General features: G+C 51.8%; 1 protein-coding gene across 3 annotated transcripts; it reads left to right on the top strand.

Moving 5' to 3' along the window:
- The first annotated feature begins 15,854 nt into the window (after window positions 1-15,854).
- On the top strand, window positions 15,855-53,500 carry OLFM1 (olfactomedin 1). 3 transcript variants are annotated; one of them, XM_013955939.2, is made up of 6 exons: window positions 15,855-16,408; window positions 30,023-30,172; window positions 35,781-35,936; window positions 38,521-38,740; window positions 47,612-47,718; window positions 51,759-53,500. In XM_013955939.2, the coding sequence occupies exons 1-6, from the start codon at window positions 16,343-16,345 to the stop codon at window positions 52,431-52,433; spliced, it is 1,374 nt and encodes a 457-aa protein (XP_013811393.1). In that variant the 5' UTR covers window positions 15,855-16,342; the 3' UTR covers window positions 52,434-53,500. The 3 variants fall into 3 exon arrangements, with proteins under 3 accessions (XP_013811393.1, XP_013811392.1, XP_013811394.1); XM_013955938.2 differs by lacking the exon at window positions 15,855-16,408 and adding an exon at window positions 28,077-28,362; XM_013955940.2 differs by lacking the exons at window positions 15,855-16,408; window positions 30,023-30,172 and adding an exon at window positions 34,276-34,364.
- Window positions 53,501-69,987: the final 16,487 nt, after the last annotated feature.

Below are 69,987 nucleotides of genomic sequence, written 5' to 3'. Positions count from 1 at the left end.
GCGAGGTGATCAGAGGGGAGCAAATAGGGGCTTTGCTGCAGGGACGATCTCAATGAGGCCAGTTAGGGTAACCTGTCTTGCACCCCTGCTGCAACAGGTTATATTAGGCTCCAGGCCAGGGGTTGCTTGCTCGCTGCAGAAAACTAGTATACGAGCAGCATTAGTAGCCAGTCAAGGGGCTAAAGAGTGAAACTCCTTCTCTTGCAGCTCCTGTGGGGTTTTTCCCTCCCTCCTAAGGCACCAGCTCATTGCACCCAGGGGCTGTCGCGGTGAAAGGATGAGGATTTAGAGAACTGCCAGTGCCCCGCTCCCCGCTGAGCCCCGACTGTCGTGGCATTTCTCCTCGGTCCCTTTGGGACCCGGGAGCAGGGACGTTTGGCCACATCCTCCCCACGAGCCCGAGGAGAGCTCGGGTCCCCCAGCCGGCTCCGCTATTCGAGCAGGGCAGACTGAGCCCGGCCGGGCTGCTGCCGTGCGTGCGGGTCTCAGCATCCGTGTTAATAATTACGAAACACGTCCCCGCAGGAAATAAAGATCAGATCAGCCTAAGCACCGTGTGAGCTTCATTGCTTTCACACGGCAGGTTACTTGGGCGTGAGATTTGTCACTCCTCACCCTGTGGATGGCTGATTCCAGATGCGACCCGGTGCAAGACAGTATAAATAAATGCATCTGCTCCACGGCTGCAATAAAGGGTCTAAATGATCTAATGCTGCGAATAAGGAGAGATGGGAAAATACTGTCCCGGTATTGCTGGATATGCCTAGCATATTTCTCTCCCTCTTTTTAGCAGGAAGAATTTTTATTTTCAGATCAGGATGGCTAAGGACACATAGATTAATGCACAGATGACTCTTCCTTAGTGGGTGTTACTGACTCGTTCGCTTTTGTGCATTGAGATGATTCACCGCGACTCCCGAGTCTCTTTTATCGGCGGCGGGCCCAGCCCCAAACTTTTAGACACCATTTCTCCAACGCTTTTCAAGCACTTCTCCATTCAGCAAACCCAGATTGGGAACCAAACTGACTCCCTGCTTGCAGTGTTCATATCTGTTCCTTAGGATATATCCACTTTTCTGCCCATAGAAAAGCATGGATGTTGGATTCTGCACGAGTGGCACCGCTGGTGGTGTGTAGCAGCATTTTGCTAGTAACCTGCATAATTGCAAAAAAGCAATTTGTCTTTTTTTTTCTTTCCTGGTTGACAATGTTTTAAACCTGAAATACTTAAAGCTAATTTTAGAAATAACCCATTTGCTTTTTTTATGTATATATAGATGATCATCATTATGAACTATTTATTTTTTATCTCACCCATTTTGTCACCTGATGTCAAAATACAAAGCTCGAATACCAAAATACCATTGCCAGGAACCCAATACAAGCTGCACGCAGGAGCATCATGATGAGTTCAGTGAAAAGAACCTAGTAAAATAGTAACTGCAGTAGCAGCTCTTATGCCATCCCAACCTGCAATCTCAGGAAAGGGAGCACTGGGAGGAAAGGATTTTAGCTAAGGATTTTAGGCTTTTAACTAAGATTTGTGGGGAACGATGAAAGGGAGGCAGCCAGAAAAAAATATGATTCCAGCCTTTTCTGGCTGATTCCGGACAGTCTTTTTTTCCCCGTCCCCCCCTGTTTTTCCTTAATGTTAGAGCAATATCAGTACAGTGATGTGGAGCTGAGAGACCCCTCTCAAGACTGGGCTTTTTCCAGGTGCAGGCTGAAGGGTGACTGGCACACAGCGAAACACCGCTGTTCATTTCGGAGTCAGTTCCCAGCCGAAGAGTCTGATCCCAGCACTGCAGGGAAAGCGAAAAGGAGAAGGAAAGCAACCTGTCCCTCTCTGCCTTTTTTTTTTTTTTAATAGCTAAAATATTTACATTCGCATTAGGCTTCTGTAAATCCCTTTGAACAGCACACTGAAGCTGGACTTCACAAATTTCTGCAGAATCTCTGGGGAACAGCAAGAGCCTCTGAAGAAGCAATATTTGGATGGCAAACTTATGTCCTCCAAGCTGGCATGTTGCAACACTGACACAGATTTCCTCGTAGCAGCAAAGATCTCCATGCAAAGGGCATAAAGTCCCTTCTGCCTTCCCTCCTCCTCTCCTCCCCATACTTTAACAACTGGCTGTGATTTACATGGTTCATTAATGCAGTGGTAAGACTGACACGCACATGCCCAAACAAACCAGGAGGTTTACTTGACCCGGGCCCTCTGCTTGCTGCAGATGTCCCAGAGGATTTGAAGAACAGAGATTCGAAGTGATTGCCTGGGATAAGAATGTTACACGATGCAAATACAATTGGATGCAACCATTTAATTCTAAAAAACCCCCTGCTCTCGGAGAGCCTTTGAGCCAGTGAAAGCAGCAGTTCAGCTTTCTTCATGATCTTGATCCTTGCTTCTCCCTGAGGAGCAGGAGCAGATTCCCCCGGAGGAGGTTTTGGCAGGGGGCCTGGCCAGGGTCACTCCAGCTTGGCCCCTGCCGCTTTGGGGCTCCCGCTGCGGCTCGCCTGCTCCCAGCTTTCCAACGGCAAGGACAGCAGGGACAAACTGTAAAGGCAGATATTTGTCCCCCTTGGGTTGGATTTTTATTGCTCCGTTTTGGGTATTGAGGAGCAAGGGGGTGGGGGGGAAGGAGCAGGTGGGAACTGGTGATTGCAGAGTTAAGTGGCAGCATCGCTGCTAACGCGCCCCGTGCCTGCAGCTGCCTGTCAACCCCCCCCCCCCCGCGGGGTCTGCGAGACCCTCTGCATGACCTTCCCCTTCCTGCAGACCCTGTCTGTGCTGCAGCATGGGCTGAGGCTGCTGCTCACGTTCCCGGGACACCCCAGCTCTGGGCTGCTTCCCAGGTAGGCACCAAAACCCAGGAGCTGGCGCAGGGAAAGCACGAGCGTGGGAGTAGGAGGGGAGGGAAGGCTCAGCTCCCTGGGGGCGGCTGCGATTCTCCAAGGTATCGTCCAGTGATGGGGGCTGTCGGGCTCAGAGAGGGATTCGGTGAAAGGGAACCTGTAAAAGCAACTGAAATGCGAGACGAGATTGCTGAACGCATGAGGGAACAAAGCAGCGAGACTGTTCCCAAGCTCTCGTGGGCCAAAGATCCCCGAGGGAGCCCCCTTGGATGTCTCCAAGAAAACATTTCCCTCTGTAAAGTTTGTTAAAGAAGAGGCTCCCAAAAGGAATGGGGGGGGGGGGGCTGATCCTTTACTGATGTAAATAGGTTTGATAGCACCAGTTCAGACTTTATCCTTGCCTTTTTCACCCCAGGTAGAGAGTTGGACCCAAACAACAGCCTTAACCCCACAAAAGCCAGCACATGTTTATGTCCTAATTATCACTGATATCACTAATTAATTTACTTCCACTATCTGTGGCCTTCCATGATCCCAAGGACTCTCCCATCTGAACGCCTCCCAGCTATTTGCAAATGTAAGTACTTATTCCGCTCTTTCTTTCTGGCTCCCCAGGCTGCAGGAGGAAGCGGCAGCGAATTTGGCTGGCGGGTGCGTTTCCTGGGGAAGGGTTCAGCCCAGGAGCCCTGGCGCCATCCGAGCTGGAGACGAGGAGAGGCTGTGAGGACGTTCCCTTGGGGTGGCCCATCAGCGCCGATCACCGCTGCCGAGTTATGCACCAGGGAAGCTGCAGAGAGAGATGTCGCGGCTTCCCATAGCAACTCTGCAAGCATCACTTGCCACCGCTCCCGGGAGAGGGAGTAATGAGAGGAGAAAGGTGGGTCCTGGAGGGTGTCCATGGGGAGCGGGCATGGGATGTGCAGGACAACCTGTGGCAGCACCGAGGGCGTTTCAAGGCGCTGCATTGAAGTGCACAGTTCTCTGTGCTAAACCCCTCTGGACCCGTCCATACAGCCCTGGATCTTCTGCCTCTTCCAGCAAGTTGCCAGCTGATAGGCATGCAGGCAGCTGGGCCGTGGTTTTGTTCGTTTTCCTGCTAATGTAGCAGCAGGAACAATTCCAGCTGACAAACCTGGGAATATCAGGAAAACGATGCCCAGTTCCCATGGAATATTTGTGGCCTACACCTGGCAGACAGTTGCTAGCAGCAGCACAGCTCACGCAGCGACCTGGCAGGGGGACGGGGACGCCTGGCAGCGATGAGCACCAGGCATGGAAAGCCAGGCATCGGAGAAGCAATAAAAGCACATTTGCCCTGTTGATTATCACCGGCCGCAGGCTAGAAGGGGAAATGGTGCTTGGAAGCAAGGCGACGCAGACGCCAGCTCGGCTCCTGGCGGTGACTCCCCCCGTAGCACTGCGGGAGGCATCGGAGCTCACCCGGCACCGTGCCACAAATGAGCACTCGTTACCAGCCCCATTAAGCCTTAAATGGCACTTTGGCCTTGCTCAGCGGAGCCAGGTTTTGGTTATTTAACACAGGGGCCCTGATTCAGGGGCTGGGCAGGTTCAGATTTGCAGCCTGGGAACGGAGCGCCAGGGATGCGTCTCAGGCCAGCGCGTGCAGGGCCCATGGGTTGGGATGCGGGACTGCCCAACGCCCCAAGCGGTGCTCAGGGCTGCCAAGCACCATCCTGCCAGGGCACAAGCAACCCTGGGCTCGCCTGCCTGTCAGGGACTGCAGATCCGTCTTTCTCTGCTGTTTGCTTTGGAAGATATGGGAGGTTCCCCTGGGAGAGGGAGGGCAACAAGCAAGAAAAAGAAAAGGGCAAGAGAAGGCAGAGAAGAAACAAACAAACAAAAAAAAGGATAAAAAATTAATAGTTTTCGCCTTTCCTGGTAACTTGAATGAGACTTTGCCAGGTGCCACCTTCCTGCATCCTCCAGGAACATCAGGTTCTGCAGGTCACGGCAGAAAATCTGCCCTTTCATCTTCTTGCCTTTCTCTTATTTTTAAATATGCAAATATATCGGAGGAGCATTTCAAATCCCTGACCGCAAGCAGATCTGAAGGGCCTCTGAGCTCTTGAAAGGCGCCTGCCTTACGCTGCGGCCTCGGCTTTCTCCAAGTATTCCCTCTGCTGCGCCGAACCCCGCGCGAAGCCTCGCCGCAGCTCACGCTTGTGTCTGCTCAGCTCGAGCATCCTCTGCCCAGCCCCGAGACGCATCCGCCCGGAGATGCAATTCCCTGGGGGTGCAGGACGGCGTTTCCCTTGCTGGGGAAAACGCAGCGGGCTCCCCGGCACGGCCCCTGCTACCTGCTCTTCCCACGCACTCTTCTTCTTGCGTGCGCTCGGGGCCCGGGGCAGCGGCTCCGGCAGCCTGGAGGCGCCTGCAGAGATAACGGAGCTCCTCAGTCTGAAAACACGGGGCGTGAGTCACGCTTCCCAAGAAACAGAACAACAACAGCAACAAAAAGACGCCAGCTGGGAAGCACGGTGTTTTTGAAAGTCCCTGATGGGCTCTGATTGAAGCATTTAACTGCAGACGAGGCCCTGTTTCGGCTGGGCGCACCCAGCCTTGTGCTGCTGGGGGTTTAGCCCCGCGGCGGGACAGATCCGAGAAAGCGGAGCTGAGCGAAGGAGACCTTCCAAAAACGTAAGATATCCTGGGAGCAGCCAGTACTGCATTTTTTTTCTCTGCGTTTTAACACCTCGACAGACTTTTGTCACAGTTCGCCCCGACGCTATTGTTATCTCCGCTGTTGGAAAAAGAAGGCACGTGGAGAATTTGGGCTGCGCGCCCGGTCCCCCGGGGTGACGGCAGAGAGCTCCGGCGCCCGTGTGTCGCCTCCCCGGCCCCCTCTTGCTTTGCCCCCCGCGTGTCCCCACCCCAGATGGCAGGTGTCTCAGCTGCTGTCCTTCGGGCTCTACTTGAAGTTGCTATTTATTGCACTCTCCTTATTTACTGCTAGGAACTTTAAAAATGCTAAATATTTAGCAGGAGATTTCAGTTCTGATTTGATCCCCGGGCTGACCTGTGGTATATAGTTTAATAAGCTGGTTTAATTATGCCAGACCCTAAATCTGAAGGGCAGGGGTTTGGTGGCCATAAATATTCAATTCGCACAGATTGGGCCTTTTAAACTTCCTTTTAATTATTTATGACGAAGCTTCCACGGCTGCAGGAGAATGCTGTAATAGTATCTAAAAAAAAAAAAAAACAAACCTTTCTGTATCTAAAAGCTCAGCATGAGCCATTTTCATATATTATGCATCACTAAGTGCTGTTTATGGCCATTCTTGGCAGAGTCTATACTGTAACGAGGCAGAGTTTGTGCATTCAGAGCAGCGAGGGGACCAGGGCATTTGCTGCACCGCGCATCAGTGCTGCCCACGCCGGCTGCAGCGAACGGGGACGGGCAAGGCGTGAGGCCAGCCGCCACGGGAATGGGCCCCACGTGTCCTCCAGCCCCACTTTCTGACCTGAATTTAAAATGTCCCCAGCTGGGTTGTTAACGATGGGAAAGCCAGAGCTTCCCTCCATTGCCTGGATTTCAGCTGCCGACTTGCTGAAGGGCTGCAGGCACTGGCATGCCGTAACGTTCGCACCAGTCCCCTGAGCGTGTGCGTCGGTGGGGGAGCACCGATGGACTGCCCTGCATCTGTCCTGCGTGCGCACGGAGCTGCAGGTCCCGTGTTTGGCTCTTAACGAAGGACTGAGCACTCGTCTGTGCCAGCCGGATAGAGGTCACTGGGGTGTTTTTATTCTGCTGGCCAAGCATCTGATGATGTTTCATTGAGAAGAGCCCGAGAAGTGCAAGGTATGATCAATATTAGCTGCATAAAAATGTTTCCTGGCTGTCCCAATGTGAAACGTCTCAGCCGCAACCGTGCCCTGCTGCTGCTTCACAGATCGCAGCAAACCCGATGAAATGCCTGGAAATGAAGGAGGATGTGTTGGATGCAGTCAGCAGGAGGGAGGGCAGCGCTGCGGCCAAACGTTGTCCCACGTGGCGTCGGACAGCAGGATTGCCCCGACCAGGTGCAACTAGCTGCTGGAAGAGGAATCCTGTCTGTGCTGATCAAACTTGGGGCTATGGGGCGAGCTAGCAGGGAGGTCGTCGAAGCTGAAATACTCGAACAGCTGAAACGGCCCCCGATGAACACCAAGACGGGCTTTGTCTCCGTGCAGAGCAGCGTGACGCAGCCAGCTCTTTCCAGATGCTGTGGGAGAATGGCTTTATTATCCTTATCTTTTCAATATTTTAGAAGTGCTTGTGGTTTAGGGGAAATGTGCTGTGTCAGCTCGGTTTGCCAGACCTCCTCAGCCCTGCGTCTGCAAAAATCCTGCAGCCCCTGCTCCCCAGGCACCGCTCGTCCGGTGCGGGGGATGCACGTCAGAGGAGCAAATACGCTGGGAGCTAAAACCCCAGGAAAGGCTCTGAGACGTTGCAAAGCCCAGGAAGGCTGGATTACACTGAACTTGGAAAAATGCACTGTCCTTTGCATCATGGAGCTAATGAGTCTTGGTCTCCTACAGATTTCTATCATGAACCTGATCTTCTACATGAAGTCCCTGTGCAGTGTGAGGGAAACCTAACCGGGCTTCCAGACTGCATTCAGACTGGCCTGCAAACTAAAACGAAAAGGGACAATGATGGGCAAACAAATGGATGTATGGCATGCACACGCATGCATACAGTGTGCAGTCGCATAGGCTTCATTTCCTGAGGAAATCAGGTTTAAAATTAAGGCTAATCGGAGTTAAAAAAGCACTGCAGTTACCCTAAACCAAATGATACTATAATGTACTCAGTATATTACATTCTCAATAGCAAAGCAGCATCTGCTACATAAAATGAAATGTGTGTGTCACCATATGTAGGCAGCATAATGTGGACTCAAATTAAATAAAAACATTTCAGGGTATATGGTCCAATATGCAATCTGGGCCCTGGGAAATGCTGAGATTTACTCTATAGTTCTTAGCAGTTGGCTAAAACGCTGAACCCAAAACAGTGCAAACTTGTTTTTTTAGCAACATAAGCTGTTGTCTGCACTTCCCTCCCTATGAGCTAATGTTACTTCTGGAAATTCGGGAATTCATTGTTTTTATTTGTTTCTATTTTTCCCATTTCATTTTGTACGAGGCTTTTTGCATGTTTCCATTAGCTGCAAAATATCTGAGAGAGCAGAACCTCAAATGGTAGCAAACACTGCTTTCCATCTAATAGGCTGCACTTCAGAAATGTCATGCAAACTCTTCAAGAGCACGCAATTTAAAAGCCCCATAAATCAGTCAGTCTGTTATCGGCATGCCACAAATAAACTGAAAGAGGCAAACTTTGCAAAAGGACTCAACTCTCACCTTTTCCATATTTTTTTCTACCCTCTGAAATCTCTCCTGGAGCAAGGGGCTCAGGAAAGCATGCAGAATGTAATGTTATTTTTTTAAGAGATCAGGCTGCTAATGCGTACAAGGCAATCTTCCCTGTGTGAATCTAGCTCGCAGAGTCTCTAATGTTAGCTATTATCCTCCCTGACCTCATTTGTTTGATGCGAAAATGTGGCAGAAAGCGCTGACTCCTTCCAGGTGTCAGAAACCCTAGGAATATACTGGAAGTTTTTGCCTGGCTTGAATACCAGAAGAGTTTATTATCGTGAAACATTGATCCTTGTGTGAGTTCAAGGCTGTTGGGAAGCTTGCAAGCACCTTAAAATGTGCTAATGTGGATTTTGTTTTCTTTCAAAGAGGACTCATCAGGTGCAAAAGAAGAAAACACAAAGCCACTTCACAGTGCCAGGAAGGAAAGCGATGCTTTGCACAGTGCTTACAACAGGGTGGTTCGAGTAGTTGTGTCCTTCCAAGCCAGGTTCACCTGACTGTGGCTTTATCTTTCTTGCTCAAGTCCTTGAATTAGCCGGATAATGAGGAGGCCAGGAAAGGCACTGTTCCGCTCTTACAAAAGAGGTGATATAAAATTTCCAACTGTGAGGCTTGGACTGAAGTGTTTGATGATGAAAAAATACAACCATACCAGAAAGCAAAGGAAAACACAATGCTGGCTAATGGCACTAGCTGTGCATCCATCTGGAAATTCTGGATACACCTGTAAAGACCCTAGGAAGTCGCTACGATGCAAAGGCAAAATATCTGCGTGCCCTTTGCACCAGGAAAAGGGAATTCAAGACGAATAAGAGGGAGAATATTGTAACAAACCTGTTTCTGCCTGGGGCGCAGCAGCAGACAGGAGCATTTGCCTTGAGGTCATCGGAAACTTTGTGCAACGATGGAGAGAGGACTCAGTATCTCCCCTCGCATGCATCTACCACCCGGATCCCTTCAGTGCGGCAAACGAAGAGACAAGCTGCAAATGTTGTAACAATTGACCTGGTTGGTCTTTGCTTTCATGCCTACCTACGTGCAAGTTGTTGGAGGGAAAAGGAAGATTATTGCCATCATTTTAGTTAGTAAGGTGACTGAAACAACATGATACAACGCAACATCTGGTGCAGACTGTCGTTTCCCTCCCGCAGCCCCTGGGTCTCTCCTGGAGCTCCGAAGATGAGCCTCCCATCCAAGACCAGCTTTAAGAACTGAGCCATAGAAAACCCAGCCCAAGCTCTCCGTGGAGAAACCACTCCTGTTGTCCTCTACCTAATTGTACATTCTTCTGGGGGGTTAATACAGAAACTCAACAGCTAAATCGCCAACAGGCGTTCTCTTGCCATTAGGTCTATCTTTTCCAGTTATCTTCCTACTATTTGTCCTCTCCACCTCCTCATTTCTTCAGCTGCTTTATCATTTCTTCTCTCTGATGTAAAAGGCTGGCTCTTACCATTCCTTGCACATGCTGCCTGTTTCTGACCTGTGCTCACCTGCTCTTCCTGAAGCATTAGTGGATGGACTGAAGTCAGGTGGTGTCTGCTCTTCAACCCATTTGTAAAAAGGAAGGTGAAGAGCTGCAAAGAATGAGAGGTGTTTTCTAAAAATACAAGCAAGCCACCTTTTTGGATGCGTGTGTGCATCTTACTTTTCTTTCCTACCTTCTCCATCCTTTGGGTGCATTTTGGACCCCCAGTGCTGAGACAGCAGGTGAAAATGCATGGGAAATGACCTTATCTGACCTCAAATCAACAGCCCACAAGACCAGGTCCTTGGAGAAGGAGGCAAATCTGTGAAATATGTCTGAAATCAGCTGACATTGTTCCTAGGCTGTTTACAGCACTTCAGGCTATGGGCAAACACTGGGTGAGCAGAGCACAGCCATGGCACATACGTGAAGGCATCTGCCAAACCATCACATCCTCCCAGAAGGCAAGGCACTGCTGCAGCTCTGCTCCCCGATGAGGACTTGATGATGGTGCAACTAAGTTCTTTGCCCAGAGAATTAGCTCTGGCAAGGAAAGAGCACAAAGATTTCCAACCGCCACCCTGCTGCCTCCATCAGCTGGAGCATGGTGCCCCGGCTGCCCAATGGAGGTGGAAAGTAGGTGTTGCTTGGCAATGTTCCTGAACTTCTTGGACCTTGCATCCAAACACAAAAGCCACCACTAAGAGTCAGGAGGTGTTAATGGGCCAGTTATCAATCTTGTGTTCAGCTTGGACAGCCTAAGATCGTGGCAAAGACTGGGCTCAGGTGTAGCAGAGTTTGGAAGAGCCATGTGAAATCCCCTTGCATGCATTGGCCAAACACGCTGCATCGGCTTGGAGCCTCTGCTTGAAGGGGATGAAGGCAGCTGCAGGCAAGAGGTTCCAGACATAATTAGTACTTGGGCACATGTAGGATTGTTTTTCAAGAAAAAAAAATAAACATCCTGTAAATACGTGTAACCCTGGGGCAACATAACTTATATCCTGGCGACATATGTGGGTTTTACTGTTCCATGACAATTTGCTTTGCTATTCATGAAAAAATATGTTGGTGCTGTTACCTTAGCAACTGCCGCATCACGTTATGGTGATGCTCTGCCCAAGGTACATGGAGCCCTGTCTTAAAGGAGCGCATACTTATTCAGTTGTGCCTTTACCCGTGGCAAGGGAGAAGAGCTGAGTCCGCACCCTTGGCAGGGAAGCTACAGAAGCTGGTAATGAATCAGGAGGAAATGCATTAATTTACGTTTACTGTTTGGACCACAACACTGCCTGATCATGGCCCAGAGCCACTTTGGACTACATGCTGTATAAAAGTGCAGCAAAAGGTGATTATTTTCCCAAAACACTTACATTTGTAGAGGAAGGACAAGGAGAGTAAGTGACCACAGGCAGGCTGAAGGTATGGTGAGGAACAATTTTGTAACATGCAGATATCTGCATCCATACTGTCCTTATTAGCATCCTCTACTAAAACTGGTCAATTTTCCAAGTAGCACCATTTTTTGCCTTCCTTTGGGTTGATGTCAGTAAAAACCATCCACTGGAGAAATTCGCCCTCAGTGTCTGCTGCTGGGATCCTGAGGCATCCCTTGGAGGAGGTGAAAGGAGAACCTATTGCACAGGCCGTTGCAGTGGCATCCAGGCTACCAGAAGAAAGCGTCCAGTGTTCATCGTTGGTCTGCAAGCAACGGGCTGCTCAGGAGGACGGCATGTATGATTTTCTCTGAGGACAGATTACCTGTTATTGCAGTATCGGATGTTATCGCTGCACGCTGAAGGAGTGCTCCTGGAGGAGTCCTGGCAGCCAGCTCTCCTGTCACACTCCAGGTAACCCCATGACAGCAATGCTTGACATTTTACTGGCAAAGAGATCAATACTTTGGGTCAGTCTGGAAAGTTAATTTTATGCTGGACAGCCCTTGAGGAGCCACCAGCAAAATGTCAGGTGAGCCAGGACCCCAGAAGGGAACAAGCTCTACCGGACTCACTTACTACACACGAGTGGTGAGCAGGGGAGGAGAAGGGAACGCTTTACAAGTGTGTATTCCTACATGGGTCCATTGAAGTTTCCTCGGGTTTTGTATCGTCTCCTGTGGAGCCATCGTCCAGCGTAGTTCAGTTGCACTGCTCTGTTTGATCATTTCTCACGCAGCAGCGGAGCCCCGAAGCGAGGCGAACGGAGGCTGCCTGATCACGCACAGCTCGTGGGCACACGCCAGGGAACCACTGCCTGGGAAGGAAACTTTCCACAGGGATCTTTTCCTACAGTTTTCTTCAGGAGAGACCCGTGCAGGGAGCAGAAAACAGCAGAGCTGTTCTTTATGAGCATTTACACATCCATGTCTTCACTACGCATTCACCCTGGTAAGTCTGAAACCAAAACGTCGGGGGAAAGGGCACAAAAGAGATGGGAAGGCATCTGAAGTGAGTTTATATAAAAGACAGTGTAAATGAGTGTGAAAATAGGTCTTTTGAAAAAGTTGTTTTGGAAATGTCCTCAGTACCAAAGCCTGGTAGAAGCTCTTTTCACCAGGCCTGCAATAGCTTCATCTCAGTGGGGAGGAAGAGAGCAGGATCCTCACAAGCAAGAGGCACTTGGCTCAGCAAGAGGTGTTTAGAGAGCCATAACAGCAGGAGAGGAGAGACTGCAGAACGCGAAAAACTCCCAGCGAGGGAGACTAGCAGGCTGCTCTTTGAGGAGAAAATAGAAAGTTTTGCTCTTTAAATCTAGGCACTAGTAAAGGGCAGCGAGAACTAGGCCACGTGAGTGAAGGGCCACCATCTGGCCCTGCTCAGGGAAGGTGGCGGATGGGGCTCCGTCATGCCTGTGAAAGGACCAAAGTAGCCAAAACCCAACGCCCAGGGAGGAGGGTCACGCTGGAGCTCAGCATGCTGTCGAGGGCATTTTGGCATCCCAAACGTAGTCCCAGAGCGGGAAAGTCAGGCCAGCCCGTGAAGCCCTTTGAGCCTGGCTCTCCAAAGAGCTCCGTGAAGCAGCGCCTCCGGCTCCCAGCAGAAGGACAATAGTGCAACGTGGGTGGCTGGGATGCCTACTTGTTTGTGGGGACGATCCACCGCTTTTCCCAAATGGGAAATGTGGTTTCAGCTGAAGCCAAAGAAGGGGACAGCCGGGCATGTCAGGGGGCCGGCATGCCAAATTCCTAAGGGGTGAAGCCAGAGCCGGGGATACTGTACTCCCAAAGGACGGCTACATGCAAACAAGTGTGGCCAATGCTCTCACTTTGGGCATCTTATAACAGCCCCTCAGAACAGAAGAAAAAAAAAAAACGTGTTTTATGCAGTGGTATCTGATGAAGCTCAAACTAAATTTTATAAAACACACATAAAAATGCACATGACTCCAGCAAGACTGTACACCAGCCTGTGGTTTACTTCACCTTTCCAGGCACCCATGGTCAACCTCTCCATGGACTGCTAGGATGGACCTTGCTTGATCTCGCCCCACCACAGCTGCGTGTTGCCTCTGTGCAGAGGAGGGTCGGGGAGGAGAGGCAGGGCCACGAGCAGCTTGCTGTCCCCCACCTGCATGACTCTTGTGCACTGAGGTCAAGCTCACATCCTGGCAGCAGGATGCTCCAGAGGGGCAGCATGGTCTCAGGAAGAGGGTACTGGCCGAAATCATGCATTATGGATCGTGAAGAGACACCCAAAGCTTTCTGATCTGCTCTCCTGCAGCAGACTTCACTGAAAGCATCTTGCCTGTAATCTGTGGCGGAGCTAGGATACATCTTTCAGAAAGGCTCTTGGCTCTGATTTAACTATGTCAAGCTATGGAGAGGGCACTGTGCCTTTCGCTGAGTTGCTTCACAGTCTGATTACCCTCCTTTCAGGAAAAAAAGGAGGCTCTATTTCTAATCTGAATTTTTCCAAAATCCACTCCAAACAGTTGACTCTTACGTGACAGATAAAAGGGCCTTCATGTATAAGAAATCTTCCCCCAGACAGTCCCCTCTCAACCCTCCCTTTTGCTGGTGAAACCTATGGAGCCTCTTTGCCCTCACTCTGTGGGGCAGGTTTTCCAGACCTTGAACTCTGCTCCTTCCTGAACCCTTCCCAACTTTCCAGCATTATTCCTCAAAGTCTGCGTAAGACAGCGAGGGTTCACAGGCTCACGTACGGTGTCACACTGGGCAGGTTTTTTCTGGTTTTTTTGCCTTCTGTGATTTACGTCTGCGGTGTGGAGCTCCCTGGGACAGGCTCTTTCCTGGAGGAGGACCGTACAGGGCCTCCCACTCTGGAGTTTGGAGCTGCAGTTCAATAACAAGGTTCTTGATATTAATTATAAAAGCCTTTAAAAGAGTAATGAATTAAAACAAATTACAGAGCTGACGCTTTCACCATTTACCCAAGTGCAAACTGTGACTATTGCCACGAAGACCAATGAAGTCAGATGCATATAAAAGCAAAGGAGGTGAGGGAAAGGGATCCCCCTCGGGGGCATACTGCAGCTAGCCTGGAAAAGGGGCCATTTCGGAGCTTCGTCAGATACCACTGCATAAAACACGTTTTTTTTTCCTTCTGTTCTGAGGGGCTGTTCTAAGATGCCCAAAGTGAGAGCTGATTCACAGCCTGGGTGTCCTGCTGGGATTCCCGGATGTGAGGAAGGTGATGCCCATGGTTAAACACCTTTGAGGAGCCAGGGTACAGGCATCCAAATCCTGCTGTACACCCGCAGCCTTGGCCTCGGTGCATTGCTCCTGGGAAAGCCAAGGGGAGCTTAATACTTTTCAAAGGTCCTTGGCTTTTATGAGCTATGAAACATTGACCTTAAAGGGAGGTGCTGAGAGAAGTGCATTAAAGATACACTTGTGTGGGATAGCCAGGCATGCCAACTTCCCTCCAGCTGACCTCTGGATTCCCTTTTTCTAAGCTCTCTCTAAACTAATCCGTTGATTATCTTCCTAGAAAAGACTTGCCTGAAACTACAGGATGCTGGTGAGAAATCCAAGTGGGTCATGTAGGGAGGTCCAGGCAACATAACAGCTGCGTGCACAGTCCAAACATTTCCTTGGACATTTTCTGGTGGGAACACATTGAAATCTTCATCCAATTCGTTCTCAGATATCTGTTGCTGCTAAACCTCAGCCCGGGGTCCCCTTTTTGCAGATTTCCCAACTTTTGCTGAACACCGTGCTCTGCACTCCCATTCGCAGGGAAGGGACGTATGTCAGCTCATCCCCACGGGGAGTCTGGCTCTGGCAACCCAATAACCTGTTCCCAGCAATAGCAGGTGGCAAAGGGCTGGAGAAGAAGAAACCCTTTGCAAGGAGCAATCAAAATCCTCTTGTGGAGCCTCTGCTGATTGTGGGCACCTGGCAAGTGATTTCAATTAAAACATTCAATAATAATTAAGAGGAGAACTTCTATGTTACATTTTCTGCCTCTAAAAGAGGGGAATGATGCTATTCACCTGTGCTGCCAGATACTAAGAGACTTGGCAGTATTTGTGAGGTCCTGGGTAAGCTCTGGGTTAGAAACCATTTGAAGTGTGTGATAGAGAGAAATCAGGGGCCAGCAGTCCTGTTCTGAGTGGAGGAGAGGAAGGGCAGGAGCCAGAGCTGTGCCGCAAGCCGTCCTGGGAGCCGGAGGACACTGGGCAAGGCACTGCATGGGGACTTCCACTGCTGGCCTGAACTGATCTGGGTCTGAGTTTTGCATTAGGTCTTGTACAGGAGGGTTTGGTTTGGGAAGGCATCTTTGGTGTTGGTACCTGGGGGGGATGCACCCCCCCCCCATCCTAGCCCTGGCACCCCCTCCCCAAATCATGATTGAAGAAGACAGTGAAGCAGGCACTTGAGCTCAGCATTTTGGGGTTTCTCACCCCCCTCCTGGCTGCAGCCCAGCAGGTAGGGAGGGGGTTAACCGGCCTCTTCCTGGCCCGAATGGTCAGGCCACCCCGACCCAGCGCCTGGCTGCTGCTGCTGGCACCTTGTCGGCAGTCTCACCTCCAGCCTCCGCAGCATCCCTGCTCGCCCCGGCCCTGCGCCCACCCCGCTCCCCTGCTCCGCCGCTCCCGAGGCGCTTTTTCCCCCTCTCCCTTCGCCGTGTTTAGTTAAATTTCCCCCGCCTTAGTTGATGTCACATCCTGTTCCACAGCCATCCCCTGCTAGTAGCCAGCCCTACCAATTCCTTTCTTTCTTTCTTTTTTTTTTAATCCCTGTTCTCTCCCCATCACCCCCCCTTTTCAAGGCAAACTTTTGGCAATAGCAGAGATAATCATTTCGTGCTCCGTTGAATTTCTCCTCGCAAATGTCTTTCGAACAGGGGAGCCATTAAAAAAAAAAAATTTTTGCCGGAGAGCCAGCACAGAGAGCAGAGGAGAGAAACTGGGATCCCAATAAATATGCAAAGTGAAGGCTCTGCTAAGCAGATTTCTTGCATTGCTTCCTGGGGGTGCTGAGAGCCGCCCATCCTGATTTTTTTTTTTTTAATTTGCCTTTTGTTTTCTTTTTTTTTAATTAAAATAATAATAACAATAAAGGACCAAGAAGGCAGCGAGGCACTCGGTGATCGGCACAGGGAGACTCGCCCGGCAGGAGAGGAGGTGATCTGTATGCAAGGTGCCTAGAACTGGGTGCGAGACATGCAACCGGCAAGCAAGCTCCTGACCCTCTTCTTTCTCATCCTGATGGGCACAGAACTCACTCAAGTAGGTGGCTCGCTTTCTTTTCTAGCACCCCCCCCCCGCGCTTTCTCCCCAACGCCATTTTCTATTAAACCTAGAGAGCACGAAAGAAAACTGGGGGAGCAAATTGCATGTCGGTGCCCTCCCCACCCCCGCCGCCAGCACCCGCTTGGCTGGAGCCTGCGGTAGAGGTCGGGCACCAAAATCGGCTGGGGCGGTGCGGCGGGGAGCGCGGCCGCGGAGGGCAGGGGCAGGGGCAGCGCAGCCGCGGGATGGGGCGAGCAGAGGGTGCCCCGAGCCTGGGCACGGCCAGGGCGCTGCAGCCGCGCCGGGGGCTGGAAGGGGAGGGGGGGGGGGATGTGGGCTATAACTCTGCCCCCCTCCAGCACCACCCCCCCCTCCGGTATTAAAAGTTGAGGTTTGGGGAGAGGCGAGGCTGGGGGAGCCCCGCGGCGGCGGCGGCTCGGGCTCGGCGCGTCCCGCGTCCCCTCCGCGGCAGAGCACGGTGGCACCCGCGCCCCGTCCGTGCCCGCAGCCCCGCTGCTCGTGTGCGGCCAGCTCCGCGGCTTGGGGGGGTGACATTTAAATGTCCCTTAACGTTTCCATCTGCGACTCGCTCGTGGGAGAAAGGAGCACCTTACCCCCCCCCCCCTTACACCGGATTTTAATGCCTGCCTTTACTTTTTTAGCCCCTGAGTGGGGCTGGGGGGAGGGGGGCGCAGGAGAGGAGGCGCACGAAAGAGGTGTCTTGAAAGTGGAAATAAAAGTCCATTTGACTTCTTTGAGATATTTGGGGAAGGGAGAGAGGGGAGGTCGTCTCTTGTTTTTTTGGTTTTTGTTTGTTTTTCACGGTCAGAAAGGAAAGGAAAAAAGTAATTGCAAGATGATGCTCTAGATTGTGGGGTTAATTGTGATGCTGCCTGGAAGCGAAAAAGAAAGAAAAAGAAGCTATAAATAGGAAGGGAATGGAGGCTTCTTAGTGTAGAGGCAATTAGCAGCTGGGCTCTCATCCTGGATGGTTTATGTAGATTATTTTTCCCTTTCTCCTGCTAACAATGCTCTCTCCTGTCACTGCCCTGGATGCTGAAGTTTCAGCAGCTAAAGCCTTTTGTCTCTGCACCCTCAGAGTATTTCTGCTGCCCCCAGGAAGAAATGGCTAAAGTAAGAGTTGCCTTAATTGCATAGAGCTCTGCAAAGAACGGATGGGAAGGAAATAATTTGGGGCCGGGGGAGGCAAAGAAATCCAAGATCTGTGAATTAGGGGGGGGGCAGGAAGGTATCAGAGCTGCAAGCGACTGCCCAGGAGAAACCCATTGTGTGAGAGGAGCTACCCAGGGGAGCGCGCATGCGCCGGGCTGGACAAAGCAGCCAGGCACCTGCCAGGGCTGCTCTTAAATCAGCAAAAAGTGGCTCCGCGTTCAGCACCCGGCACCCTGCTGACCGCACCGCCAGCCTGGGGACCGGGCACAGGTTCTCGGTTAAGCTCAGTGGTTTTATCAGGCCACCCTGTCACCCCGCCGACCCTCCAGCCTGCCCTGGCCACCCAATGCCACCACCGGTGAGTGTGTCCCTGGCGCAGGGACCCTGCAGGTCTGACCGGCCAGGTGGCATGCGCCTCCCCGGGTGCTGTCACCCTCCTGTTTTGGCCTTCTCAGCCCCTATCTCCCTGCATTTTTTTTGTTTTTCAAAGACACTGAGTTATCCCATCTCGTGCTAAGGATGCCACGGTGGCCGGCTACTTTTTCTTTTTCTTGCTTTGTTTTTTTTGTGAATGGGGCATTCAAACTTTTTGCCCAACTTTAAGTTGGGGTGAGAGCGGGAAATTAAATCTGCTGCTGAACTGCGGGGCCGAGCATTGCTAGCTGACTTCAGTGGAGGGACCTCAGAGCAGGTCCCTGCCCACAGGCCCAAGGTTTAAAACTCCGGCTAAAACCCTGGTTTTGCAGAGCTGAGGTTCGGCCGGGAGGTTTCCCGGCTTGCCCGGTCTACCTGGGATTTGCTGCCTGGAGTTAGCCGATTCCCGCAGGCCGCCGTTCTCCGGGCAGGGAGACCTCGCCCGCCAGCGTGCTTGCTGACTTGTTTGGCACTGCAGATCCCTTTCAGAGTTTTATCATCTCGTTTCTGTAGCACAGCTGCCAGATGCAATCCTCAAATCTGCCTTTCATCCCAGGCACCGCCCAGCCCGGCGTCTTCCACGCTTAACTCGGTGCCAGATTCACATCTCCATCACACGCGTGGAGTCGCTGCCATCCCCTGCCAAGATCCCATGCCGGGGGGAGGAGGGATCGTTTTTCGGGGCAGAGAGGTTTCGGATTTAGGCAGCTTTCCCTGGCGGCGCGGGAGCCGCTGCCATCCCCTCCTCTCCCTCGCTGCAGCAACGTGGAGCCGGCAGGGAGGGAGGAGTGGGGAGCGTGGGGGCAGCGCAGGGCCATCCCCCCGCCGGGCACCGCTCGGGGACCGCTGTCCCGCGGAGGGGAGGAAGGTGTCGTCTCGCTGGTGGCACCGCGGCACCCCGCTCCGTGCGGGAGGAGGACGCCTGCGCCCCATCCGAAAGCACGCCGGGCCGCTGCAGGCACCGCGGGCTCCGCGCCCCGGGGTGGGCAGGAGCTCTGAGACCTGCCCCAAGTGCCCGGTCGCTTTACCTGTGAGAAGCCCAGGGGAGCTGCCCTGGCATGACCCCCCCCCCCAATTTGGGACCCCCTCATGCGCCATCCCTCGCCTGGGGCTGCCCTCAGCCCCGCAGCGAGCCTTGCAGGACGGGCAGGGGTTTCTTCCAGCGGCCGAAGCTCTCCCGTTTCATTTTGCATCTCGCTTTGGCTCTTGGCGGGTCGGCGATCAAACCCCGGAGCGATGAACGCCCCGGCTGGGCTGGACGGGCTGGGCTGCCTTTTGCACGCGGCAGCCGGGTGTGAGCGGGGGGACGCTCGCTGCTACGGGCCACCCCGGAGCCGGCGGTCCCGCGCCCCTCTCTCTTGCTACGCGCGTGGGTTTGTGCAGAGCATTTTGGGGCAAAACACGTGCCTTGCTCTGCTGGGGGCCGCGAAGGAGCAGAGCCAACTTCCGCTCTCCAGGGATCCGTCCTCCTGCCTTGCTTTCCACGTGCAGAACTGGATGGTGCTGCCAAAAGGACAGTGGGTTTTGGCTGCTGTAGCGAAGCCCGGGTTATCGGCGGAGGGGGCCCAGGATGCCATCTGCTTGTCTGTCTGTCCGTCCTGTCCCCCTGCCATGCCTGGCGCTTGCTGGCGGGCTGCTGCCTGTGCTGTGATATTAGTCGGGAAAAACCTCTTTGCGTTCCTCAAAGTTTCGAGGGTGCAGAGCAGGGCCAGCAGCGCTTTGACGTTCGCTTACCCAAAAATCGTTGAAACCGCACAGGAAGCAATGCAGGCCTGGAGCAGGGAGTTATTAAACATTCAGGGCTTCTGCAAGTCAGAGAAGAAAAAAAAGGCATTTTCTTTCGCCACTGATTTCCCTAAAAGCGTGTCGGGTCTCTCTGGGGGCCGTTTGCGAGGGCAGAGGAGCAGGCGCTGTCCCTCGCGCGGCCGGGTGCAGCCCGGCTCCCTCGGCGCCCTGGGCCGGGACCGGCTGCACCCGCAGGGGACGACTTTGGGCTCCTCTTCCCCAAAGCCGCCCCCGGCCCCGGCTCGGGCTCCCGACCAGCCCTGCTGGCCGAGCTGGAGCTGTCAGCGGGAGGCTTTCGAGCACCCGGTTCGATGGCTGGGCTCTTTCCTCCCCTGTCGCCGAGACGCGCTGAAACTAGTAGGATTAAGCTGCAAATCTGCAGCCTGTAACAGGAGGCAGCTGCCTCGTCTCATAAACCAATTTGTGTCTCATTTCACTAACTTCAGCTTTAACCAATAAAAAAGAAAGGTAATTTTCAGCCTTGGGTCATATTTATTACTCAAGTTATCAGTCCTTGTAATCAGTATTAGCATCACTGCGTAAAGTAATACAAAACTAATTACTATCTGAGTGAATTAGGTAATGAAGGCTGTAGGCTGCGTGGACGGTGGAAGGAGCTAATTCTCCGTTATGAGTGATAAGTGTTGCCTTTCCCTTGCCGCGATGAAGTGGCGAACAAAAGCGAATAGTAGCACTCGCGCCAGCCGCTGACGGCCCTTGGGTGGGCTGGGAAAGGCAGCCGGAGGAGCGTCCCTTCGGGATGCGTTATTGGAGAGGGATTGCGCTTGGGGGCTCTTGGGGAGGCCAGGGCAGGGAGCGGGATGTCCTGGGAGCATTCGGGACAGCCGAGAGGCTGGGATCGGTCAGTCGAGCCGTTGCCCGGAAAGAGGAGGGCACCCTTGGGGAAACTGAGGCACGGGGCCTGAGCCATGTGTTAGCACGAGCAAATCCCAGCCGTAGGGCAGGGAAGAGCACCTGAAAATCCCAATTCTCGCTGTTTTGCAGGCTGTAACCATTACTTGTGACTTCTCTCTCGGAACTGAGCCCGGGAGCCCTGACTCCCAGCTGCAGGGCTTGCTTTTTTCCTGGTTTTTGCCCCTACAAAGCTTTCTCCCTTTTGGAAGTGGGAACAAAGCCCCGGAGTCCTGACTTCCACCTCCCATCCCAGCTGGGAGACAACGTTCAAAATCAGCCAAAACACGAAGGATCTCTGGAAAGAGAAGCAGCAGGGCAATAGCACATGTCAGCCCGCGCTCTAGTAAGGTATAAAAAGTGACACCCAGAACAACTTTTTTTATAGCAAGCAACACTCAGAACAATTTTTAATGTAAAGGCACTTTCTGACTGGGGGCGTGGGACTGACCCGGGGAAATATGCCGGGAAAGATCATCCTTCCCAATCAAAACGCCAAGTAACAGGAACCCACGGAAGCTCCCGTGAAACCTGCGCCGACTTTAACGGGCTCCGAGCTGGCCCAGAGGCTCTGACACGCGTTGGCGCTCACGGCTAGAGCGTGGGCTTGATGTCAAGAGCAGCTTTAGCTAAGCACCGATTTAGTACCAAGCGCAGACCTGGAAAGGGGGTTATTCTCTTGTGACGTGACGTGGAGAGCGTGTTCTTTCTGCTGCAGAATTTTCCTACTCGCCGTGCGGACAACCAAAGGAAAAGACTGCAGCGCCTTGCGTGTGCGGGAGGAGCTGCCCCAATGTCCACAGCTGGAAGTTAACTGTCCGGAGCACACCGTGCTGCCGATCCAGAAACAGCCGCTCCGGGAGCAAAGCGCAGCTGCCCGCAGGCAGGTGGTTTTATGCAAAGTCCCACGGGGAGCTGGCGGTGCTCTGCAGCACCGTGCTCGGCTGTTTCTGAAGCACTTTGGGGTCTTCAGCTGTCTTTAATTCTCTTTCCTTCCTTCGCTTCCCCATCTGTCCACCCGTATCTTCCTTGCGACGGGAGGGGAAGAGCTGGTACAGTGATCACAGGCCCAGGTCCAGGACTGGGGCTCATAGGAGTGATGGGTGTATAAATAGTGACAATAATAGCAAGAAGGGACAAGGTTGCTCGGAAGTCGGACCCTGTGTGAGAGCTCAGGAAAACCTGGGTCCGTGTATTGCTATGGCAGTCCTGGCCTGCCGAGGGACATGTGGCAAACGTAGCAGAAGATCCTCCCACGATGCGAGGTACAAAGTCCGTGGCCCTTAATGAGGGTAACCTTGCCCACGCCACCTCCCAGGGCACAGGGTGCCTCTTCTGCCGGGAGCTGCTCCCACCCTTCTGCGTGCACACAGGCTTGTGCGGAGAGATTTCGGCTGTCTCCTGCCGCAAGCAGCCGATGGGGAATGCAAGGGAAGGGGATGCACTTTAGTCAAGTTGAGAAAGGGATGAGAAACTTCCTCCTTCTCTCAGGAGCAGAAGCAGGGCTCTGCCCTGCCGAACCCCCGCGGTGCCAGGCAGACAGGAGAGACGCGCAGTGATTGCCTCCCGGCAGAGCATTTCCTCGGGGCCGTGGCTGTGCTGGGGTGGCCTTGGAGTCCTGGTCCGAGCTTGCTGCACCCAGCAGGGCTGGGTTTTTACCGACAGCTCCTTCACCTGTGCCTCGGAGCCCCGTGCTCCTCCCTCAGCCCCGGTGCTGGGACGCCCGTGCAGAGCTGCTCCGCACCCCCTGGGCTTTTGCTGCTGCATCAGCTGCTGTGGTGTGCTAGGGAGCTGCTGCACCTTGCTGCCGCTTCTTGGGGTCTTCTCCCCATCCCTGCGCACAAAGGTGATGGTGAACGGAGGGGCAGGCCCTTCTGGTCCTGCAGCTCGCCTGCCTCCACGCGTTAAGTGCAACAGCACCTGCAAGTGGGGCAGCAATAGGGACACTCACAGCCTGGTATCACTCAGGACTCCAGGGGTGGCGAAGAGTCAATGGAGGGAGAGGATCCTTCAGAGGCCAGGTCAGAGCCCCTCCATCGACTGCAGAAGGGAGCTTTGCAGAAAAGTCACTTGATTCAAGCATTTAAGCAGGATCCGTAAAGTTAGGCAGTGTGGTCTCTCCAGACATGGCAGCTCTTTCCTGCAGCCCCCTGGCCCAGGGCACGGCATGTAGAAGACATCTCACAGGTCTCCAGCGCAGAGAGGAGGAGCAGGAGACACCTGGCGTCTGGGATCTCCCACACACCGCAGTCATCCCAGGGCAGCCGTGAGCGCCCTGCCAAGTTACCGAGTCCCGCGCTCCCAGGACGGGCGCTTCGAGCGCTGGCTAGGCGCCTGCCGCACTTGCCTCCGTTGCTCTGGGACAGCCGGCTCAGCTGCACACGCCCTTGCTGTAGATGTTGGATATCAGCCGAGATGCGACCTGCACACACTGAGCCAGCTTGGAGCAACAGCAACATCTGAGGCTGTTAAAATATATGGGCATATGTATTTTAAGCCAGCACCCTTCCTCTCACCGTGCAGTCAATAGGAGTCCTTCGCCTGGTGCCTATGGAAACCATTGGCTTCTTATGCTTGGTAGCTGCAGAAACTTCATCGCTTCTTCTCTGAACCAGCCAGGAGAGGGAGACAATGACCATCGTGTAGCACACACAGAGGCAGGGACGGGTTGGCCATGTTTGCAAACATTGACCCTCGTAGGGCTCACTGAGGTGGACAGCGAGGCAGACAGTTGCGTTTTGCATTATCATGGGGAAAGCAAACCTTCCCCAGTAGTGGAATTTTCCACTAAGGAGCTATTTGGAAAGACTCTGCTCTTTTCTTTTACCTATCTTTCCTCCTCCTTTACTGCTCAGAAGAGATGCATGCAAATGGGATCTTTTGCTTCTTGACAGTTCATCTTTTCCCGCTGTTCGTTCTCTGCTTACAGCAGTAGTCCCCTCCTGGTGACACCCAAAAAGGCAGCTCTGGTCTTGGGGGGAGGGCAGATGCAGCGTGGGCACCAGGAAGAGAAGAACTCAGGGGACAGAAGGAGCTTTTTTCCAAGCCAGTGCCCTGTGCAATAAAAAATGAAGCAATCAGGAGACAGGTGAACTCAGCCAGTTAGGCAAAATTGGTACCGAAAGAGATTGCTGCAGACATTGCAAGGGAAAGTTGCTCTTTAAGGGTCAGACCCTGCTTTGCCCTGGAAAAGGCTCGTAAGTGAATGCTGTCGAGTTGAAAAGAGTAATCTGAGTGTCCTTCTGCTTGATTTCTCTAGTGCTTCTCCTGATTTGCTCTAGCATGAATAAAGGTAATGTCAGGTTTCCTGAATTAAGTTCATGTCCTTACTGGGCTTTCGTTGTCTTTGTTTTGTTTTGTTGCAGTGTTAGTCTTTTAAAACCTGGGAAAGTCTTAAGGACCTGAGTCATTAGGCAGGAAAGAGGTTTCCCTGTTTGCACTTTATTTAGCTCAGGCCCTGAAACGACAGTGGTCATTTCCATTTTTCCTGCCCACGATGAAGCGCACCACGGTGGTGTCCGGAGGTTGACTGGTGGCATCTCATTGCAAAGCAGCAGCAACCACCCATTCCCGCTGAATGATCCATCACCCTTAAAGAAGAAATCAGCCATTTCTGGGAGCCTGGTTTTTGTCAGGGCTCAGCTTTGGGCTGACGTGGTGTTGCCTTGCCATAGACAAGCCTGATGGTTTTGGGGAAGGGCTGTAGCAAGTTCTTTGCCAGCTCAGGCTGTTTTCTAACTAAGGCCTGAGGGCTGCAATAGCAGAGCCCCGTCCTGCTCCTGGGCACAGGTAGTAAATGCATTAAGTCACTGAATTGTCTGGAAAGATGCAGAAGAACAACTGGTCTCCAATGTCCCTGCCGTAACTCCCATATGCTAACAGCAAAGAAAAGACTCCCATGAAAACTGCCACTCTTGGCTGTTTCATAAACATTGGAAGCAAAAGGAACAAAAAAAATCACCTGGATTTCTCTCTTCCAGATTATTATACACACAGCCACTCCCTCAGCTGACATAAAAAGGTATAACGCAACGGAAATCAATGCGACGCTGCTGATTAATGCTACTGGAGCCTGGCCCACCATCCTCCCGCATGGACTGGTCTGTACTGGGTGGCTGCAAAAGGCACTGGGGTCCCTTCCTGATTTAGCAGGGGCCTGTGGCTGCTGCTCCTCTCTCTGTGCCTTGCTGTCCCCATCTGCAGAAACTTTAATCATTGTAAAGCATTTGAAGGGCATGCAAGCGAAATCACCTGCACGCACTGGCAGGCAATGAATCTCTCTTTAGTCCTAGTGGAATCCAGAGTAAAGCAAAGGAATTTTTTTTCTTCCCTGCTCTCAACATAATTTTAAATAATGAAGTATCTGTAGATCTAATTCCCTTTATATGTGTTTGGAGCAGACAAATGTGAGAGACAAACTTTACTTCAAACTCAATTTCGAAATGAACATTAAAATGATATGTGTAGCACTCAAGTGTTTTATATGGTATGAAATCAGATGAAATCAGTTTCTCAGATATTACAATGCTGAGCACAATGTAAGAACCTGCTTAGAAAAACATAGACTAAAACAGAACAGAATGGAACGTTGTGATTTCTTTTAAAAGATCACCAGCTACTGCCTGGCATTACTGGAAACATCAGCATCCAGAGCCGCGCTCCATGGAAGTGTGCAAGGGCCAACTCTGATCCCACTGCCGCCGGAGCAAACCTGGCACTATTTTGGTGAAGGTACTAGCCAGCTGGGCCAGCGTGGGGTTATCTTGTTTGATATTCATGCAAGCAAGGAAAAAATCTTTCATCTTCCACCAGCGTTTGTGGCCTTTCCCAAGACCATAAATCTTTTTCTCACTGTCCTGTGTGAGACTTTGGTCCGGCCAGCACTCATGGGACTGGGCACACTCGCCCCCTCACTCCTGCCTACACCATCCAAGGCTCTTGCCTAGTAAGTCTGTTCCTGCACTCACAGCATGAAATACCCCCTGGGTGTTGAGCACCTCCGCAGGCAGAGTGCTGCACGAGGGGATGGCAGTTTCACCACGGAAAGGATGCCCAGGAACAGGGGAGCACCTGGGTCTGGGCTTGGTGAAGCCGGTTTCGCAGAATGCAAATAGTTTAGTTAGTTTTGGAGTCCGAAGCAGGACAGTGTCTGATTCGGAGTCCAGGAGTATTCTCTTACTGATTTCAGTCCAGAAGATTGACCTGTCAGCTGGCTTACTTAGCTGGGATAGAGCCAATCTATCGTGAACGGAGGGGGAAACGGGCAGGGGTGGCACAGCTCGGGGACACCAGGAGCTGCGGGAAGGCGCTGGCATTTCGAACACTGCAGCCTGCGAGATGCACCAGCCGCCGACTCTCTGCTGCCGCGCTCTCGGAGGGACGGGGTCGGATCTGGCGTCAGCGCTTGCACACCAGCTCATCTCTTTTCCTCCACCTGGTGGACTTGTTAAATGTGCTTTCGTTTCAGTGCTCCACTGAAGCTCCCCTGCGCTCTCTGTGGCTTTGCTCTGCCGTCTCCCCGGTCCTCTTTGCCCAGAGCAGCGGCGTTGAGGATGTGCTGGGGAGATCCCAAGCTCAGGGCCAGTCCCGGTTAGGTGAGACAGGCCAAGCTGTGGAGCGAAGGCATTTCCCGGCACAGCTCCCTGCGTCCCTGAGAGCCGAGGCTGGTCCCTCTGGAGCCCTGACTTTCCCATGTTGCCTGGGGAGCAGATTCCCGCATCTGAACTCCCTCTCTTGGCCAGTGCCCAGCCGGAGGCCTGGGTGCTGGGTGGCAAGGAAGGACTGGTGGGGCAAGGCCACCAGGCACCCCTCGTGCCCATCCTGTATCGCACCCCAGCACCGCGGGAGGGGGCCGGGAACCCGCCTCCCTGCAGTGCACGCTGTGGGGAGAAATGGCATGAAGGGGGCAATTTGGGGGCTGGTCTGATGGAAATCCAGTGGGGGGTGTCATTTCTGTCTCCTGGAGAGAACCGGGGGGGGGGGGGGAGGGATTTTCAAACTCCAGATGCTCCGGCAGCGGCCGATGCCGTCCCCTCTCCTGTGCCTGCGCATCCCTGACTGCCGGGGACGGGATGAGATCGGCGTTATGGCCGGAGCTGCCAACTCGAGGGTGGCCGGAGTTGGCGGGGGACACTTGCGGGTTTGCTAGGGCCTCGCTCGCAGAGCGCCAGCCCCGTGCGCCTGGCGGTGGGTGGTGGGGAGCCCCGGGGGCTACCCCTCGCCCCCGGGGAGCGCCCGGGTTAGCGGCGGGGAGGAAGCGGGCGCGGGGAGCGCGGGGCGGGAAGGCTGTTCCCGGCGCCCCTCGCTGGCAGCAGCCCCCTCCCCGGTCCCCGGGGCGTCCCCGGCGGCTGCCGTCGGGGCCCGGCCGTGCTGCCGCCGCCGCCGCCGCCGCCGCCGCCGCCGCCCCCCCCCGGCGCCGCGCTGCGCCCGGCGGCGCCGCCGCGAGCCAGCAGGGGGCGCCACAGCGCCGCAGCGGGGCCGCGCCGCAGCGGGGGGAGCCGCCGCCCCCCCCCGGCCCGGCCTCCCCTCCCTCCTTCCGCTCCCCTTCCCCAAATCTGCCCCTCCCCACGCCTTCCCTCCTCCCTCCCCGAATCTTTCTTCCGCCTCTCCTCCAATCATTTCCCCCCTCTTCCCAAATCTCTTCGCCTCTCCCCAAATCTTTGCCCTTCTCAAAAATCTCTTCTCCTCCCCTCAAATCTCTTCCCCCTTCATCCCCAAATCCTTCTCCCCTTTCCCAAATCTTTTCCCCCCTTTCCCAAATCTTTTCCCCCTTCCTCAAATCTCTCCCCCCCAACCAAATCCTTCTCCCCTTTCCAAATCTTTTCCCTCCTTTCCCAAATCTTTTCCCCCTTCCTCAAATCTCTCCCCCCCACCAAATCCTTTTCCCCCTCCCAAATCTTTTCCCCGTCATCAAATCTTTCCCCCCTCCACAAATATCTTCCCCTCTCAAGTCTTCCCGAATCTTTTCCCCTTCCCCAAATCTCTTTTCCGCACCCCGTCTTCTCCCCTCCAATTTCCCCCCCTTTCTCCAAATCTTTTCCTCTTTCCCCTAATTTTTTCCCCTTCCCCGAATCTCTTCCCTCCTCCCCGAATCTCTTCCCCCCTCCCACATCTCTCCCCTCCTTCCCCCGCTCCCCCTCCCCAGACCTCGCCCCCCCCCGGCGGCCCGGGCCGGCTCCGCGCCCCGCCCCTCCCGCCCCGCCCCGTCCTCCTCCCGCCCCGCCCCGTCCTCCTCCCGCCGCCGCCGCCGGCTCCGCGCACCGCGCACCGGCTCCGCGCTCCGGCTCCGCAGCGGGGCTCGCCCGGCGGCGAGCGGAGGCAGCGCCGCTGCGGGCACCGCCACCACCCCCAGCGCCAGCGCCGGGCAGCGCCGCCCGGCCCCGGCGAGCCGCGGCGGCGGCGGAGGATGGGCCGGCAGCGAGCGGCGCCGGCGGCCGGGCTGGCGCAGCCCGTCCCCAGCGGCATGGAGCCCGGCGCCGGTGCAGAATGAAGGGTGCCTGGCGCCCACCCCCGCAGACATGTCCGTGCCTTTACTCAAGATTGGAGTCGTCCTCAGCACCATGGCCATGATCACCAACTGGATGTCGCAGACGCTGCCCTCCCTCGTGGGGCTCAACACCACCAAACTCACCGCGGCCACGGGCGGCACCTTGGACCGCAGCACGGGAGTGAGTGCGGGGAGCGGCGGCGGCGGCGGGGAGGGATGCTGCGGGGCGGGGGGGCTCCCGGACCTGCCCCGGGGCCGCCCGGCTCTCTCGGGGAGCGGAGCGGGGAGAGGGGCCCCGGCGGGTGCCCGGAGCGCCACTGCCTCGGGGCGAGCGCCCGGCTCCCCCCGGACTTGCCGCCGGCCGCGGAGGTTGCAAAGTTGCCCCCGCGCTGGGGAGAGCAGGTGCGAGTCCCGCGGGATCTCCGCCGCTCCCTCGCCTTTCAGCAGCGGCCGCTAATGGGATGGAAAATGCGGTGGAGAAGTTGCAGCAGTGTATTTTGGTCACGCCGTATGTTTGCTGTCCTTGTTTTGCTGGAAGGCTAGCAGGGAGCCTGCTCTTACCACTTTGGCAATGGCTGAGGAAAACAAGCCTTCCTTCTTCCCTTGGCAGGAAAGAAATGGGTACATTTCGCCTCCAGGCTGCATGCTTGTGCCTTATAAAAAAGCTAATGTTTTGCAGCTCGCTGTTTCAAGACAGGTATTTCGTGTAGTGTCTCTGCTCGTTGTGAATGAAGCTGAGGTTTTTTGCCATGTTACCAGGGATGATGGGACACAGATTTTTGGGGTTGTTTTAGCTAGAGGATCAAACTCTCTGTTTGCCGAGCCATGTCTCTCTCAGTGCGTGTCTATCAACGTGGGTATTTGCAAGGTTGTTTGAATACGTTGAAACAGTAGAAAGAACGTTTTCTTTCTGGTTGGTGAAAGAGTGATGCCTTCAAAGTGATCGGAGGCTGAATTATGATTAAATAATGTATTTTGCAAAGTGCTGTGAGACCAAAGGGAGATTAAGATCAGGGATTTGGAGAGCACAAGGGGCAGGAGGGAGGCTGGAGAGCGCGTTGTGCTCGCTGCTGGGCTCCCTGTCCGTGGTGCGTCCTGGGAGCTCTGACGGAGGCGCCAGGCGCATCCTCCAGGCTGCATCCCTTGTTTGCTGGCGTGCTTCGCAGGGCACCGCGCCGGGGCTTCCCTCCCTGGGACCCTCGGAATATTTTGAGAGAAACGGGTGTTCTGGTGAAGCTCCCCACCCCCGGGAGAGTCCGCCAGAAGAGGGGGGGAAATGTAACTCCTGGTATCGGTTTACTCGGAAGAGCTGATTTCCCCGGTGCCGAGCCTGGGAGAGCTCTGCGGATGCACGCTGCTGCCTTCTCAGCTCGCAGCCAGGATGCCGTATCCTCGCCGTCGGCTCAGGCTGCACGTCCTCCTCTGAGTGTCAAGGAGAAGTTGAGTGTGGTTGAATGACGGCATGGCAGCAGGTTTCCCCCCGGCTCGGTGGGCATCCTGACGCACTCAGCGATTTACAACACACTACCAAACCTCGCCGCTTCATGATTTTTCTCGTGTCCCTACTTTACCGCTTGCATTGCCTCATCTGCTTCGACTCTTGCTCTCCTTTTCAGACCCTTCTGTTATTTGTCCCCAATCCATATTTTTGCATTGCAAGTGAATCCTGCTTGCTGGGCCCCCAGAGGAGCCTGCTTATTCCACCATTCCAATATTTGCCACTTTTATGCTGCTTTCTCCCTCCGTTTCCATTCAGCCTCTCTCCCTCCCGCATTCGTCTCCCCGCACTCCCGCCAGGCCTCCCCCTTTTGATTTAACCCGTCTTTCCCTGTGTTAATTAGGTGTTGCCTACCAACCCAGAGGAAAGCTGGCAGGTCTACAGCTCTGCCCAGGATAGCGAGGGACGTTGTATATGCACAGTGGTGGCACCTCAGCAGACGATGTGCTCGCGTGATGCCAGGACAAAGCAACTGAGACAACTATTAGAAAAGGTAACGGCTGGCTTCGGGCTGGGGGGTCGAGTCTGGGAGAGCTGGGCTGAGCCTCCGTTCCCAGGAGAGCCGGACCCCGTGGGCCAGCCCTCCTGTGCCACCGCTGTCCCCGCGTCTGGAGGGGGGATAATCGGCCGCGGTCGGGAGGAAAAATCCCTAGGTGTTTTGGAGGCGCGGAGGAAAAGGGACCACGGCCTAAAGTCGGGTTAAAACGATTGAGATCAGAGAGATGATACTGAAGCACATCAGTTAAAAAAAAAAAAAGATGTAATTTACCCATTTTTTCATTACGTTAGCACAAGCGGTTTCAAAGGATGAGTCTCCAACAGACGAGCCAGGGTAGAATTAAAAAAGCAAAGCCCATGCACTCTTAGCCAAGCTGATATTAAAAAGGTCGGATGAAACGGCACAAGCAGTCGACATCAGATAGTACAGAAGTGACAGTTAGTGGTTTTCTTTCTAATGTTGACATCCACTTGATTAGTTTCTAATAGTCTGCTGTCCAAAGAGATCAAAGAATCTCATTAGGGAAGCATTCCTGATAACAAGAAATTTTCCAGATAATAGATTTCATTGAAGAAATGCCTTTTCATGTGAAATGGTGCTTTTCTTTTCAAAACGTAAGTGGACTCTTGTGCTGGGTATGTAATTATCCCTCATGCCCTAATGCTACGTTGGCATGTGTTATGCATGGCAAAATAATTTTTATCCCGCTGCTTTCAGGAAGCTGATGTATTAGTCACTCGTAACAATATTAAACCTACACTTTACTGATTCTTCTATGTGATAAGTATATAAACCAAGACAGGAAACACTTAGCCCTAAAAAAAGTTCTTCAGTGTGTCATAGGCTTCTAAAAATAATTACACTAAAGCTTTTATTTCTCTAAGCAAAAACAGCAGTTGGTCCAACAGAACAACATTTGTCTAAGAGGGAGCAAGAATTATCCTCCTGGATGACATGGGAGTCGGAGACTCGTTGTGTTCCCAGAACTGGTCACGTGTGTAAAATAAGTAGAATTTTGACCCAATGCCCTCTGCTAATGGACAGGGGAGTCGGGTATGCAAGACCTGGAATAGCATCAGCTCCAGTGTGGAGGGTGTAAACACTCAGTGATTTTTTTATTTTTTTCCCCCTTATGCAGCTTTCTGGCTGCCAGTGAATACAGTGAGGGAGGAATGGTATTTAAAGGCATGTGTTCCGAGGATATGCTACCTGCGTGCTGATCTGTCTGCATCTCACTCCTACGCTAACCTATATGAAAACCCCAAAATAAAGAAGAGGCTCCTAGTGCCAGACATCCAGTCTTGATCAAGACTGAAATGATAATCCCTATAGGAAAATGCAACTGCAAAGGCAAACTTCCAGCTTCCTGAGAAGGATTTCAAACCCTGCTACCCCTTCCCCCGTCTGACATTTTAACTCTAATTTTGTGATGGGAAAACTCGCGTCTCCTTATTTCTCTCTGCCGGCAGATGAAGGAACATAATGTGTCAAACAGGTAATTGTGTTTGGATTTTCAAAGGAGGAGACTTAGTACTCACCTATGGAGATAATAAGGCATTGCTTTTGTGAGCCGGAACAGAGCTGCATTTGTGTGTGTGCATATGTGTACACAAACCAATTAGAGCATCCTCAGTGAAAATCTCTGCAGAGAGGCTTTGGCAGCTGAACGTAGCTTGAGGCTCAAAGCTGCCAAGACCCCGTCTACCTTAAACACATGGACAGGAACGTATGAACAGAAACTTCGGTTCATGCTACTTGCAAGGCAATACTGGGCACCCCATCAGTTTAAAGAACAAGCATTAGTCAGCGAAGGCGAGTGTGGTCTGCTCCCCACCGCACGTACTGTTCAGCCGGTGCTTCGACACCGAGGTGTCTGAGCTCATCTTTGGCTGGAGTACGTGGAGCCCTTCCAGCCTTATGTGTCAGGTGTTGAGCGCAGACCTTGGACTAAGTCCAAACCAAGACATCACCTAAATCCTGCTCATAAGCAGATTATGTTTTATCTTCAGAATGATTTTTTTGTTGTTGTTGTTACTCTGGGAAGGCTTCCTCCTCTGATGCTTAAATCATTTTTTTTTGTTTCTTGCCTGCATTTATTCTTCACTACCACTATCTTCTAGCTTAAATAGTTCTTTCTTCACTCTTGATGTTCACCCTGAGGTGCATACAGAGAGGACAATGACATCTCTTCTCAGCCTTCATTTTGCCTTCTACTGTCCTTCCAAGATAGACTTCTCATGTCCAGGTCAATAGGTTGAGCCCATCTCTCTGCTGATTGTTCCTGTAGACCACAAAAACCTCCTTTGAGATGTCTCATGCTGTTGCTCCAGCTAGTTTGTCCAGCTACCTAAAGCTACTGTACCCTTCCTATAATAAAGATTCATCCAGATTCAAACCCCAAAGATGGTCTTAGAACAGCTGTTTCTAAATCAGCAAAAAAAGCTGATCAACAAGCAAGGATGAGCAGGTTTAAAACATGATACTGGCCATATAAATCTTACTCAAGTCATCAGGCCAATATTAGCTCTGTTACTCTGATTTAATTCTGAAACAACTCTGCATCAAACAAGATGACAGGAATTGGAAGCTTCATTTGTATCAATTTTCTATTTCTAATGATTAAAATAGCTCTTTTTCCCAAGACAATCACAGGTTTATCTGTCCCATTAGCTTGATGGAAAATGAGGTTTTGTGTTGAGAGTACACGCTCCAAACAATGGGGGGGGCAGAAAGTGTTTTAACTGATGCTTAAGGGCAGCAGTTAATGGATGAAGCTTTGGAGATCTGAGAGACAATATGCTTAGGTCTCAGTTCATTAGAACGCTTATGTGCATGCTTAACTTTAAGCATGTGAGCAGTCTTATTGAAATCTAATCTTGTGTCAAAGTACTTTGCTGGATCAAGGGCTTAATATGCTAATGAAGCAAAACAAGTAGATCTTCAGATGATGAAGGATGCGTCAGAGATCAAGCATGATGGAGACTGAGTTTTACAAAGAGACTGAGTTTTAGATGTCTCACCAGAATCTTGTCTGGTTGAAAACACTATGGGCAACAAATAGCAAGAGTCTGAACTTGTAAAATGCATTCCTGAAATAGCACAGCAGCTAATTTTAGACATCTCAGTTGAGATGCACGTTAGGAGGCCAATTTCCTTTGTAGTCAGGGGAGAGCCAGACTCCTCCAGAGGTGATTCAGAGCAGAAGCCTGAGCGCGATGCTCTGATTCACTTCCTAGCAGAGTCTCTCTCTCCCTCTCCGCCATCCAAGGAACAGCGTAAGGAGCCTGCCTTAGCCTCAGCCGGGACCTGTGGGGCAGGGGTGCTGGCACACTCCACAGTATCCTTACGGAAATGCTCTTTTCTGATTACTTGCAACTTGGCCTTTAATTGGGGTTAAGCATTAGTGGAATAAATGAGATCAGTTTTGTACAATCCCTGCAGGTAATTCCTATTCCAACCCATGCAAACAATTCTGCTGTGTAGATGCAGCTTGACTCAAAGGAGGATAGACTGGATTAGCAGGATAAAAATATCTAACAGGAGAGACCGCGGAGCCGTCATCCTCATCTAAGACTTCCCCTCTCCTGCCTCAGGGCAAAGAGAGGTCTTCAAACTCTTCCATATCCAGCCCTGGTAAATCAGTGCCAGAGCAGTCTGGATAAGAGGCATCTGGCTGTGTCCACCAGGAGCTCACTTATCTCTGGAGTGAGGGACAGGAGCAACGTTGGACCAGTTTGAACGCAGGCTGGCTCTTTTCCTCTCCAAACCAACATGGTTGTGTTCTCCTCCTCCTCATTCCTCACGCCTCCCTGAACAGGTCTTGGGTCTTGGGCAGTAGTCAGGATGGTTGTCGGTCTCTGGGCGTTGCTGATGATCTATGGGGACTCGGAGACTGAAAATATCTTCCCCTTTGCTGAGAAAGACTATTAGACCCCGGAGCAGTCGTACTGGTTGTACAGAACACTTCTTTTCCTCACTGTTGGCCTTTGAAATATAGCTTGTCCATGAATTTTTAATAGGTCCCTCTAATAGTTTTCTTGTCATCACACGTTAGCAATGGGTGTTTCCATCACTTCAGATACAGACGCAAAAGTTAGCATTTGACCTATGCTGGTTTCAGCAAGTAGCCTCCGAGAGCCCAGGACGTGTGCGGGTGTCACGCCATCTCCTTGCTTCATCTTTCAAGGTAAGTCACAGCAGTGCAGCGTGATTTGCTGGAGGAAATGTTGCACTTAACGGCGCTCTTTCCCCAGCTCAGCCTTTCTACGCTGAGCTTTGTCGAGGCCGCAGGCAGGAGCGGATGTGGCAGCGCGAACTCTGGAAAGTGTCTCGGAGGGTATCTGCAGCGACAGTTTTGGTTCACATTTGGGTTGTGCTCAGACTCCCACAGATGAAGCGACTTGAACCAGGATGCCTTTAATGTTAGGGCCCTGACTCAGCATCGCGCTTGGCTGGCTGATTCATTTTAAACCCAGGCATCCTCCCTCCTAGTATCGATAGGCTCAGTCTTATTTTGTTGGTAAGGTGGAAGCGGTAGGAGCACCAGTCGTGGGCTGAGCCCCATAATGTACAGAATGTGGTACAAACACAGCCGTCCCGGATGCAAAGACCTTAAATTACACCCGTTGCTTAATGTTAAATGTGTGCTTACGTGCTTGGCTAAGTCAGAGCTTCATTTAACATTTTGCAGCCTAAAAAAATGTGAGAGAGAAATATCTTAATAAATCAGATGACAGCCAGCCTTCGAAATCAGGTCATGCTAGTTATCGTTTTCCTCCCCTCTTGACACCTTCCCGAGCGTGAGCGGCTCGTTTTCTCACGATCGGCCCAGCCAATGCTCTTACATCATCCTTCGGCGGGCACAGATGGGCCCCGCGCGGGGAGCCGCGCAGCTCGGCCGCGCGGGGGAACGCGGCATTGCTCGGATGAGGAAAGATCCCCACGCGGTGGCCGCCAACGCCGGCAGGCTCCGGCAGGCAGGGACGGGCAGCGCGGAGGCTTGCACGCCTCGGCCGCGCCAGCGACCGCGTTATTTGCTAGCTCCAGGGCAGCCTAACCTGCAGCTGCGCGCGCGGTGGCAGATGCCGCATAAATAGTGAGCCTGTTTGGGTAATGAAGTTTTACTAGCTGGGAGTAAAGTTTGCACTTAGGCAATCAGTAAGTGCCACTTAGGCGCATGAGGAAATGCTAATGCACACCTCAACTGAAGCCGTTCTCGTAGTGGGATGTGCTTCTGCTAAACGAATAGCCTTTCCTTCTGCAAAGGCGGGCACCGCGTGCCGTCGCTGCCTGGCGCAGAGGCCGTTATGACTAATGCGTTTCATACTTGGCCACAATCCTCATTTGCAAGTATGATGCTTAAATTATTTTCTGGAGCGTGGCAGAATAAATGTTTGCGAAGCCGGTTTGCTCTGTTTCAGAGTGTGGGGTCACAGCAGTACGCGATGCTGTTGATTAACTAGTAAATAATGCGCACGCCGGTCACCCCTTAGCTTTGTTGGCTGCGTGGGAAGAGGCCAGTGTTTCGTACCGGGATGCGGGTGGTGCTGCCTTGCGACTGTGGAAGTGTCTGCTTTTAAACAGGTCGCTTCTTGTTTGGCAGGTGCAAAACATGTCCCAGTCAATAGAGGTGTTGGACAGGCGGACCCAGAGAGACCTACAGTACGTCGAGAAGATGGAAAATCAGATGAGGGGACTGGAATCAAAATTTAAGCAAGTGGAAGAGAGCCACAAGCAGCACCTGGCAAGGCAGTTTAAGGTATGTCTTTTTTTTTGCAAAGTGCTACTAAAGCTGCGGGCAGAGGTCCAGCAGGGAGAGCAAGGGACTGTGGCCCCCAGCCCTCCCTCGATTAGCGTTGCCCTGCGGGGGCTTTGGTCCGCCTCATGCACCGTGCTCGTGGCCGCAAAGCATAGCCAGACCCAGGCTGCAGCATCGCTTCCCTGCCATGAAATCCTGCAGACAGTTTCTGCAGGGTAAAAATAATATTCTCGGAGATTTGCACCCTCAAACCGCCTGGGTGTCCCAAATAGGGCACCCCGGCCTCGCCGCACAGGCGGTAGGATCAGCCCCGCCGGGACCTGGCGTCTCTGCTTTTCAACGCAGCCCTGGGGGCCACGGCACGGTGCGAGAAAGGCGCTGGTGGAGCACACGCGTTTCGTTAGTTAGTCCCGAGTCCTTGCCGTGCTGGGGGTCAAGGAGACGGGGGGGGATCCGGAGCGAAATCTTTGGGCGGCTGAAGTCAGTTGTGCTGCCTTCCGCTGACCCGGGGCTTCGCTCCCGAGCCTTGCCCGACCAGGAGGAAACCCTACCCAAAGTCACGCCTGGGAAGAGCCGAGGGTTGGAGCCGCGTTGTGGTTTCTGCAGCACGTGGCGCGGAGCGATGGGCTCTCCCCACGCCGCCTCCCTCTCGCTCCCTTCGGCTCCTCGTATCAATCAGGCAAACAAGGAAAACCAGGCAAAAGACAAATGCGCGACTACTGCAGCTGTCCTCAGCCTGGCCAACTATGCAGCTTCAGGACGTGCAAATGTCCAGCTCTGAAGTAATGATCTCGGGAGCAGAGCCAGCACCTTTTGATGAATTATATATGTTTTGTCCTGCTGTCATGCAAATTAGAAGTAAAGATAGCAGCCTTTTAAATGAAGCTGTCATTGCAAGCAGTGATTGAACATGCAAGAGCTTGGATGAGAACGAGTGAAATTGCCAAAAAGAGATTGTCAGCAATATCCGAAATGTTAAAATTTAGTAAAATTTGGGGTTAATAAAAAAAAACAGATTGAGAAAATTTCTAGTGAAATTTGGGGAGAAGGTTTCCCCCTTGTTTCCCATCAGCTACCCAGCTAACTGGCGTTTTAAACCATATAAATTTTAATTGATATGCTGAATACTGAAATACCAAGATTGCGTCATAAAAATCTGGGAAGAAGATTCTTAAAAACATTCACCAGTTCCACCTCCTCCGCTCCCCCATTTCCAGTTACCGCGGGACCATAAGTTTAGCTCAGCAGTCTGGATCTAAGGCCTGTCTTTCTGATTTAAGCACAAGTTTCTTTTTTTCTTCATTCCGGTGAGTTTTAGACTGCCCCATTTCCTGATAGGGAACCTGCCCCAGGAAGTGCAAATAAGTAAGTAAATAAACACATTCCCCCCATGCAAAGTGCAGGAAGGAAAGCCTGTTGATTTAAATAGGAGCGGATGGAAAGCGAAGACGTGAGGCTATGGGGGCCAGGTTCTGATCCCATTCACCCCAGAGTCAGACAGTCCAATATTAGAGCCCTGTAAATCCGTAACTCTGGTCTCTGTGCTGTTCTGGATATACATTACTTTAACGGACACCAGTGCCAGGTAGCCTGTGTATACTAACCATGCTTCATTAGCGGGTAGGTGCATGCATATTTATGTCTGCTCATTAGCTGCTGGAGCAAAGCATCTTCAACAAAATGCTGTATACTGGGCCTTTAAAGAAGGCCTTTATTTAATTAGGGGGAAAAAAAAAAAAAGTCTGCGTTTCTGCAAAATAAATTGCATAATGACTTTGATTTTTATGCTCTTTATAACATGCCTAAAAACAGTAAGGGATTTTTGTATAATTTGCTGCCAAGGCATCATTTTAAATAACAGCCACAGCATTTTGTTTCTGCTAATGCCAGCATTAAAATGTGAGTGGTTTGGGGATCTTGTGTTTTTTCTCTCTTTAGTTCCGTAAGAGTATTTGTCTATGAATGGCTATCTATATAAGGCAGGTTAGTGAGCTAGATCCTCAACAGTATTTCATTTTCTTGCTTACAGGGCTAACTTAAAAGCAAGTTTTTTCAATGCTGCAGTGACTGAAGAAGCAGTTCACTCCCATGTAACCATGAAAAGAGGGCCACAGAGCATTTTGCACCATGCATTTATTTTTTTGATTATTTTCCAAATTAGCACCATATGTCACTAAGGAACCTTGAACCACACTACCAAGATCTTCCTTTGCATGCAATTGTAGATGCATTTCATGAATAGTTTGAAACCCTTGTCAATGCATATATATATTATTTTATTTTATTTTTTGGAAAGAAAAAAAAAAGAACTCTTTGTGTATGTGATCTGAAGCATGTAACCCTAAGATGTTGCATTCTAAAAATGACAAATAAAGGCCTTTCCCAAATATTTTGGTGTTCTGCAGCCTGTTTAATATGTTCTTTCCAATACATCATTTGGACCAAAATAATAATTAAAATAATTTTTATGCTAATAATTGTGGGCTATGAACATTGCACTCACGTAGGAAGCAACCAGGTCAAGGCAGAGTGTTGCAGATTTTTGCACGCATAGCACTGAACCAAGCTTATTTTAACCTTGCAGGCAATAAAAGCGAAAATGGAGGAACTTAGGCCTTTGATACCAGTGTTGGAAGAGTACAAAGCCGATGCAAAATTGGTATTGCAGTTTAAAGAGGAGGTCCAGAATCTGACGTCAGTTCTAAACGAACTCCAGGAAGAGATTGGCGCCTATGACTACGAAGAGCTTCAGAACAGAGTGTCAAATCTTGAAGAAAGGCTTCGTGCATGCATGCAAAAATTAGGTAGGCTCAGAACAACATGGTGGCACTGGCCAAACACCATCAATGTTAACACGTCACATCTGGAGAAAGAGATGCTAGACTGGACATCTCCTTGGGCCTTGCCTGGCTGTAAGGGATGAGCTCACACAGCCAGGTTTGATCCTGTAAATATTTATGCTATAAGTAACAGTAATCTTGGGAGCAGTCCCGCTGAGAATTACTTGCATGACCAAAGTTACTGATGGCATAAGTGCTTCAGGATCAGGCCCTTAACTAGGCATGTGGCTTTTTGCAGCGTTTGCATAAGTGGACAGTGAAATGCGGTAAATACCCAGCCTGTTTTAAATAGTGCTTATGCAAAGCAAACACGTGCACCCGTTTTGCTTGTACACCGCTGTCCAATCTTTTTGCTGACCGGACCTTGCACACCGGACTGGACTGTATGCACTGAAATTGCGCGCTTGCGATTCCTCTGCATACCTGGTGAAGCGGTACGTGTGCGGGCTGGGGCTCGGTTGCCTTTCCCCTTTCCTTTCGCTGCTTGCAAGGCCCTGGTCAGGAGAGCATGGCGTAGCTGCTGGGGCTTCGTGTTTCGGCGTGGGCTGCGACACCAGGCGGGGCGCAAATCCCGCCCGGCGCTTCCTTTCCCCCAGCGCGCGGGGAACCCCTCCAAGCAGGCCAAGTAAGCAGCAGTGCTCCAGCCCCAGGCGTCCATCCGTGGTCTCGTTTGGACGGCGTTAATTGCCCCAAGCCCCGCTGGAGCCGGCGGGTTTACGGTGGGGAGCCGCTGCCGTAGCTCAGACCGGCAGCTGGCCCGAGGCGGAGGGTGGAGAGGGGGCAGCGAAGGGCGCTGCCTTCCGCGACGGCAAGAAAGCTCCCCGCCATTTGCTGCGAAAGCTCTGGCTTGATTTAATTCCTACTTACGTTATTGACTTTCTTGTTAAGCAATTTAGATAATCTAAACACATTAACTGCTCTGCAGTCTATTTTGGTAGCACATATGAAATTACACTCTCAGGAAACTTCAAGAAAGATCAGATCTGTTCTCTGCATTATGCGTCTTTGGCAAGGTGACGTCTTGCTTCCCTCCTGTCCGTGCTGTTGGGATTGCTTCTGCTTGCTTCGGGGCACTTCTGCGTTCCTGTAAGCAGCCTCCTCCCCGGCGTTTCCCTTAGCGTTTCGGTCCTGTCCTCTGTTATCTTGTACTTTCCCTGTCGCCTGCCCGTCGCTTGCAGCCTCGGAGAGGAGAGCGAGTTTTCGCTCAAGCCCGGATTCTCGGAGGTGTTGGAGCAAGAGGCGCAGCGAGGTAGGCGCGGGGAAGCCCCCGGGAGCCGCACCGGAGGAGCCCGGGCGGCCAGCGCGAACCCGGCCGGCTAAGCGAGGGGGGAGCATCTCATTTCTAACTTACGGTTCAGTGCTGGTGGCCCCAGATTTGGGCCGGGGGTGGACCAGATTGCGGCGAGCCGGGCCATCGCGTTGTGCGTAGCGCGTGCAGCCCGCCGCGGTCTCGGCCGCCCTTCCCGCGACGGGGACGTTCGCTCCGGCTCGGGGAAGGCAGCGCGAGCTCCGAGCGGGGCGGCTGCGGGGCGTCGCTGAAGTCCAGACCTTGCTCTAGCCCACTCGCATTTCACTGTGAAAGTTTAACAGGGACAGAAACGATCGAGGTTGTAATCGCTTGGTAACTTCTGTTTTAGCGATGCCTAACAGTGTAGCCTGGAGCTCTGTCCCGTGGGGCCTGCACCAACATCTGGTGAAAGACAGTCCTTCAGGGGACGGGATGTGAAAGGATGGGGAGCAGGCACAGAAATGTCCCTTTGGCCCAGGTGGCACAGCAACCCCTGGCAGCCCAGCACCTCCAGCCTGGTCCCTCACGCGAGGGCGGCTCCGCCTCGGGAGCCAGCTCCTCTAATTCCTCCCCCTGCAAACGCGGAGGTGGGTTGATATGAGGAGGTGGTGCCCAAGCGGCGTCTGTTTGCTGCATCCGTAGCCTCCAGCCCAGCTCCTGGAGATGAAGAGAAGCTGTGGGTGATGGGGAGGGAGAACGGCAGCAGGACCGGGGGTGCGAATCACAGCCGTGGGAATACTTTGCCAAGGATAGTTCTTTAAACAAAACCACCTCGGTCCTCCTGTCCACCGCGTCCCTCCCCGCAGAGTGGCGGCAGACCTTGAGAAGTGGCTCCCCAACCCATTCGACCTGCAGAAGTAGGGTCTCCTCTTGCACCGTTAGCCTCTCCCGCTGCCCGCAGTCCCAGGACCAGCCTCACACGCACGCTGCTGGGCTGCAAGAGACCTTCTGCCTCCAGGCTCTAAGCAGGATGGACTTCTGGACCATTCCTGAGCTGTGTTTCATTGGATATTTTGTATTCCCCCAGATTAAAGCTGGGTCTTGATGTTGATTAGGAGCTCACAGCTGGGAGCTGATGCTGATCAGTGGGTGCTGATGTATAAAATGTGGGAAGCAGGAACTCGGGAACCAGGCTGACCTCTGTGCCAGTGCTGGCTAATTACATCTTCCCCTGGTGCTCAGGTCCTTTAGCTGTGACAACCAGCCCAGGTCAATGCCCCTGGTAAGACTCTGGTCTGCACCTGGATTTTTCTCCCTGTTCTGATGTGATTTTCACCTATTTGTGCTACATGATATGGGTTCCTTCCCTAAGGTGGCCACGCTGCAGCAGGAAGAGTGTTATTCTTCTCCTGAAATTGTCCATGTATAGGAACTGATGGGCAGGAGCATCTTTAACAGGCTGAGATGTGCAGGGAAGGGTTAAGGGGCTGCTTGGCTGTCAGGTGACTCTGTGGGGCTTTAAATGCTGGGCAGCAGCAGGCCTGGGCTTGATAGCTGAGGAGGAGAGCATTGCAGCAGGGCAGGGAATTATCCTGGGGAGAGGTTAGTACAGAGGTTTTCTTTCTTATTTTCTTCTAAAATGGACCTAAGCTCGATGCTAGACAGGTGTGTTGCATCCTTATACAGCCCTTTTAGATGAAAAACTCTTTGTAAGGCAGCTAGGACAGCAAGCTCTTGCAAGCAACTCTTGCTAGAAACATTTGCAGCTCTTCCAGTCAGCTCTTTCCAAAAGCATTTGGTTTATTGGGAATTCATCTGAGGCTTTGTCCAGGTTCTCTGGCTGTGCCCCTTCTTTCTCCTCCTGCCTGTCCGCCCTCTCGGTGGCCCCCAGCATGCAGGGCGCTTTTGGGTCTCGGGGCTTTGCTGCAACCCCCAGGTGCAGCGGAGTCGGACACCGAGTCTCGCCAGGGTCTGCCCTGGGAGGGTTCGCCTGCTCGCCCGCACCGGTGATTTGTTTGGTCACTTAGAGCAAGCAGCATAGATTGAATTTCCAATGTTGTTTATCACTCCAGAGTGTAAACCGGTGAAAACGGTAGTTAATTGAGTTAAATTCAGATAACAACCTTCCAGACACTTTGCTGGCGCAAGATGAGGCCCTGTTTGCTGACTGTTGTTATTTGCCACAAATTACCTGCTCAGAGGGATTCACTGGAGTTTCGGATAACGTGTTTTAGCTTAGATTTGCCCATGCTTGGGCTGACAAGTGCTGCTCATCCAGCGCTTGTTAGTGTGCCGCAGCCTGGGAGCTCGTGAGCTTGGAATAGCGCTTAGGAGCACCCAAAGCAGATCAGGGAGCTGCTGCGAAAGCGTGGGATGGACAGCAGAAATAGCACGTTTACGTTGTGTTCCCGTCCAGTTCTCCTTTCCCCATCCTCCAGACAGCGCTGCCATCCACAGTGTCGCAGCATTTTCTTTAGACAAGGCCCTTTTCAGTATTTTGGGTTTCCTAAGCATATTGATGGATCAGTAGTGAAAACACTTCCTGATGCTGAACTGCATGTGTGTGTGTGTAGGGGGAAATCAATAATGGCACATTCACTTTGTTATTCTATTTGCATTTTTAAAGATCACTGTTTGTTAGGGATTTTAAGTTTCCATTAGTGTTCCTGAGAGAAGTCTTGGAGGATGGGAGAGGATGTGGCTCCTCCTTGAACTGGAGGGTGGATTTAGCACAGCTGCACTCTGCAGGCTCATATTTGCTTGATGGCACAAGCTTCCCTTGACTCTTACAGCGCTGATATGTGCTGCTTCTCCAGGAAACAGGGGCTAAGCAAAAAAATCCCAGCAAAAAAGCCTTTCGATCCTAGTGTAGATAAGGGGAAAGAGCAAAGAGCATCTTCCCCTTCTCTTGCTGAGCGAGAGCCTGTCCCGGGTGCGTTTCCATGAGCGCCAGGCGGGAGGGCTCTTGGCCGGGCGTGCTCCCATTCCCGGCACTGCTCTTGTCCCGGCGGAGGGCAGGCTCTCGATGCTGCTCGCGTTAAAGCTGGCGTTGGCGCGGGGCAGTACGTTAGGTTGCACGATGCACTGAGGGGCCTTTTCAGTCTTGCAAACCGAGCGCTGCCGGGTGGGAACAGGAGCCGGGGGAGCCCTGCAGCCTTGCACGGGGCTCTGGCACGTGGCACGAGCTTGCAAAATCTGCTCGAGGGACTTCACCTCCCTCTGGGATCTTTTCCAAGACCTTCCTGCCCGCTAGCAGTGCTGGCGAGAGGGTTCCACGCTGTGAAATCAGTGTAACGAGCAGGGTCTGCTCTCCTGGCAGCCTTTGCTCAAAAACTGCAGCTCTGTCGCTGCTGTGAAGGGCCTGGGAGCAGGGAGTGAGGGATCAGACCTTGATTTCATGGAAAGCTCTTGGGCCTTAGCAGCGCCAGCCCAACCGGCACCGGGGAGCCTGGAGTCGGACAGTGCGGTTGGCTGCGTTGGCAGAGAAATTGCTGCTGAGCTGCTAAACATCACTTGTGGGCTGGATCTTAGGAGAAATATGGAGCGGGGGTGTGAGCATCCTGAGAGGATGGTAGCTCTCGTTTTAACTGGCTGAAGGAACGCGTATCTTCTCCTGGTGGAAAATTCCTTGCATGGCCAGAGGACAGGGGAGGGATTGTGTGCATGAGGGTGGTGCTTCGCTGCTGCTCACCTCAGCTGCTGGGTCAGCCTGGAGGGTCAGTCTGGAAGAGGCTGATTTTGTGCAATTTTCCAGGAAATAGGGATGCACGGGCCTCAGTGGGTCACAGTTGCAGGGATCTGAATAGAGCTGGAAAAACTGGGGCGCAACCAGCTTCTCTGTGCATGCCCAGATAACTGCTGTTCACAGGCTTCCCCCCGTGTCCCGGGCTCGTGCGGGCACTAGATCGTGCTTTCCCATTTCACCTTCATCCCCGAGTGACTTGAAATGCTCAGGGTATTTGAGCATCAAAAATGGTCCTCGAAGGAAAATCAGTCCCGAAGGCAGCATCTTTGCCATTCCTGTGTTTAGTGGAAAAATTGGAGATATTTGGCCTGAGAACCACCATGCGAATGCCCCAGGGCACGAGTCCCGCTGCGTCCCCCGGCGTCTGCGCTGTGAAAGCAGGACCCCCGCGCCGGGACGGGGGCTGCCCCACCACCCCGCTGCTCCCGCGGGGCCGGGACAGGACGCTGCCGGGCAATGGAGCATCGGCACTTAGGCAGTCACAGCTGGGGCTTAAAAACTCCCTTGTGCAAGTCAGAGGAGCGTGATAAGGAAAGGACTTTGACACTGGGCATCTTGGGCACCGGGATCGATTTACACCGAGACAGAAAACACCTCGGTGTGTGTAAGAGCAGCCCGCGTGCACTGCTGAAGAGCTGTTATGAACGTGCCTCCAGCTATACGTGCATGAGATGTAGCCTCACTCCTTGCAAACAACACCCGTTTACCCTTATCAGCTGTGGCGGCTTTTCTTTCTTTCTTTTTTTTTTTTTCTTTTTTTAATCAATGAGTTTTTATACAACCTTTCTCTCCAGGGAAATAGAAGGGAAGAGATAAAGTGACAGCAATGTAGGGCTCCGATAATGGCAGGCAGCGTGCAGCAGATCTGTGATTAGAGGGAGGCTGGGCCTCTGCGAGGGGGATCTGTGAGAGATTAGGCATTTATTATTTTAACCCCTCGCGTGCCCTTGTCAATACCTTGCTCTCCTTGTGAACGGAGAGGTTTTGAAGCAGGCAGGCAGGGGGGTGAATTCAGTGAGGCTGGGGAAGGTCTGTGCTTTTTGGTGTGGTCTCTCCGATTCCTTCTGCCCTCTCTCTTTAGGAGGTAGAAGAAACCTCTGCGATATCCCCTCAGCTCCAAAGCTGAAGGCAGAAACAAAGGTGTTTGGCAGATAACGTTAGGAAGTAATGAGCGGTGGTGGGACTGTGCTTTCCGTAGCAGAGCTAAGGAGCACAGGCTGGGTCAGAGATGTGTTTTTTGTCCCAGGCTTTGTGTCATTGTCCTAAAGGCACTGCGGGTTGGTTTTGCTGCTTCTTCACTTTTATGGTGCGCTAAGCAGAACAGGCTGTTCCGCTGCTGCAAAGCCCCAAGGCGCAGCATTTTTCGGGTGGTGCCTTAGGTAGGCAAGGCCAGTACGTGTCCCTCGGTCTAGCACAGACCTTGCTTTACCCTCCCTCACAGTAACACGAAGGGGTTTGTTTGCAATGCATTTGCACAGGAGGGTAGCCGAGGTGCGTGTGATGTCCTGTGGCGAAGGCGGCACCTTCTCGTTGAGTGCTGAAGAGAGCAAGAGGGAGGTGGGGAGAGCAGACCAGGAGGCATCATCTGCTTGGCTTCCGAAGGCCACTCTTCAGGGCAGAGGGTGAGGTAATAGGGTTGCCTGAGACTTGCTTGTCAAATTTATTCACCCCACCTCTGAAAGACCCTCGGGGAGAGCAGCTGTGAGCTGCCTTCCTGCTCTCCTGAGCTGGGGTTGTTCATGAGCCCTGCTGCAGTCAGCCTGCGTGAACTGCAGCCTCCCTACGAGTGACAGCGCTGTCTGGATTTCTGCTCTCCCTTCTCTTGACCACACCTTTGGAGAAGCCTTCAAAAGGCAGCCCTACGACTCCCTCCCTTCTGCCGAATCGAGGGCCTTCAGCGCCCTGCTGCCCGGTGCTTTTACCCGGTGCAAAGGGGGAGAAGCAGTCGCTGCTGTAGCAAGCCCGATGGCTCCCTTGGCTGAGTGATGCCGATGCATATCGGGAATATCTCCTTCCCTTGAATACCCCCGGGGAGGGGTGACCCCTTTGCCCCGCAGCTCAGACCTGAGGTACATGGATATGTCCAGTGGCCTCAATCGGGACCAAGGAGAAAGTCAGCTAATAGGTATTACAGGAATCCTAGGTGTAGGTACTTGATAATTTAGAGCAGAAGGACCTTGTCCTGAGCTGGCAGAAGCTGGCAGAGCTCCACGCACGTTTCAGCAGCACCTCAGCTAACCCCCACCTGAGGCCCTGGCCCCAGACTTCCTCTGCTGAGTAAAGGAGCCGTTCACACCGCAGTGCAGCGCGAGCCTCGAAACCCAGCCCCGGCAGCAGGCGCTCTGTTTGAGCTCTGCGACCTTCCCCTTGATGAGCCTGCCAGAGGCTTCCACATCAAAGGGGAAAAGTCAAGAAACCCCTTCTGATCTTGAGCTTGCAATCGTCCCCGTTGAGCCACTGACCTTAGCGTGGCTTGCTCAGGAGATGCTGCGGCAAGACCTGATCTGCACGGAGTGTGTCCGGGTTTTAAATGACCGCTCTCGTAGCAACAGTACGTTCAATACGAGCCTGCAGTTCCTCCTGCTGCATCGTACTTTGTCTCTTTGCCTGTCATTTCTCTGTGCACATACGCTAAAATACTAGTGTTTCCACAGCCCGGAATGGCAGCTTGGCTGAGGCTTGTGGCTATTGCTGTAACTGGGCAATCGGCATACGGCTGCACCTTGGCTGCTGGGACTGTAGCATTGCAGGCAGCGACTCACGGGGTCCGTGGAGAGCGGCTGGATTCGGTGTCAGTAGACAGAACCGCGGAGAGGGAACGGGCTGCCCCGGGCTGCCAGCGCAGCGAGCGGAGGGCGAGAGGTGCAGCTGGTCTCACCGGGTGCTTAGGGCTGAAAAGTGCAGCTAGGCGCTTGGCTGGGCTTGCCGATGTGCTGACGTGCCCCCTGAATTCGGGGGATCCGAACTCAACGGGATGAGGCACCTAATTCTGAGCCGTTCTTGTGCAGGTTCACGTTCCCGGTTGGGTGATGCTGGGAGTTCGAGCAGGAGTCCCAACGGCAGCTCCCGGGTGCACGGAGCACCCACTGCAGCCGGGCCCTGCTCTCCCAGGCTTTGCGAGGGGCTGAGCACCACAGCCGAGTGCGGGGCTTCAGGATGCATCTTCTGCGTTCTTGTTCCTCTCCTGGCATTCGCTGGGCTCTCCAGGCTCACAGAAGGGTGGGAGGAGGGGTGGCAAATACATTCATGTCTCTTAAGCGTGCAGACATGATAGACAACAGAGAAAGCGGCTGTTAGAAGCCAGTAGATGTTTTTGTAGGGAAGAGATTTACAGTGTATATCATTTCCCATTTTTTTCCCTCCTTTGCATAACCTGTAACAAATGCATGTTTCCAGCAGGGCTGGAATAGACGCGTCTGTCTTTTCATCTTGGTTGCACCCACTCTATTATCGCAGAAATGAGCATAGCTATTCGGCTAATTTCTCCACCTGGCTGCTTGACCCTGGCTAACTCTCCTCATTTCCTATTCTGCAACGTTAGCAGCACGGCTGTTTGCGGGAAAGCTTGTTTTCTTGGGGGCAGCACGATAAGGAGAATTGTTACAAAGAGGAATGGAACAAACCAAAGCATGTGACAGTTGTTCTTGGCCTAATTACCTCTAATTAGATGAAAACATAGCTTGCCATCGGCTGGGGAGAGCAGTGGGCAGAGCGGCCCGGGCGGTTTTAACACTGGTGCCACTCGCCAGAGTCCTGGGGTTGGGGGGGCAAGGCTGTCCCGCAGGGATTCGTGCATGGGCCAAAGCCACGGTGGTCAGGTGTTCAAAGTGGTGCTCACCAGCCTTGTGCTCTTTTTTTTCAGCTTGCGGCAAGCTGACCGGAATAAGTGACCCGATCACAATTAAAACCTCAGGGTCCAGGTTTGGATCGTGGATGACGGATCCTCTCGCCCCTGAGGGAGAAAACAAGGTAAGAGTGCGACGGCTTCATCTCTGTGCTCCCCCCGATGTCATGGCCAAGATCATCACAAACTCATTAAGTGCAAGCGCTGAAGGCCGCGCTGTGCGTTGTGAAGCCCTTGCACGGGCCTGAATTCATCTCCTAGGGCTCCGCTGACCTTGTCTGCGATGGGAAGCTAGCGAGGCTCATGCAGGGAGGGAGGATGAGGAGGGGGAGCTGGGCAGCCCAGCGCCAGGACCTCTTCCCAGGGCATGGGAAACTTGCGCCTCTCTCCTGCCCGCCGAGCTGGGCTCTGCTGCGGGTGGAGAACTTCTTCTTTCCCTTCCCTCCATCCTCTTCCAAGCCAACTTCTCCCCTTTGAAGGGGTGCTTGATCTCGGAAGTGTTGACACAAGGTCTGTGCCCCCAGCGGGAGGGAGAAGCAAATCTTGGGCCAGGGTTTCTTGTCCAGGTTTGTGTTTTCCGGCTGTGGGCAGCCACCACGCGTGCCTAGGAGAGGCTGTGCCCGCAGCAGGTGTGAGGGAGCTGGGGTCGAGCAGAAGGGCCCCGCAATCCCGGTCACTGCTGCTGTTCTGCTGGCAGCGCCTCCAGTAATGTCGTTTGACTCCATTTGCCCTCCCTCCTCTGCCGTCGTTGTTGTGAAGAATTAACTGACTGCAGCCAGAGAGAGATTTGTTTTGCTTTGTTTGGGTCTTTTTTTCTATTCAGACCATTCAATTTTGATCCCAGGGAGGTAGGAGGCCAATAACTGGCTGAAAATCAATCCAGGCTTCCCATGACTGATGGAATGGAAAATATCTTGAGTGTTTGCTGAGGATTTGTAGGCAGAAAAACAAAACAAAAATCACAGACCTCAGCTACATGGAGGTTCCCTCCTGTGTGAAGCAGCCTTCATCAAAGGATGAAGGCGCAGTCAAGGGCTGTGTTGGGGGAGACTATTTTGAGAGCTTGCCCTGTGATCAGCTTTCCATAGCTAAGCGAGGACTAGGGATGCTTTGGAGAAGCCACCCTTCACGCCTGCTGGTGCAGATCCTGCTCGGGGAGGTTTCCTCGCTCCAAACGTGGGTGTTCAGGAGCTGGGCAGATGGTCTATGTCGGTGTCTCTCCAGCTCCGGTTCCTTGCTGGCTTCCTACGCACGTTCCTGGGAGGCTCCGGGAGAAGTGCAAGATCTCCGGAGATGGAGCTCATTATGGTGCCAGAGCCAGCTTCCAGCGTCGCTGGCGGGAGCCTTAGGAAATGCCTGGAGATAGTGTCAGAAGGGATGGGAGTGCTGTCAGCAGATAAGGGTTCCCTGCTGTGACACAAATAGCGAGGTGAATTGAAATACTTATTTTCAAAGCTGGAGACAGAGCTGGAGACAGGCCCCCGTGACAACCAGTTTGCTGCTGTCGTGCCTTGTAATTGATGCAGGCTTAGTCGCTTGGTCTGATGGAGGCAGGTGGAGGTGGATCTCTCTCTTGCTGGCCCTTGTCTGTTGTGTCTCACGGGCCAGGCCGTGGACGTGCTGTGAGCCTGAACAGCAGCTATATGGGATGTCTGACCCTTTCCCTCAAGGGGTTTATAGATGCCCCTCCAGCAGCCAAGTGGTTGGTGCTGGTTCCCCAATATACCACCTCTGTGCTTTACAATTATGAAGCAGAACTTCACACACAACCCCAACAAGATCCTAATCATGAAGCGGAACAGGAAGGCTTTACCCACATCGCAACCCCTTTTGTTCACAGCTGCATTTGCCCCATCCCTGGGCACTGGTGGAGTTGGGCCTGATTTATAGGTCTGTGAAGGGGGAGTCAGGCCAGTCGCAGCTTAAGTTGGTTAATCCCATGCTGAAGATCTTCCCCTGTCTTCAGAGAGCTTTGTCTGAAGCCAGTTCTTTTTTAAATTGTTACCTATGTCTTTTTCTGCAGTGGGTTTTTGTTACTGAGAGTAGACAAAGCAGTTTTCTCTGGACTATAGCTCAAGCTTTGTGGGAGTGTGCGTGTGTATCTAATATATAAATCTACTATGCATTTTTATTAGAAGCACGCAATTAAGTGATTTCACTGGCTTCCTGGCAGCGTGTGGAAGCTGGTGATGGGGAGAAACTGGGTAGTTTGTCACATCCAGGTTATGTCACCAAGCCAGAGGTGTTTGGTGGTTCGCGAGGTCTCTTGTTCATGCTGTGAAATCATTGAAAACAACGGGGCAAAACAGCAAGTCTGCCAGGAGAAGGCTGGTGGCGAGACAGCGGGCGGATGCTGAGCGCCAGGATCGATGCATATTGGCAAGACCGTGTGGGAGAGGGTTGCTCAGAGGCAGCCGGCGCTGAGGCAGCGCTCTCCATCAGTCTCTGCTTCTCCAGAGCATGAAATCTCGTTGCATCCTGCCACCTTGCAGCGCTAGCAGGATAACAAGGGTTTCTTCTGGGTTTCTCTTTGTGTCTCTAAAACTGAGACACGTGCCCTGAGTTGTATAAATTTTTAATACCAAATAATGACGTGGGAGCAGCAGAGGGGCAATTGGTTTTCAGGGCTTCTTTTTCTCATTTCCCAAGCTATTTTAGTTGAACACAGGTTTTGCATTAGCTGCAGAATGTTTTCCAGCACCACATCTGACTGGGGAAACCCTCCCGTGCTGCAGGAGATCTTCTGCCATGGGCTCAGCAACATGGTGGTTTTTTCCCTGCTACGTTTGCTGCCACCCTCAAGCCCACAGTGGAAGTGTGAAGACTGAAGCAATCTGGCACATGTTCCTCTGCAGTGGCCGCAGTCAGGGCAGTACTGACGGGGGTCTAACGTTCCCTACGAAGTTTTTGCAGACCTCACTTGGCCCTTCAAGTATAACAAGCCAGCTACAGTACGCATGCACGTACCGCGTGCAAATATATGTCTGCTCTTCTGATGGACCCTGGAAATAACACCATTGCAGAGATGATTTGATCAGATTTTGCAAGGGGGTTGCAAAAAAAACTTGCACTAAGACATTAGCCAAATCTGTGTCTTTAAAGGCATTCTGGCTGCTATTTAATCTCTTACCTCTTCTCCTGCTTACGCAGCTCCTGCTGTAGAAAGCAGCTGTCTTATTTTTAGGCAACAAATGCAGACAATGTCACTAACTAGATGGATGTTTTGTGTTTCGTCTTGCTGTTAACTCCTAGCCCAGTCATTTGCCTCAGAATTGGTTGCAATCTCACCAACAGTGAAATTTTGATGTCTTTGTCTCTTATATTGCAGCAGCCTAGGTTTAAGCTTTTGATGCAGGAGTGCATGATTTTTAAACCAATATGGACTTTGCCCAAATTTCCTTGACAATGAGTGATTGCATTCATATGCTTCTGCATGCCAAATTAATGGAGTTCTGCACAGCAGATGATATAATGTAGTAAGTGCTACCATGATGGGGCTTACAGGAAGAAAAAGCAGGAGCAGCGTAATATTCTGGCTTTATCCAGTTGGAGAAAGATGTTAATTGCCCTTTAGGAGGACAGTGTCAATCACACAGCACTTCCAGGGAACAGCTTAAGTTCCCAAGCTCCTGGGGAGATATCAGCTTACCCATCTGGGACACCTTTCTGATTCCAGATGATTTCTTGGCTGTGTTTTGGGTTGCAGCCCAGGCTGACTTCTGAGCACAGGTGACATGCTCTGGCTGCATCATTTTCCAGCAGGCTGCCGAATGAATCCGTCCTCCTGGCAGTTTGCTCTGGATTTCTTCCAACCCTGGAGCTTGCGGGCAGCTACTCCCGTGGCTCTCCGTACCCTCCATGGGATGCCCCGGCACTCAGAGCCCCTCAGCTGATGCCAAACCAGCCGTGCCAGGGCAGGAGGGGAAACCAGAGGGATCTTCTCACGTTTGCCCTCGTTCTCACAAATGCCATGAGGTGCAGTGGGAAAGAAAGGCAGGCTTTCTGGAAAGGCAGGCATCTCTGGTTTGTTTGTCAGATCGTTATATTTAAGCACCCGGCTTAGTTTCTAGGGTGACTTTGCAAAGGCGAAACCCTTGCTAACCCGTGGGAGGGTTAAGGTGGTTCTCTGCTGCTTTCTAACAACACATTTCTGTTGCTCGCTTAGGTCTGGTACATGGACAGCTACCACAACAACCGCTTTGTCCGCGAGTATAAATCCATGGCAGATTTCATGAATACTGACAATTTTACCTCTCACCGTCTCCCTCACCCATGGTCTGGCACTGGTCAAGTGGTCTACAATGGCTCTATCTATTTCAATAAATACCAAAGCCACATAATTATCAGGTTTGACTTGAAAACAGAGACCATTCTCAAGACTCGCAGCCTGGATTATGCCGGCTACAACAACATGTACCACTATGCCTGGGGTGGCCACTCGGACATTGACCTCATGGTGGATGAGAACGGCCTCTGGGCCGTCTACGCCACCAACCAGAACGCGGGCAACATCGTCATCAGCAAGCTGGACCCCAACACGCTGCAGAGCCTCCAGACCTGGAACACCAGCTACCCAAAACGCAGCGCCGGGGAGGCCTTCATCATCTGCGGCACGCTCTATGTCACCAACGGCTACTCGGGAGGCACCAAGGTGCACTACGCCTACCAGACCAACGCCTCCACCTACGAGTACATCGACATCCCCTTCCAAAACAAGTACTCGCACATTTCCATGTTGGACTACAACCCCAAGGATCGTGCCCTGTATGCCTGGAACAACGGGCACCAAATACTTTACAATGTCACCCTCTTCCACGTCATCAGGTCTGACGAGTTGTAGTCCATCCTTGTTTAGAAACTTATTTAGGGGGGGAAAAAAAAAAGAAAAAAGGGAGAAAGGAATTAAACAAAAATATTAATGTGAAGGAAACACACTTTAAATAGATAAACAGCTGCCAAAATTAAGATCAACGTCATGGAGGATTATTCAGCATAAACCTGACAGATCAGCATTACCTCTACATTTCTAGAAGTCTGGCCCTGTGTTATAGACTTAAGAATAACCATGTACTTGCAGCTGGAACTGCACTTAAAGAACCACTTACGTTTTGGGTTTTGTTTTGGTTTTTGTTCCAATAGCAAATCTATAGTACATACTAAAGAAGTAAGGCAATGACTGTTGAAAGTTTATCCTTGGGAGACTTGCTCTCTTCTGTGTGGGTTGCATGGACATTTTCTGACACTGCGGTCAGCTGTGATGGATGTGTGATTTGTATTTCTAAGCTGAAAAAGCTGACCCGTGAGGAGCTCTCGCTGTCTGAATAAGCCCTATCACAGGTTAGTTTTTCTTGCATTCCATAGCAGCTACTGTCTCTCAACTGTGTTTTTGTCACTTAGATTAACTGTGCTGAGACCCGAAGTAGCTCATGGATCTGTGTCTTAGTAACTATTAAACACGATGGTTTAAGTATGTATTATGAACAAGTTGTTGTACCCATATTGTTTGAACTTATGTATTCAGCAAATATATTGTATAATGTATGTCTGTTATTTACCAGAGGTGGCAAAACTTTGTATGTCCAGTTTATGCAATGAATGTTGTAAATGCAATGATGTAGTTTGGATTAATAAATGATGGTTTTGTTTCTAAAAAGAAAAAAGATCAGTGTTCACCCTTATACACAGCTAACCAATTTCATGTTGATAATTACAAGAATATTCTCTTACTGTTATAATATCTACATAGCATTATGGTGGTTGGAAATAGCTTCTGTGGAAAGTCTGTGGCATCAGATTCCCATGGGAAGCCCTGTTTATGAAAGTGTGAAGGTAATTAATTTTTTTTAAGAGGAAAACTTTGTACTATCCACAGTTATCTAACGAACAATAAAAATATTAGGAGACTTCCCGGTTTTGCTTATTGTCTGTTCCGTGTTTGAGCAAACGTGCGTAGCAGAGGGGCAGAATAACAGGAATTCTTGGGTTTTTTGGTAATCACTGAGCGTTCAGCCTCCTCTGCGTCCCCAGGCGACGGCGCAGTGAGGTACAGGGAGCTGACAGTATTTGATGTCAGTGCTGCAACAGGGGAAAATGATGTTGTCTATCGCGTTTGTTAGGGTTGAAGATATTGTGCCTTGGACTGCCTGATGGAATTGCATCATTTTCCTTCTCGGATGCTTAGACTGCTTTTCATCATGATTTTGCTAGAGTGTTGGAGTGGTAAAAATCTTCCGTTTATTGCATCTAGCACTGCAAAGCTTATTATAATGAGCAATTGTTACTGTTTGGGCCTGAGCACTCAATACAGTCAAGATCATCTTGTTTTTGCCAAAGCAAAGACCTCATCGCATTGCAGAATGCTGCAGTACAGCAGCCCTTGCCTTGAAATGATCTGAGGCATTTTTCCATCTGAATGCTCCTAAAGCTCTTAATATTTGGGGGCTTAAGGTGCTGGAAGCTCACATGCTCTTCTGAAGAGCCTTTAGTAAATCCCGCACTTCTCCCCTATCCCTTTATGCACTTCCATCTTATGGTCTCCCCACTGCTGCAGGGCTCTTTCTAACAGGCACCTGGCACCACTGCCGGGATCATTCTGCTGGCTGCTGCTGTATGTCGTGGAATATGTGGGGTCCCGGCTCCTGTCGGTGCTCCCGTTCACCCCAGCTGCTGTAACACTGAGCAGTATTAAGCGAGTTCCTGGCTGCAGCTGGCCCCAGGTGAAGGGGAAGGACCAGTCCTGTGCTCCGGGAGACCTGCTGGGCTGGCTGTCATGTGCAGCTGGGGTGCTTGGTGGCTTTGCAGCATCCACCTCTGGCATCAATAGACCATTGCCTCTTTTCCAAAGAGTGAAGGAAGCGAACGTGCCTAGCACCACCACGTGTGAAGCTATTTCAGCTAAGTGGTGTGTGATCAGCCTTGGTCTTTGATGAGGTTTAGCCTTGCAGCTCAGCAGACTGATGTACAAGGGCCCTTGGAAGGAGGGAGGCTCACCAATTTGAGGAAAGCGAATATATGCAGTTGGTGATTTCTGCCAAACGCACATATGGATTTCAATTTCTTGGCCTTAGCAAAAGATCCCGGCTTGCCTCTTCAGTGGGAGGAGAGGCAGGGGGAATTTTATGTGACGTGGTTTCCCAGAGTTGGATTAAACCACAAGCAATGAATGATCCTCCACATGCAGATGTTTGAGCCAGTTAAACAGGTTTGAGATACTACCTTGTGTCAGCACTACTCTTCTCACTGAAATGTTGGCTGTAACCAGAATGGGGACAGCTCTCTGAGGACTCCTCTCTGCGCTACATACCATATTTCTAGTGCACTGGGCTGCCAGCTTTGTGGAGATCTTCAATATATAGCAGTGGTTTTCCCTCCAAGAAGCTAAAAACAGGAATAGAGAACCATGGTGTAATTGGCAGCAGTACTGATTTTCAATGCACAAGAGAAATCCGGGAAGCCAAAAGCTTTAAGGCACCTGCAGTCATTTCTATTTAACTAATGCATTTCTTCAGTACAAACCCATTTCAGGGGAGCGCAGTGTTCTTAAAAGATTTAGAGCTGGATCCAGCAGCCACTGAAATCAATGGGAAGGATGCAGTTGCCTGCAAAAGATGCTGGGCCAGCTCTTTGTGTGTATTGGGACAGAGATGCTTTTCTCTTTCACAGTAATTGTGTAGTTTGGGATCACAGTTGTTGCCAGATGTTCTGCTTTTCTGTGTAGGTCCCAGCATCTGTGGGTTCCGCGTGGTGTTTACATATTCTTCTCACTGTCTGCTTGCACACCAAGGAGCTACACTAATCACCTTGATCACCAGAAGATCCTTCTTTAACGCTTCTGTAGGTGTTAATAGATTGTGTAAGCTGGTCTGTGCAGTTTTGGGGAGGTGCACGTGGCTACTTCAGCTGCACCAGCGTACATGGCCGGGTGCCAACAGAGCCCACCCGCGTCCTGGTCAGACAGACTGCGGGCGCCCAAGTGCCCAGAGTCCGCTTCATCATTAGGCAAGATCTGAGGACAAAAGAACACATTTGCTTCAAAACGTTGATCTGCAGAAATAAATTGAATTACAAAAAGGCAAAATAATGCTGTTTGCTTTAGGGCAAGGCACAGCCATGTTTAAATTCTAATTTTCCTAGTGCAATTCATTTAATACAAAGCTCAACAGCGCAAAATGTCCTTGAACACAACAAAGATGGAACAGCTTTCCCATAACATGTACCCAAAGTTAATGAGATGAGAAAAGTGCTTTAAGGGGCTGTACCTTTGTCCTATTTGCCTGTAGTGCAATATTCTATAAATGGATGCCATATGGCCATATAGTTAATGGTATGTATTACTTTTCAAGTGGATGAGCCATTCAAAGACAAGCAAGTCCCAGAGGATTGCTTTCTATAGCCTGTGGCTTAATTACTTGGGGCATGAGGCTTGCTGGTCCAAATTCAGTCATGGAAGTCAGTGAGTTAAATCAGTGAAACATCTGACCATACGTGTATATGTGTTTATGTGTTGTTAATATTTTTACAAAGGATTAAAAAGCACTTTACTAGATACTTGTGAGGGCTTCAGTTTGCCGCAAAGAGGACACATTGTGCTCAGAGGGATCTGTAGTCTCTAGGTTCTGCTCTCAGCCACATCAGCTATACCAAGCGCTGGCTCTGTAGCTGAGCCAATAACTAAGCAGCTTTCAAGTTGCCCGTCATGACATTGCTTCCCTTTGTCCTTTGAGTCAGATGGATCGATGCTCTCCAGCTGGTTCATAACTGCCTTGGGATGAATGAGGTATCTGCTGGTGGACAGGTGAGGTTTGTTTTCATTCTTGAACTTCACCAAGCTTTTCTGTCTTTCACTCTCAGTCAAACCTCTTCCCTAAAGTCATAGTGCTTGTCACAGAGGATATCTGCTGCAGCTTTGGGGCATGGGATGGCATGGGTGCAGCTATATGCTTCCTGGACCAGACCTGGTTTGTACCTGGCCAGCTTAGACCATGGGCAAAAGAGCTCTCTGCACCTCTGAAGAAGCTATGCCATGACATTTGTGCGGTTCTGTAGGCCACGTCTAGCAACGTGCAATTGGTTTTGAGTGCACAGGAGAGCCTGGCTTTTGGGGCTGGCGTATGGAAACGGAAGCTATTTCTTCCCCCAGCAGTGGCAAAGCCCAGGGGGAGCAGCAGCGGACTGTGAAATGCAACTTAGAGCTGTGATAGCAATTACACAAACTGTCCCGTTGAATTAAATGAAGCTCACTTCAGCACCTGGCCTGAAATCCAGGCAGGAATACTGAGACTGTTGCTTAGCATCATCACAACACTGAAAGCTCAAAATTTTCTTTTCTTTCCTTGCTGTTACTTCTATGACCTTCATTAGTTCTGCAAGTACTGAATGCAGAGCCCATATGGAGCTAGATATCATAAAAAAATGAATCCTGGCCCCTTAATTAGCTTCTCATTATCTGAGAGCTCCATATTGAAGCATTAAGATGTGGCAAAGCAATTTGTTGAGTTTCCAATTAAAACTTTTTAGAATTGTTGAGCCTTTTAATACTTTGTGTTTACAAATTACCTTGGACCTAAACCAATGCACACATTTCCTTCACCAGGGAAATATAGCTGAGGAGCCTATAGTTATTAATATAAAATCCATGGTTTTAATAAAGTCATAAATTATGTCAATGAAGCTGCTTTTTTTATACCTGACACAATAGAGATGAGTCTCTTTGAATGAATGCAGAAGAGTAAGAATCATTAAGAGGGCAATTATAGTCTGATTTCTTAATAACTCCAATTTTACAGCACTGTAAAAACAAATGTACACATCCTTCTTTATACTAATTTAGCCTGGATGTGTTCCTGCCAGATGATGGTAGGTGCCAAGACCCTCAGTTTTCTCAGGAGGCAGCAGAAGCTAGGAAGGCTCAGTTCCTCCCCGAAGGCTAACAGCACACTGCAGGATCAGGCCCTCCATGAATAAATAAAAGCCAGATGGGCATGGATTATAGTCGCTGTATTGCACAAGCTGTTAGCTGGAGGAGTGCAGCCACGAGATACTAACATATAAGAAAACTGTGTCTCTCCTACGAAGCACGGAATTGCACAGACTTTGCTTGGATTCCTCAGAAATGTCTAGTGCCTGATCCACCGCAGGGGCCGATAAAAGAGGGAGGTGGGCCAGCGAGGAAGGGAGGAATTATCAGTGGATAATGTTTCTTTCCTGAATTTTGGCAGGGCCACAGCAGTGGGAAACGATGTTCTAAGTAGCATTTCCCAAAATATCTAAGTGACATAAGAGCTAAGCTGCCGTTCTCTCTCCATGAGATGTAGGAGTTTAAGGCCCAGATGCCCAGAGATATTCACCCACGGGTTTCCATGGGTCTCTGTTTCTGAAACGCGCTGCTCTGAGGGACTGGCAAAAGTTAGAGGCAAAGGACGCCCTGCTCTCCATTCCTATCCAGAGTGGAAACGAAGCATCAGGACTCTAACGAGGTGCAATTAGCCGTGGCCGTGCTGCACGTTGCAACGTGCTGCAGACTCATAAGCTAGCCAGGAGTGCGCTGGTGCACCTGGCTGGAGCAGCGTTTGCAACGTGCGGAGCTGCTGCCTTTGCAATGTGGATGCATCAGGGCAGAGCTGGGGGCCACCAAGTGCTTCAGCAGGACTCGGCAGTGAGCTCTTGGAGAGGAGCAGAGCTTCACAGGGGCTGCAAAATGGGCTGGCTGGGACAGCAGAAGGAATTATGTCTTGCACTCCTGCTTTTGGCGCATGTTTTGGGTGGGGGTGTGTAACAGAGCTCCTGCCGTGCCGGTCCACGGCTGCTCTTCCGTTGGGTCTCACTCACGGACAGCTGCGCACAGCTCATAGGTTGCCACCAAACAAACCCTGGGCTGTGCTGGCCCTAATATCTGCAAAGCTGGCATGGAGCAAGGGGTGGTGGGCACCGTGCGGCAGTGGCTTCCTCAGCCTGGGGTGAAGCAGTGCACCGAGGAAGGGAGTGGGCTCAAGTGATTCCCTTAAAAGCTTCTTAGAAATGGGTCCCAAGCCACGTGGGTGCAATGGACATCTCCACATCAAGTCCAGTGAGCATCAGGAAGGCATGTAGCTTGTCTGAGCCCACAGAGCTCTAACTAATCACAGGCAACTTCTTCCTCCTGCAAACGGTCCCCAGGTCCGCCAGGCTGAGCAAGTTCACTGCCATTAAGTGTCTGTTGTATAATCATCATAGGAAGCCACGTACCACCTAGGGGAGCCGACCGCGGGAAGCGGCTTTGGTGTGCGGCAGCGCTGTAAGGAACGATCTGTGGAATATATGACAAACATCTCCTCTTCGAAGCTACGTGCACTGGGCTTTTGTTCTCAGCCTGTGCCGAGGACTTTTGATAATGCGGTACTTAACGTTCTTTGGGATGTTGTAAAACCATGAGCTGATCTGTATTGAACATGTCATTTGTATTCCCACGCTGTTTTTTAAGCAAATCTGTCAAATAAAACCAAAAAAAGAATGAAAAGAGGAAAGCAAAGGAGGGATTACATAAGGAATTCACTGCGCAGCACCCATGGCTGCCCGGGCACTGGCAACTTCACGACCTTGCTGTCCTCCAAGAGGAGGGATAAAGGACCCTGAGAAATAGCTGGGGTTTGGAAGCGAGAGCAGCGTCCCAAACCATGGGGCTCACGCCCTGGCAAGGGGACGGAACTACCTCTATCCACTTTGGTACCGTGTTTGTCCACAGGCTGCTTCTCCCCTTGCCCATCAGCATCCTCTCAGTTTTGGAGCTGTTTTGCAGTGAATCTGTTCCCTCTCGATGGGCGAGAGCCGAGTGCCCTTTCCAGGATGAGTAGTTCACGCTGCTCTCTGCATACTTTCTCATTTCTGAGCTTTCTGAGCACCTGGCTACCAAGAAAAGGTGTCTATCAACAGATCAGCATTGGCAGCAGCAACGTGGGTCCTTCCTCAAGCACACATCTCGAGCCCCCAGCAACGCAGGCAAGGGACCTTGGGGAAAGAAAACATAAATCTACCATCTGTGGCAATTTAGCATTTACCAGTCATATTGCACTAGGGCACTGTCACTCTGAATGAATGTTAAAGCGTTTTCTCTCCATGGACCAAGCAGTCTCCTTTTCCCATCAAATTGGCCATGGCGTGCCATAATAAAATAGACATCCTGTGGCTGCAAAGAGTCACTCAGAGGGGCTGACATTAACTCAGGGAGGTCCCCTTTTGAGGAAGGCATTCAATTAAAGTTTTATTGCAATTCTGCAATGTGAAGCCGCAAGGATGAGTCTCAATAGCTGTGCTGGGATTTTAAATTAGAAGCTGAGTGCTAATTTGCCAGTGATCCTGACCGCGAGCACAGGGCAGTCAGCTGTGCTCGGCTTGGGGAGCCAGGTTCAAGGCGAGATGGCACAGAGCTTTTAATGGTCAGCACAACGGGGATGCACAAGTGCAGGGTTTACTGGTGAGCAGAGAGATGGGAGGAAGCATTAAAGCCCTGATCCGGCTTTCGGGAGCTCCGTCATCACTTACTGCCTTACACCTGAGCCAGCAAAAGGGCTGCGGTGAGAGGCACCATCCAGAGGACGGTGAGTGGCTCTGGCAGCTGGGGTTTAGGAAGCACTTTGAGACCATAGCGTGAACCACAGACTTGAGTTTGCCTGAAGAAAAGGTGTTAGGTTAGGTCCAGTATCTTTGAGCACAAATATTTGTGTTTTCAACCAAGATTTCCTCTTGCAAACACTGCTGGAGAGTCGGCAGCCTTCGGCTGTGGGGTACATGGAAGAGCTCAGAGAAAAGCTGAGAAAGGTAGGCAGGTTCTGTCCATGTGTGCGTGCATATATATATCCATTTATAGAGAGGCGGGGGGTTAAATCTGAGAGCTTGTTTGCTCTTTTTTTCCCCCTCTTCTAATACATAATCTAATACAGGGACATATTCCAGCCTAGGCGATGTAACTGCAGAGAATTTCTATTCTTGGCAGCGAACTTCTGTTAGATTAGTCATTCTCATAGGTCAGATCCTGAATCCTTTACTCAGTTTTTACGATGGCAAAGTCCCAGGTTCAGCTGAGGTTTCGGTCAGAGTATAAGCACAGGATTTGTCTCGGCGTTTGCACTTTATGTAAGGCAGGGAGGTGACTCTGTCTTTAAAATGCTTCAGACAGAGTCTCCTCCACGGGGCTAGACGAAAGCTGGGTCTCCTTGCGAACCCTCGTCGTCCCAGCCGGCATCGATTTGTGGTTACTGATGAAGTCGCAGCCACCTTTCCTTCTCGCCAAAGTACTCCGAGGTCAATATCCGCGTTACACAAGTGACAGGCTCTGACGCTGTTCCCAGCAACCTGCACAAAGCGGATGAATTTCTTTTCCTGGTCATTAATAGATCTAAGCAGGAGCTGGCTTGTCGGCCTGATGCAGCAGCTGTGCTCTTTCACACCGCCGTCCAGAGCCGGGACGGGACGTGGACCCTTGCTGAACCCCAGGGGTGTCTGGGCTGGATTTGTGCCCGGTTCCTGTCCCACGTCGAAGGGCTCCTGACACACCTGCACTGCAGATAGGTCGGGGCCTTGGATCTCCTTTGCAGCTTTTAGGTTCAAAAACCCATGTGCCTCTGCAAGGGAAATACCTTTTTCACCAGCCTCTGGAAACCCCAGGGGTCCTGCACGAGAACATCCCAAATTCCCGTAGCGCTCAACACGTTGCAGACGTCCAGCACCGCTCGGGTACAGACACCTGTAGCACATCCACCGTGGCAGTAAGGAGCTGCTGGTGGGAGGGTACGCTGGTGCACGTGGGCAGGGCCCCTGCCCACCTTTTAGCCATAACACTTGCTCTCAAAAACTCAATAAAATAGTGTTTTGAACAGGAAAAGCGGACAGACCTTTAGTTACTGGCCGTCATTACTGTGTTATAATAACGTGAGCAAATAGGCCTGCCAGATGCTCCCGTTCTGGAAACGGTCTCAGTCCGTCCCCCGGCGCGGTGATCACCACGCTGCCCTCCCGTCCCCGGGCTCGGGACCGGGGCGCTCGCCTCAGCTCGGCTTCAGCGGCCAGGACACAAGTCTGGGATGAAGGAACTGTGAAATGTTCCAGCCTTCAGGATAAAAATAGCCTCTGCAGTTAAACCAGCTGGGTAAAACCTGCATAAGGGCAATCAATCTTCAAGCACCAGGACGCAGGATGATTGTCAGCTAGGGGTCAGGAGAAAATTCATCCTGGGGGCGATACTATCTAATGGGCTGTGTTAGAAGTTTTAATGCTTTCTGCTGAAAACATGCAGCAGTAGCTACCGCTGGAACAGGGTACCAGACTTGATGGCCCATAATGTTGTTCTAATGTATTTCGCATTTTAAATATTGAATGTAGTATTAATATTATAATTCTCTTCTGTTAAATCAATGCCTAAGTACTCTATTATGTCAAACGCAGTATACCCTGATGCTCCTGGAGGTCCTGGGGCACTACAAAAACTGTTGGGCCAGAAACTCTCTCTACCCTGCTCACTTTCTCCGTAAGGATCCTGGAGAGCCGGCTGGCTTTGGTTGCAGCCCAGGTGTGGAGCTGACATATATTGGTGTATCTCGAACCCCATGAGAAGATAAAGCCAAACCGAGTCAGGCAAAGGTCCGTCCTGCCCCGGCTTCATCTCTGGGGGTGTCCAACAGCAGGGAGGAGAGTGGCAAGGGCAAGTGATGCAAAAATCTCTCCCCGTCTCTGGGATTTCCAGAGCCAGAGATGTGTTGGTGGTTGCTGCAGGGTTGTCGCAGATGGCTGGGCCATCTATGCCTCGGAGAGCACCCAGCACCCTGGGCCCGTCCTGCGGGCAGGCAGCCTTCGGCGCTGCCGGGGAACCAGCGAGGAGCAAGAGGTGCACATAAGCAGAGGGGCAAAGAAGACCAGCCCCTGGGAACTCGGATCACTTCATCCCATAGCAACAAGACTGTTCAACAGGAGGAGCGTGTTCACAGCAGAGCCCTAAAAAAGGAGCTGTTAAAATAAACATTGGCATATCTCACACCTCCCTCTTCCCTGAAGGATGCTCTCTGGAAGCACATGTGGACAAAATAGAGAAGGGAGGAGAAGGAAAATAGTGACGAAGGGGAAGATTAGAGGTACTCTAATTAGAGTGTTGAAATTAATCCTCTGTTGTCTTTCGCTATCTAGTACGTTTAATCATTACGGCACCTATGTTGTTTGCTGATGAATCCAGTCTTCTCTTTCAGAGCATCTGGTCATATTATTCCCTTGCTTAACGATAGCGTAAAAAATCAAGTGTTTTCTGGTGGAGCGGGTGCCCTGCACGCGCATGCCATATTGCACGCAGCTAAGAAAGGAGCCAGCGGCTGGCGGCTTGCGGCTCGCAGCCTTGCTCGGCCCCATCCCGCAGCCCCTCGCCGCCCCAAGGGCTCCTGCCTGCCAGGCACCGTGAGCGACCACATCCCCAGCCAGAGAGGAAACGCTGGCGTCGGAAGCAGAGTCTTTCCCTGCTTTCTGCGTGTTAACTTGCTATGCAGAGAGAGGGAAAAAATGCCATTTTTCTTCTGTGAACCGGAATAAGATTCCTGGAGCCTTTACAAGCCTGTGCACCCCTTGCTCAGGACCTGCTGGGGCAAGTCTGAAGCCCCCGGACTTACCCCGTGCACGGGCATAACTCTGCGATCGGCACTGGGAAGCAACAGATGAGCTGAAAGGCTCTTCAAGAGGATTCGTGGACACCTTTGCCGCCTGAGCTTGGTCTTGGAGGGCAGGTCAGGGTAATTTTATTTTAAACTTAGAGTCACACTTGCATTTGCTTCCCCCCCCCCCCTCCCTTTTTGTTTTGGTTTTCTGCATAGGAGCAGACCAAAACTCCACATGTCACTGTCGTTGCAGAGCAGCTGAAAATGTGACAAGATTAGAGATCAGGACAATAATGAGACAGTTTATCTTCCCTACACATATAGCACTGGGTGAACCGCTGGGAAATAAAAAAAGCTTCAATAAATCATATTGTCTCTTCCATGGAAGTAATAACATCAGCAACCTCAGGTACAGTAAAAAGTTTGTTCCAACAGCAGCTCCCCAGACATCGCGGCTGCGAGCGATGCAATAGTCCTGTTAAACCTCCTCGCCTCGCTCGGGCCCTTCTGGAGCTGCTCACCCAGGCCCGCGGCGGCGGCTGCGGCTGGGCGCCGCGCTTGGGCGTAGGAGACGTTCAGCACCGTGTAACAGCCTTTGAAATGCAGCTCCCGTTAGCTCTACCAGGAGGCTCTGCATCTCCCAGCCTGGACTGGAATGGGCACCATTCTCTTCCTATTTTAATTATTTCTAATGGGGTTGTCCAGCTCGGGAAGGTGGGTTAGCAGGGGAGATTCAGCAGCCAGCCCGTGCTCTGCGACAGGGTGAGCCAGGCTTTTGCTCTTCTTCGCTTCCCCATGTTAAGTCACAATTTCTCACTGAAAACGCCGACGCCAAGCAACTCGGTCCAAGTCCCAGCTCCGGGGGCATTAGGAGGAAGGATGTCTGGCCAGCAAGCCCTGCTCAAAGAGGAGACTGCTGCAAGGAGACAGGTGAACTACAAATCCCATGAAGCTCTGTGCAAAGCAGCCCAGGAAGCATCACACTGCACTGGCCTGGTCTGGAGCAGGCTGGGTTGTCCTCTTCTCCACCCTGGGTGAGAACAGCGTGTCCCACCAGGTACGGCGAGCATCTGCCCCCATAATAACCCAGGTCAAACCTGCAGCCAAATACTTCAGCTTGGCCACACCATCTCCCCTTGCACAATCCCCGGACTGGAGAAAAGCAACTCGTACCAGCTTCCCACTCACATGTCCAACTCTCTGCAAGCCGCTTCTTGCCCTGCTCAAATACAATATTGCGAGACTGCCATAAATAGGTAGCAATCAAATAATGCTGCAGCCCACTCCCATCTGCCGGCAGAAAACCCTGCCCAAATGAAAGCGCGAGAGAGCTGGGAAGAGTAGCCGCATCCCGCACCGTACAGCGGGCACCAGCCCCTGCTTTGTGCTCGGTGCCCGTAGCAGTGTCTGGGCAGGGATTTGCAGTGGCCAGCGCCTCTCATGGTGGGGTGGGATGTGCTGCTTGCAGGTGAATGTGCGACAGTTCAAACTGTGGCTGAAAGAGTCATGGGTTTTCTTTAGAACATGGTATTGGCAATGTTGCAGCAAGACCTTGAAAAATGAAGAAAAACAAAGCCACATATTGGGGAAAATGTTTAAAACTTGGTAACTCCAGTTTGGAGCGGGCTTGCATCGCATCACGTAGCATGTGACCAGGCAGGCATACTTTTTATAAGGCTTCTGCTGCTGAAAAAAAAACCAGTTCTGCAAAAATTAGGGTAGAAATCAGTGTCCCTTCACACCAGCAGCATCCAGCCCTGCTCTGCCATGGTGCCTGGTGCGGCGCGATGCAGCTGTTCCCCCTGTGCAAGGGTCCGACCTGGAGGCATTTACTCTTTGGGGCCACACTGCTGGCACCGAAAGGCTAAAGCAACCCCCCTGTGCCAGAAGGATTGGAAGTTTAGGGCCGTATGTTCCCATAGCTGCATGCAGAACGGGGAGGAAATCGCTCTCTTTTAGAATCATCAGTAAAGGCAGAGGGGGAAAAAAAAAAAAAAAGGAGGTTAATCACAAGAATCCTTTTCATCTGCTTTCCCTGGCTCTTCTGACTGACAGGTCATAACAACATAAGCTCCAGCTGATCTGCGGCGAATCCCTTGGATGAGAGCGGAGGAGGAGGAGGAGGAGACGGGGCAGCTCTGGGCTCGCGGCACCGGGCAGAGGCTCTGCCTGCGCGGCTGCAGCAGGATGCGGCCGCGAGGCTCTGGGGGCTGGTCCCGCTCGGAGACCTCGCACGTGTGCCAGGAGTGCTGATTCATCCCGCTGCCGCTTGAGACAGAAGAGCGTCTCGTTAAGTCGCCGGCATATAAATAAATGCACAAGGTGTAAGCTCGGGAGCAAAGAACAGCGCTGGAAAAGCTCAGACTCACACGAGAGGCTTTTGCTTCTCTCCGGCGGGGCCTTGCCTCGCCCCTGGGACAACCTCCTTGTTTAGAAAATATCAAAGAGCGGGCTGCGTTTTTTCCTGTTGCAGTATTAACTGTTACATGAAAATTAGGTAACTTTCTCTTTCCCTGCAGTTTGCTTGTGCCTCAGGTGCACTTGGTCTTGGATAACCCTCCAGCTCTCCCTCGGAGCTGGGTCTGTTTTCCTCCTCAGCCAAGGGCTGCATGGGGTCAACATCCTTTTTCTTTTTTTTTTCCAGCCATTGAAGAGGATGAAGAAATGCAATACCACAAAATACAGCAAACAAAACAAAAGCAGTGAACACGTAATTAGCAGTGCTGCTTTAACTGCCAGCAGGCCACGGCACTAAGGGCAGCGCGAGAGGCTCCACGTTTTAATTAAGCCTCGTTAAGTGGCCTCGGAAAGGAGTCCACGCCTGGCACGAACGGGAGCCCGGACCTGGGGCTGTGAGTTATGGACCTTCTGCTCCGGAGTCCGTGCGAAGGCTCCGCGGACTCTCTCTGCACGTGCTTTTGCCCTGTCCCGCACTTTGCAAAGCGCCGTGGTCAGGGCCGCGAAGGCATCTCAGCGCCGTGCAACACTGTGCCCAGCCCTGCGCTACAGAGAGGGAAAGTGGCCGGTTTTCCCAGCCGAAGCCTGGCCGGCGGGGGGACAACACTGGGCTGAGTCTCCACGGCTGCCGGACATGTGTTCGCTTCCAGCACCTCTTCCCTATGGAAGTTTCTCCCTACCATAAAATTATAAATCAAATTTTTAAGTTCCTTTTCCAGTTCAAGCTCTCAGTGTTAACATCCAAAAAGAGGCCTTTCTTTTGCACTCTGAAGCATCCATCCAATTTATTTTTATGGCATAACAAGGCTTATAAATTACCGCCTTGGCAAGGAGCTTTGGGTATTTGTCGGAAAAGAAATCCCTTGGCCTTTCCTCTCTGCACACTGTGCTGATGAGGGCATCTGCAGTGCCATCTCTGTCCGAAGACTAACACAGGGCAACACTAAAATAACCAAGGTGGGAAGAGTCTTTGCCTGCCTCATGGCAGGGAGGACCGGGCTGGTCCTACCATGCTGCCCAGGAGAAAGTGGTCTTTGAGCCCTGTGGAGGAGTGAGGAGTGATGCTGAGGCGTGCAGGCGGAGAAGGAACTGCAGCGCCCGGTCCTCTTGGCATGCAGCAAACCGATGCGACAGGCCCCGAAGAGCCGAGTTTTGCCTGATGCCCAACCAGCCCTCATCCTCGCGTTGGGTCGCACTTGTGAGACCATTGCCGGCTCCGTTCTCTGCCAAGGGAAGACGCGTGAGGAGGCACTTGTCAGCCCGCGCTGGCTGCTGGGCTCATTTCCCCAGGCAGATGTGTCAGACGAGCCGGAGGTAGTGTCTCAGGAAGCGGGTCTGTAATATCCCTTTATTAATTCGGAACAGCATTTCCTGCCAAGAACCATCTTGGCATATTTTTGAGACAGCAAAGCACTAATCATCTCCAGTGGTTTGGCTGATTAAAAAAAGAAGATCTTAAAGTTCTTGCACTGAACACGAGTAATAATAATGTATCCCTCTGGCTCCTCCAAACAAGGGTCTGAGAGATTATAATTAAGCCTGTAGTGTAGGCACATATCCCGCTGCTTTCTGCTGCTTGACGATTTTCAAATGCCGTGAAGTTGCTGCAGTCCCTCTCGCAGGGCCCTTGCGGGAGGTGCCGAGGGACGGGCGTCTTCGCGGCCTCCCTCTCAGAGGCACCTGCCTAATGGTGCCAGCAGCATTTTTTTGAATGCGCTTTCCTGCATTGCCTGCATCTGATGAGGCCAAAAACACCTTGAGGACAGCTGCTCGGCTGTCTGTTTTGGCTTTTCCTCTTCTGGATCCAGGGAAGACACAGCAGCAGTGACCTTTTACGTAAACCCAGTTAAAGGTGGTCAAGAAATACACATATATTCCCCAAAGCGGTTTGAAGGAAGGGGCCATGATGTCTTTTGTTTGAAATGCCAGCTCTTCCGAGGAGTCACTTGGAGGGGGTCAGGGCTGTTGACTTTTTTCACTGAAAACAAAGATAAGTGAAATGGAGCTGGTTAACTTCCAGGAAGAACTTCCCTTTCTAAAACAGGTTTCCTTTGGAATTTTTTGGCCAGAAAAATGTAGGAATGAAACAGCAACCAACTGTTCTGGTCAACAAGGTTTTTTTTCCTTGTTTTTCAAAAGTTGTGACTGAGCGTGTTGCACATATCAAAAACAAATCCAGATTTTCTAGTGGCTCCATGCAGGATCTGAGTTCTGGGTAACCGCATCGCAGCGAGTCGTGGTGGAGACCTCCCACGGGCTTGGCTGTATTATGGACCTGAGACTGGGAGTTACGAAATGCTGCCAAGTCCCCCTGAGAGGTCCTCAGGGCCTCCTCAGCACTGAGCTTGGTTTCTGGTGCAAACCATGGCCAGCTCTGCCAGCACGACGGGCTCAAACACTGGTCAGCCGAGCCCGCTGGAGCCTTGTCTATGGGGGAGGAACCAGATTAGGGAACTGGTGACTGTAAAAAGCTACACTGACCCATTTTCATCTGGATGATGGATATGGGGATTGGTAAAAGCTCCATAGCAACTGGATGTGCTCAGCTTAATTATTATATCCCCATGGTGCTCCCTTGCAAAGATAAATGCATCCAGGATATTTTCACCTTTTGCAGCCATTAAAAAATCCTCTATATTTAGAAGGTCCCGTTCCACTTCACGGTGTGTCATGCAGCAGCACAGCTGAAGGAAGGACAATACTTTCGATCAATACAGCCTGGCCAGGAGTGCCCTTGCAGGAAGGTTTGCAAGCCTGGGGAGCCTGGTTGTCCTTGCGTGGCACTTTGGGCAGTCACCTTCTCCCAGGCAAAGTAGCTGGTACGTGCTGTCAAATTAGAGTAGCGGCATTTCACGCCCGTTTGGCCCTGGTGCAAATAATAAGACAAAGCATAACAGAGAACTCAGTAACCTGGTCCTGGGTGTTAATCCCAAATGGGGAGGCAGATCCAGCTGTGGTCTTTGACCAGTGTGCGTTAGGCGTGAAGGATCTGGCAAAAAGAAAGCAATAGATGAATTGTATTACTGAAGCTTTTTTTTCACATTCAAGTTCTTTTCCAGTCTTCTTTTGTTCAGGCTCTCAACAAAAGTTCAGGTCAGCTCTTATTACATTCCAGCTGTCACTCCTATCCCATGGCACGGAGCAGCGAGACACAGACAGCGAGAACTTTCAGCTGGAATGATAAATAAAATAGATGCTATTATTAAAGCACTGTCCTGTTTTCTGCTGCCATGGTATCTCTCATCTTGTCTGGCTTATTGGTGATGGCCTCTGTCAGCCCAGCTTGCCTTTTTTGGGTGTTTGATTTATGGTCCAGGGAAACTGAGCAGAAACCTGTGAAAATTGCAAATGAGGGTGCTGGGAGTAGCGTGGTCAAGGAAACAAGAAGTGGATGTAACAAGGATGTTGAAGTGGGTCCTGCCCCCACCACCCTCTGAAAGGGGACAGTCTTTGGGGAGGTGGGGAAGGGTACAGTGAGCTCGGACAACCGAATAGCTGTCCCCGAGCTCAGGGCTGTAATGTGGCTCTGGGGCTCCAGCTTGCAATGTCGGAGCTGGGAGAAACAAAACCTGGAGCAGAGCCTGCCGTCCCCGCTCCCATATACGGGGAGATGGAAGGAGAGACGAGCTCTCCAACCTCTGCGCAAGTGCCTCCGGGGTTTCATGGCATCTGTTCTTAAAAGTCCAGGCAACAGCCACGCGATGCGCGGTCGAGGTCCAGGCAGCGGCAAGACGCCAGAAGCCAAATCCTCAGCTGGCGAAAATTTGTCGCGTTCCTTATGCTTCAAGGAGTTTGTTCCCTTTCGTGCCTGCCTAGCTGCAGCCTATCACCGCTTTGGCGTAGGCAGGGCGCGCAGCGACGCGGGGCAGAAACCGCAGGCTGCTGCGTGCGTGAGAGCGCTGTCCTTGCTGGTAGCGACTGCAGCTCGGCAGGATGCTATTTTCATTACCGCATCTGCGGCTCGTGATAATTGAAAGCTGTTCCACTCGCTCCCGCGGCCTCCCCACGCTCCAGGCGCCTCTTGAACAGCGCTCCTCCCGCTGGTCTGAAGCCCAGGAGCAGTTCTGAAGTGCCAGCTAACAGTCCCCGGTCCTCCGTGCCTTTCCTTCCTTCCTGCACGAGAGCAGGGCTGGGAAAAAAGGAGAAAAGGGGAATCATCCTTCCGGAGCCGTGCGGGACCCCCATCCTGCATGGGCCCCGCGCAGCCCCCCAGGTGCCAGGAGGGCGTTTAGATACTTCTGCTCCGGTTTCAGAAGTGACTTGGACATTTCGGGGACTAGCTCACCTCGAAACCTGGGGCTCTGCAGAGGTCAAGGCGTGGGTGAGCACCCG

Source organism: Apteryx mantelli, chromosome 21 (genome assembly GCF_036417845.1).
Source record: "Apteryx mantelli isolate bAptMan1 chromosome 21, bAptMan1.hap1, whole genome shotgun sequence".
Taxonomy (NCBI): domain Eukaryota; kingdom Metazoa; phylum Chordata; class Aves; order Apterygiformes; family Apterygidae; genus Apteryx; species Apteryx mantelli.
Note: the sequence above shows the minus strand (reverse complement) of the source record. Positions and strands in the feature narration are given on the sequence as shown.

Excerpts from the sequence above, each read along its gene's own strand:
- OLFM1 (XM_013955938.2), top strand. The coding sequence starts at position 28,213 with ATGTCCGTGCCTTTACTCAAGATTGGAGTCGTCCTCAGCACCATGGCC. Across the intron at positions 38,741-47,611 it reads TGCATGCATGCAAAAATTAG|CTTGCGGCAAGCTGACCGGA; the intron begins GTAGGCTCAGAA and ends CTTTTTTTTCAG. Across the intron at positions 47,719-51,758 it reads CCCCTGAGGGAGAAAACAAG|GTCTGGTACATGGACAGCTA; the intron begins GTAAGAGTGCGA and ends TTGCTCGCTTAG.